At 40.9% G+C, this 71,612-nt stretch overlaps 7 protein-coding genes across 8 annotated transcripts; 5 read left to right on the top strand and 2 right to left on the bottom strand.

Annotated features, from left to right (window-relative positions):
* Positions 1-2,151: 2,151 nt before the first annotated feature.
* Positions 2,152-8,550, top strand: idua (alpha-L-iduronidase; the record flags this gene model as incomplete). Its single annotated transcript, XM_080853212.1, has 14 exons — positions 2,152-2,270; positions 3,269-3,409; positions 3,509-3,591; positions 3,714-3,821; positions 3,928-4,023; positions 5,832-6,034; positions 6,151-6,330; positions 6,506-6,722; positions 6,857-7,066; positions 7,168-7,289; positions 7,408-7,533; positions 7,825-7,901; positions 8,188-8,288; positions 8,450-8,550. Exons 1-14 carry the CDS (start codon positions 2,155-2,157, stop codon positions 8,548-8,550), a joined length of 1,881 nt encoding a protein of 626 aa, XP_080709338.1. The 5' UTR covers positions 2,152-2,154.
* A 2,016-nt stretch (positions 8,551-10,566) lies between these two features.
* Positions 10,567-12,185, bottom strand: atp5meb (ATP synthase membrane subunit eb; the record flags this gene model as incomplete). Its single annotated transcript, XM_080852636.1, has 4 exons — positions 12,059-12,185; positions 11,615-11,669; positions 10,879-10,977; positions 10,567-10,592 (listed from the first exon to the last, which is right to left on the bottom strand). The coding sequence occupies exons 1-4, from the start codon at positions 12,092-12,094 to the stop codon at positions 10,567-10,569; spliced, it is 216 nt and encodes a 71-aa protein (XP_080708762.1). The 5' UTR covers positions 12,095-12,185.
* A 567-nt stretch (positions 12,186-12,752) lies between these two features.
* On the bottom strand, positions 12,753-15,854 carry kcnv2b (potassium channel, subfamily V, member 2b; the record flags this gene model as incomplete). Its single annotated transcript, XM_080852059.1, has 2 exons — positions 12,753-13,022; positions 14,553-15,854. 2 exons carry the CDS (start codon positions 15,852-15,854, stop codon positions 12,753-12,755), a joined length of 1,572 nt encoding a protein of 523 aa, XP_080708185.1.
* Positions 15,855-18,147: 2,293 nt separating this feature from the next.
* On the top strand, positions 18,148-21,855 carry rchy1 (ring finger and CHY zinc finger domain containing 1). 2 transcript variants are annotated; one of them, XM_080852037.1, is made up of 9 exons: positions 18,148-18,216; positions 18,755-18,874; positions 19,034-19,149; positions 19,386-19,464; positions 19,590-19,634; positions 19,995-20,053; positions 20,155-20,184; positions 20,378-20,498; positions 20,798-21,855. In XM_080852037.1, exons 1-9 carry the CDS (start codon positions 18,163-18,165, stop codon positions 20,966-20,968), a joined length of 795 nt encoding a protein of 264 aa, XP_080708163.1. In that variant the 5' UTR covers positions 18,148-18,162; the 3' UTR covers positions 20,969-21,855. The 2 variants fall into 2 exon arrangements, with proteins under 2 accessions (XP_080708163.1, XP_080708164.1); XM_080852038.1 differs by lacking the exon at positions 20,155-20,184.
* An 18,630-nt stretch (positions 21,856-40,485) lies between these two features.
* LOC308376340 (uncharacterized protein) lies at positions 40,486-44,966 on the top strand (the record flags this gene model as incomplete). The annotated part of the gene is made up of 5 exons (XM_080852635.1): positions 40,486-42,010; positions 43,034-43,197; positions 43,378-43,617; positions 43,821-44,012; positions 44,764-44,966. The coding sequence occupies exons 1-5, from the start codon at positions 41,766-41,768 to the stop codon at positions 44,964-44,966; spliced, it is 1,044 nt and encodes a 347-aa protein (XP_080708761.1). The 5' UTR covers positions 40,486-41,765.
* A 2,667-nt stretch (positions 44,967-47,633) lies between these two features.
* LOC308376127 (uncharacterized protein) lies at positions 47,634-48,461 on the top strand (the record flags this gene model as incomplete). The annotated part of the gene is made up of 2 exons (XM_080852395.1): positions 47,634-47,655; positions 47,761-48,461. 2 exons carry the CDS (start codon positions 47,634-47,636, stop codon positions 48,459-48,461), a joined length of 723 nt encoding a protein of 240 aa, XP_080708521.1.
* Positions 48,462-50,395: 1,934 nt separating this feature from the next.
* Positions 50,396-56,751, top strand: susd1 (sushi domain containing 1; the record flags this gene model as incomplete). Its single annotated transcript, XM_080852379.1, has 19 exons — positions 50,396-50,465; positions 50,578-50,721; positions 51,243-51,398; positions 51,542-51,694; positions 51,793-51,972; positions 52,141-52,320; positions 52,516-52,695; positions 52,923-53,102; positions 53,330-53,509; positions 53,610-53,789; positions 53,933-54,112; positions 54,286-54,465; positions 54,773-54,937; positions 55,096-55,181; positions 55,355-55,541; positions 55,746-55,839; positions 55,930-56,185; positions 56,479-56,518; positions 56,648-56,751. The coding sequence occupies 19 exons, from the start codon at positions 50,396-50,398 to the stop codon at positions 56,749-56,751; spliced, it is 2,895 nt and encodes a 964-aa protein (XP_080708505.1).
* Positions 56,752-71,612: the final 14,861 nt, after the last annotated feature.

Genomic DNA, 71,612 nt, shown 5'->3' with positions numbered 1-71,612 from the left:
GAGGCCAGATCAGCCAGTAAGGAGCAGGTGAATAGGCATTTCCCCCATAAAGATGCTATAAGATGATTCTTCCCAATAATACAAATAACAGTTTGTTGTCCTTAATTCATCATTGTTGTCCAGATTTCCCCAATGTCTACAAATATTTTTACCCCTACAGGGCCTTCAAGTCTTGTTGACTCAAATGAAAGAGACCCTTTCCAGCATTAATCAAAAAACAAACATCCAACAACCAGCCCCACCAGCCCCACCAGCCCCACAGGCGCCTCTGGTCCAACCCTCTCCAACCATTACCCTTCAGGCACCCTCTGCTCCCCCCAATCCTGTACCAGCTCCTGAACCAGGTCCTACCCACATCAACCTAGTCATCTCTTCCCAGCCACAGCAACAACAGCCTCTGACTGAAGTCCCACAGATACCGCAGCCGGTCCAACCATTTCCCGGGATGGTCCAGGGCGCCGCGATTGATCCCAACACGCTGGTTCTTTCACCATGTGGACAACCTCAGGCGAACTCCCAGGCTATGCCATGCTACCTTCCCTACAGCGGTCTTCAGTCACCAGGACGTTACCCATATCTTCAGTACAACTCTTATCTTCAATACCCCCAATCTACAGGTGGCTCCTTTGTGAATCCCTTAACTTACTCTTCAGCTGGGTACAATTATGGCGTTTCTCCCATAAATCCACAGGTTAACCCTTATCTTGCTGGGTACAATTATGGGGTTTCTCCCATAAATCCACAGGTTAACCCTTATCTTGCTGGGTACAATAATGGCGTTTCTCCCCTAAATCCACAGGTTAACCCCTATGCTGCTCGGTACAATTATGGTGTTTCTCCCATAAATCCACAGGTTAACCCCTATGGTGGGTACAATTATGGCGTTTCTCCCATAAATCCACAGGTTAACCCCCATCCTGGGTATAATCATGGCATGACACCAAATCTGAGCATAACCCCTCCGATCATTTTCAGAGAGAGCCCAACACGTCCAGCTGCACCTGAGCAACAGGCATAGCCAGCAATGGGGAAAGGGGTTAAAGCTTTTTTTATGACACTAAAATTCAGTGTCTGAAATAAGTTCTTTCTTAGTCTTCTATGGCATGATTTAAATGATTAGTAGGTCTATCCTACATCATGTGATGTTTTTACTGAAAGCACATTAAAATGACAATTCCACCCAAAATGGTGTACAAGTAGGCTATTGTTTTCTGTTTGTGGACTATTTTAGATTATCTTCACTGTTTTGCATGTTTATAAAACACAGCATAGAGATGTGTTCAGGAAAGCTAGTGCAGTGAGAGTAGAGTACAGTCAGAGTAGCCTACTGTATTTTACGGATTTTTTTATGTATAGGTAGTACAATGTTAACTGAGATTTAATAGTTGGAGCAAGGTTAAAGCAAGAGAAAGGGTACAAATGGACCATACAGTATACAGTATAATGGACCAGCAGCATACTGTGTAGGAGAGTGGCTGCTAAAAGTAAAGTCTGGTGTTAACACATCTCTGAGATGTTGAGAGATCCGCACCGGTGTGTCCCTGAGGTTAGCCTAGGCCTGCATTTTCTTTGCGGTAGACTCTGTCTAAATGATTATGCCATAAGCACATGTCGACTTTGGCTTCAGAGTTATCCACATCAGGGAATTCTGCGGCAGCAGAGCACTTCTGGTTATCAGAGAATTTGTAATGGAGAACTCTGTCTGATCCGACTATACAGAAGCGTGACTTCAGCGACAATACATTAGCGATACATCTCAAAGACTGTACAAATAATTGTCAAATTAAAAGTCCGTAAAACACAGGTTTTAAAGTAAAAATTCAGACCACTCAGCATTTAAAAAAATGTATACAATAGAAAATTGTACTTAAACTTTAAACCAATACACGCATGTAATAGGCAATCATACGCTATTTAGCACGTGGATGTTTCTTTAGAGTAAGCCTACTATAGGTTTGGCGAGGGGAAGTTATCACTTAACTGGGTCTACTTCGTTGAGGCAAAACAAACAACAGTTTGAAGAAAATGTTTCGCGACAAAAAAAAATCCAGTTTAACTGATTAACCATTCCTGAACTTTCTTATAGTGGCGCTGTCTGGCTACAGTGACCAGAAAATGGAAATAGCACCTCATAGGTTTACTTTATGGACATTGATGGTGGTCCTTCTGATACATAGTCAGGATATTCTTTGTAAATACGTTGATATAGTTGTGGATGTCCAAGCACCGCTGAGGAATTTAAATCATTTTTGGAGGAGCACCGGCTACTGGTAGGCAGAAGGGGTTTGTTATGCATCTTTTAAGATACCCTCGTTGTATTTTAGGCAGAGAGGACCGGGATGGTTCCAACACAGAACTGCAACTTCCAGGGCAATACGAGGAGGTTACCATCGATCTCGAAAGATGACAGAACTGATGACATTCCATACATGTACATTATGTTACAATGCCTTTATTGCAATGTTACGTTTACACACCTGATGTAAGCCAAATGCTACAAACGCCAATTGATTCTCCCAGCCACTTATTTAAAAAAAACCTTTACATTACTTTTCCTAGTCTACATCTAAAACATTCAGCTGGGATATGCATACGTCTTTGTACAAAATCAGTTTTGGAAAAGCTACTTTGAAATCATATCGTTGCAAGCTAACGTTATGAATTACTTAAAGTAACACTATGCAACAATTTGACACTTTTTGAGATATGGTTTTACAGGCAACTAGTTTTGGTACCCTCCTCAAATTCATTTTGATAGCATATGGTCATGTGAAGGACAGATAAACACATGTGCCTTCCCCACTAGCCATCCAGGATATGCCCTATGTAGTTCTGTGTAACGGGCTGGTACACCCTGCAAAAATGGAAGAAAAGCTTTCACATGCATGATATTTCCAGCTAAACTGCCAAAAGACACCAGATAGTGTGTTGGCATGCCTTTTAGGTAATTAGTTTACTAGTTTTGGACAAGAAACTCCGTATTGCTGCTTTAATATCGGATGAAGTTGTACTATCTTATACCAAAGCTACCTTTTGGAGAAATCTAGTTTAGTCAATTACTGTAGAGAAGCAATGGTAAAATATAATAAATTAAAAAATCATTCCCTTCCTGGCCCAAACGAACTATAATGACAATGATGTTTACGTGTACTTATACGCGTGAACAATCATGTTTGTATGCCAGTCAGTGTTTTATGTATCAACTTTCCACTCTTTTATATTGTTCAGGTGTTTATACTTTACTTGTATATATGTATTTATCCCCCAGCCCCCCTCTTCCTCACACCAAAGCAGATCTGTATGACCTGAGCAGGGATCAGGAGTTGAATTTGGCCTACATTGGCTCAGCACCCCACCGTGGGATTCAGCAGGTGCGGATCCATTGGCTCCTTGAACTTGTTACAGCACAGTGAGTATCAGAGGGGGAGGATTCTTTCGTATTTAAGTTATTCTTGGTGAAACATTACTGTCCATTATTGTGTTCATTTTGTTTTGTGTCATTCAATAGGGTTGCCAATGGAGAGACGTGGTACAATTTCACAAATCTGGATAAATTGATTGATCAGCTGTGGCAGAATGGTCTTAAGCCAGGTTGAGGCATTGGACATTCTTCTTCTTTTGCACATTAAGATGTGAATGATTACAAATATTAATCCAAGCATAATCTCAAATATACATAAATATAAAGAGCGTGATATATCATTTTTTTCCAGGATTTGAGTTGATGGGTAGTGTGTCCAACTTCTTTCATGATTTTGAGGATAAGAGACAAGTGATTGATTGGCGAAACCTGGTCTATCATATTGCTGTGAGGTACATTGGTGAGTTTCACGATACATTTGTGCTGTCCAGAATCCAGACACTTGGTAACATTTGAGTTGTGTTTCTACTTGCCTGTCTATGAATAATCTTATCTGCATTTTACAGGGAAGTATGGCCTCGGATATGTCTCACAGTGGAATTTTGAAACATGGAATGAGCCGAACAATCATGACTTTGACAATGTCACTGTTTCCATTCAAGGTATTTCATGGGATTGTACTGTCATGCATCTCATATTATACAATGTTCTTACACTTGTGTTTATATTTATATATTACTTAAGGTATTTATAATATATTTTAATATACAGCCGCGGAAAAAATTAAGAGACCACTTCAAAATTATCAGTTTCTCTGGTTTTACTAGTTATTGGTATGTGTTAAAGTAAAATGTACATTTTAGTTTTATTCTATAACCTACTGGCAACATTCCTACCAAATTTCAAATAAAAATATTGTCATTTAGATCATTTATTTGCAGAAAAATGACAATTGGTCAAAATAGCAAAAATGATGCAGTCTTCAGATCTCGAATAATGCAAAGAAAACAAGCTCATATTCATTTTTAAACTACACAATACTAATGCTTACACTTAGGAAGAGTTCAGAAATCAATATTTGGTGGAATAACCTTGATTTAAAATCACAACTTTCATGTGTCTTGGCATGCTCTCCACCAGTCTTTCACATTGCCGTTGGGTGACTTTATGCTACTCCTGGCGCAAGAATTCAAGCAGCTCGGCTTCTTTTCATGGCTTGTGACCATCCATCTTCCTCTTGATCACATTTCAGAGGTTTTTTTATGGGATTCAGGTCTCGAAATTGGGCTGGCCATGACAGGGTCCTGACCTGGTGATACTCCATCCACACCTTTACTGGCCTGGCTGTGTGGCATGGAGCATTGCCCTGCTGGAAAAAACACTTCTCAGAGTTGGGGAACATTGTCAGAGCAAAAGGAAGCAAGTTTTTTTTCCGGGACAACGTTGTACTTTGCCTGGCTGAGGTTTGTAAAAGACCATAAGGATTGAAAAAAGCGGACTGGAGGGTCTTCTAGTTCGTCTTCTCTGATGAGTCCAATTTTCAGCTTTGCCCAACCCATGGTCATCTGATGGTTAGACGGAGACCTGGAGAGGCCTACCAGCCAGAGAGTCTTGCACCTACTGTGAAATCGGACTCATCAGAGAAGACGAACTTAGAAGAACCTCCAGTCCGCTTTTTCAATCCTTATGGTCTTTTACAAACCTCAGCCAGGCAAAGTACAACGTTGACCCGGAAGAAAAACTTGCTTCCTTTTGCTCTGACAATGTTCCCCAACTCTGAGAAGTGTTTTTTCCAGCAGGGCAATGCTCCATGCCACACAGCCAGGCCAGTAAAGGTGTGGATGGAGTATCACCAGGTCAGGACCCTGTCATGGCCAGCCCAATTTCGAGACCTGAATCCCATAAAAAACCTCTGAAATGTGATCAAGAGGAAGATGGATGGTCACAAGCCATGAAAAGAAGCCGAGCTGCTTGAATTCTTGCGCCAGGAGTAGCATAAAGTCACCCAACGGCAATGTGAAAGACTGGTGGAGAGCATGCCAAGACACATGAAAGTTGTGATTTTAAATCAAGGTTATTCCACCAAATATTGATTTCTGAACTCTTCCTAAGTGTAAGCATTAGTATTGTGTAGTTTAAAAATGAATATGAGCTTGTTTTCTTTGCATTATTCGAGATCTGAAGACACTGCATCATTTTTGCTATTTTGACCAATTGTCATTTTTCTGCAAATAAATGATCTAAATGACAATATTTTTATTTGAAATTTGGTAGGAATGTTGCCAGTAGGTTATAGAATACAACTAAAATGTACATTTTACTTTAACACATACCAATAAATAGTAAAACCAGAGAAACTGATAATTTTGAAGTGGTCTCTTAATTTTTTCCGCGGCTGTATATTACATTTATGTCCGTGAAAAGGATATACCTCTATGTATCTGTAACAACATTGTCCCTACCCCTCCAGGGTTCCTGAATTATTATGATGCTTGCTCTGAAGGCTTACGGGCAGCCAGCCCTGCTTTACGTTTCGGGGGTCCTGGAGACTCCTGTCACTCCCCTCCCCACTCACCATTCTGCTGGGCCATGCTGAACCACTGTTATAATGGAACAAACTATTTCACTGGAGAGAGAGGTGTTCGACTTGATTATATCGCCCTGCACAAAAAGGTAGAAATTGGATGGGAAGTCAAATGGAGATGTTTCTTGCGCATACCATTTAAAATGTCTAGTGGCCAAAAAGTGAATCCTAACTGCTTAATGGAGTGCCTTTCTTATTTTTGCAGGGTGGGGGCTACTCTTTACCAATACTGCAACAGGAGACTGATACTGTGAAAGAGATTCAGAAGCATTTCCCCCTATTTCAATCCAAACCCATATATAATGATGAGGCAGATCCACTTGTGGGCTGGTCAAAACCACAGACGTGGAGAGCAGATGTGACCTATGCTGCAATGGTGGTAAAGGTAGAGAAAGAAATTTAGAGTTGGCCAATAAAACATGTTAAACTGATAAAGACCTCTGACTTAACGATGAGTAGTACACACATTCTGTGATTGAATATCCCTGATAGTTTTGATCCCATGATGTACTGAAGTTCCCTATTAAGAACTATGGGAACCTCGTCAATTTGTCACGTAGGTGATCTATCAGCACCAGGACTTGCTCATAGCCGACCCCGACAACAACATCAATTACACTCTCCTGAGCAACGACAACGCCTTCCTTAGTTACCATCCCTACCCATTCACCCAGCGCACCCTCACAGCCCGTTTCCAGGTCAACAACACCAAGCCACCTCATGTGCAGTTGCTAAGGAAACCTGTTTTGACTGTTATGGGATTGCTGGCATTGTTAGGTACTTTAGTCTTTCTGATATTTGAAAGTAGTGTAGTAGTGGTTACTGTCCTTTTCCATGTACTTATTTCGTTTTCTAATGGTTTATGAGGTTTCTTTAAATGTTTGACACACAAAATTTTATTGGGGTTTCAGGAGAAACGCAAGTACTAGCTCAAAATCTGTCAGATGAAGCATCTGAGAACAATACAGTTGGAGTCCTTGCAAGCACCCATACACCAACGATTACTGGGACCTCTGACAGTTGGCAGTCCACGATTGTCATATACAACAGCAAGGACAACAGTTCCTCTTCTGCTGTTGATCAGATCCAAATCCAGCTCAAAGGTTTCCCTACTCAACAAGGTTTGTATTTAGATTTTGTCTTGAAATATTGGATTTCTGTAGGGACGTAATACGTAAAGTTGACTAATTGAAGTGATCGATGGAGTTGATTCTTATTACAGGACTTGTGTATGTCACATACTACCTGGACAATAATTCCACAAATCCTTACCAGCTGTGGCAACGCATGGGAAGCCCAGATTTCCCTACAGTGGAGCAGTTCAGGCAACTGAGGCTTCTAGAGGTACCTAAATCCAAACTGCAGCTTTAGCTTTTGGAAAAACAACAATGTTGAAAACCTTTACCTCAGCTTTGATACTGTTCCTGATTTTGTTATGTTTTGTTGCATTGTTAATTGTAAGGATCCAGTGATGGAAGGGCCTCTGCCATTTCCTGATGGGGATGGCGTAACCCTGAGGGCAAACCTGCCAATCCCATCCATCCTCCTTATCCATGTTTGTGCCAAACCCAGCGCTGTGCCAGGCCAGGTCAGTGTCTGTTACACCACTGTAAGATCTGTCTTTGGCTGCCTAATTAAGTCTCATGGACAACACTTGCCACTCATACTTTTTCTTTCAACACTGAAAGATAATGAACACATGGCAGGTGTATTAATACTATGGAAAATGTGATTTCAAAATGGCATGGTTATAAAAGCATCTTAGCTGCCTTTTAAAACCTTTGTCCTCCATTGTGGTAAAATTGAGACAATTGTATTGTTTTGGTGCTATATAAATCAAATGTAATTGAATTGCTAAACATGAGGTTTTTTTCCCTAGGCAAACAGCCTACGTTTCATTCCCATCACCAAGGGCCAAGTTCTTATTATATGGAAGGATCATTGTATTAATTCCAAGTAAGTTTTATGCATCATCTTGTTTAGACTTTTTGAAAATAAGTGTCCAGTTCTTCATAAACAAAATCTGGATGGATGTGCAGTTGTCTGTGCAAATGAACAAGGAATGACCTTGATCATCTCATAATTGTACTATCTAGTCTCCAAACCATTGATTCATTTCATCATCTTAAAGTCAAACTGGTTCTTTTTCTAAGGAGGCATATAAAGTGCACATGCCTGTCCTATGGGGAAGAGTAAGACCTTGTGCTATATCAATAAGATTCTCTTCTACTTTCATTCCTAGGTGCATTAAATCCTATGAGATAGAGTTCTCAAGGGACATGGACAAATTCCAAAGGATTAATGATTGCAATACCATCTTTACTTCATATGCATATTCACCAGGTAACCACATGTTTAAAGTGAAGCTGTGTAAAAAAAATTGTGTTCATGTTTCCCATTGCCTTTTTTTGTACCTTAAGAAACAAATTTAGCACAACAATCTACTGTACCTGTTGTACACATATCCTCTTCATGCCTGAGTGTTTCTTTGTTTTTTGTAACAGAAAACATGGAAGTGTCTGGTTTCTACAGAGTACGAGCAATAGACTACTGGGAAAGACCTGGGGAGTTTTCACTAACAGAGAAATATGTGGAGGGCCAGTGAACGCATCTTCATCATTTGACATACTGAATCATTGCTGCTGCATCTTCATCATTTGACATACTGAATCATTGCTGCTGCATCTTCATCATTTGACATACTGAATCATTGCTGCTGCATCTTCATCATTTGACATACTGAATCATTGCTGCTGCATCTTCATCATTTGACATACTGAATCATTGCTGCTGATTCTTCATCATTTGACATACTGAATCATTGTTGCTGCATTTATTTTTGGTGACTGATTATGACTTGAATGTATTTTTCTACCAGCTGCACACATGATATATGCATTTGCACAATTTTAATTTTTTTAGATCAGGATAGGATAGTAACAAGGGAACATTTTTGAACAGTTTGTAAATCCTCTTTGTTAATAAACAAGGTTCTGCTCATTCAGTGTAGTCATCTTCTGTTTGGGATTTACTACTCAGCTCTTGCGCATAACAAAACAAAATGATGTCTAAAAACTCTGAAATCCTCCTGTTATGGAAAGATGTACAGTTGCAAAAATTATTCAACCCCCATTGCACCTTAGGTTTATTGGCAAAATATAAAATTTCTCAGCTGTTTGCAATAAACAAGTTACACAAGAATTGTTCAAGTAGTTTAATGAAACTAATATTCAAGGGGTTTTATCAAAATTCAACACAAAATGCTACTTTTAATGACTAATGAATTTACTGCAGTCTCAAAATTATTCAACCCCTTCATGACAAGCATCTTCAGTTCTTAATAGAGCACCCTTTTGCTGTTATGACTTGCTGCAAATGTGATGCATAGCCAGACACCAGCTTCTGACAGCGTTCCTGAGGAATATTAGCCCATTCCTCATGGGCAATAGCCTCCAGTTCAGTAATATTCTTTTGTGTGCGTTTTGCAACCGCCTTCTTTAAATCCCACCAGAGATTTTCGATGGGGTTCAAGACACATTGTCAATATCAAGTCCAGTCAATGTGATGCAGGTGAAATTTCCATGGTCGCAACTTTTTTACAGTGTTTTCTGAGGCCATCTGCGTTTATATACTGGCTCTAATTGAAGTTATCTTGTCATTAAAGAACAGTGTGAGTTCTTCACATTTTGGTGCAGAGGAGTAGGGGCAGTGTGGAGTACATGGTCAAAAGTTGAGAATAATATTCTAGAATTTCCAGCATTCTCTGTAATAACCTTGGAAAAAGTAATCCTTTCAATAATATCATTATCCACATCACTTTCTTTACCCCATAACGTATGATCAATGGGATATTAAGGTTTTCATACATTACTTTTTTACTTCCCTTAAATCACCTCATCCTTTCACAAACAGCAAAAAACTTGTTTTATTTAACCAACGGTGAGGTCCTGGTAGTCATTCATTCTTGACAATTCCATAGACTTTCTCCCATAGAAATCACAGCATGTGGCATCAAAGCCCTACAAAAACCAAGAGTAATTGATAGGAATATATTTCCCTGCTGTCATTTGGATAACATGCTACAGAATAAAGATGTATCCATTCAAAAACTGTAAATGCTTGGTCTGAAGCAAAAGCTACTGACCCTTCAGTAAATATAAATGCGTGTAGTGAGTTCTACTAAATGGACTCCAAATCATCTGTGCAAAAGCAGTTACACAACATCTGGTTGTCTGAACATTGTATCCCTTTGATACTATTAAAATAAACATATACAACAGGATGTTTACGATTTCAAATCATTTTTATTTTTTAATTTACATTTATTACTGAAACGGGATTTTTCCTTCATGCCCTGTGTGTATTTCAGGGGCTGAATTATAGTTTAATATAAAGACAGGTTCAACGTATGCAAGGGGCTCCACATGGTGGGTTTACAAACCAGAAATACATGGATAAACACAAAATGTTCAGACATCTCTTAAATTCGGTTTATATCAACTGGGACTTGTGTATGAAATTAAATATAACCATCATTCATGAATTCATCTCTTCTAGCCAATGAGTAGGAGACCACCTTGATTGAAGGGGGAATGGAGAGGGTTCAATTCCCTTAGGCCGTTCATTTCAGAATGGATTCTTCGCTTGCTATAAGAACAACAACAAAAGAACATTGAATTATCAACAGGGCAAAAACTACAGATTTTCCATTGTGCCAATACACAGACAGTGCATACACTGACAATACACGCAATATAACTAAGGCCATTTTCAACATTGGTGTACAACTTTAACTCTCTTAATACTGGGTTTAAATAGTGCACAGTAATCATATGTGGGAACTTAAGTCTTATCAAGGCGTTTTAGGTATAGTTCACACAATATGCCTCCATGTATAACGTATAGAATATGTTTAACAGATTTAATCTTCTACCTTCTGCTAGCTCCTTGGCAATGCGCTCATTCTCCTCACGAATCTTTTTCTCCTCCTCCTCAACCCTCCTCTCTTCTGCGGCAATTGGCTTCAGATGATCTATAGAACAAAATATTTGACTTTGAAACACAGCAAAACAAATCCAACATTTTCTTACACTAATGAGTAAAAAGCATGATGTCGTCGTCATCGTCCCCCGTCCCCCCACCATCAATTTTAATTGTCTTTTGCATTCTATACATGTATGTTCTCAGTTACAGGCTTTATATTGCCCATTTTTCCCTTTTCACCTACGACAATGCCATAATCAAGATATAGCCTGCCATGCACATGCATATTGGGAATATGGACAACGGGATCTTTCCACTGATACCTTAAAATTACTAAAATCACTACATGTTCCTTGAAGCTTTATTTATTTGACAATTGGTCAGGTTTCACTTTCCACACAAGTAGACTCGAATTTGAACAACGCAATTTCTCTTCACTCCTAACTTTTGGCTTAACTTATTTGAGAGGAAGAGTTCGAAATCACTAGACTGAGATCTTGCTATGCTACAACCCTACCCATATGTCCTCAATTATATGCTCAACATTATATATATAAAACATTATGTAACACAGCCCTTCAAAGAGTCAAGGTCTCAAAAGTCGCTAGCAATGGCATTAGCCAGTTAGCCATGTTAGCTAGTGTATTCTTCTATGGGACATAACATTACAATAAACAGCAACTCACCATATCTCCTTTTTCCGTAGACGATTCCTGCAATTAATGCAGACCACCGGGCTGTCTGTAAGTCAGAATATAATGATAGAGATAGTCAGGATGACAACATTTAAACAAGTCTGTCAATACAGCCACACTTCCATTCAATCCAGCTAGCTTCGTAGCTGACGCCAGTGTGCGTGCTAATTTTGCTTGTGCATTAAGTTTATCAGTTGTCACCCTTAAATCATTGTAATTGTCGTTGTTAAAAGCTAAAGATAGTGCAAATTGTTATCTATAGCTCAAACATTACTTTCGAATACATTACGTATTTCTAGATTGTGAATGCAATAAGCTAGCCTGTAACAACTCATTGAAGAATGCTAGTCGTAACGTTCGCACTCACAAAGTTATCTCGAAAAGTGTTATGCATGTGTGAACAAGTTCGTCGTAAATTCTAATACACTTACAAACCTTAATGAGTGGTGAAACTGCGACTGGAGGAACCATTGTACCGTCTATCCAGCAACGCTCGGCAGAGGTCAACTAGAGCCCAATGCAGTAAGCAGCAGCTGTCTTCTTTTGTGGTGTCGATTTTAGCATTACATAGATATGGCTAGTGCCACCTGCAGGACTGAAGATATTGCACAAGGATGGCAGGAAAGTAATATCTGGCGTCGCTCAAACACAGACGTTTTAAACAGAGAGTTTTGAATTTGAGAGATCAGATTAAATTAGATAAACATAGCTTTATTGTAAAACAGAACACATACTTAACGGAAAATTAAGACAAAATGAATTCACAAAATGTGGCGATACATGTTATAAATGTAAAATTATTTTGGGACTTGAATTTTATTTGAAAAAGGCAATATGACCTAAATTCTCATATGTGTCACACATACTTAACATAAACTTGCACGATATATTTTAAGAAGGTAAGAAAGAAATAATATACATCTTTAAAATGCATGTAATTATTAAAGTTAAAATGATCATCAACGTCTTGTCTGCACAAACCATTTACAACAGTTTATTATTATAAGTTATTTCCGTTGGCACCCAAAACATGCAGGCTTGTAAGATTGTAAGACTGTTTTTCAGTAAAATATGCAGCAGAATTATTTATTCATCCAGAGTTCTTTAATACATTTCGTAAGGCTGAGTCTTAGTTGGTGTTATAGGAAATGCTGTTCTTGCAGATTCTTGTCATTCCTCTTCTTGCCCTTTTGACAAACCTCAGTTTCCCTCTGTTCCTTACATTTGTGGTGTATTCGTGGGACTTGAGCTTTGAATAGTAGTCTGAGAACTTGTTGAAGAGCATAGATATCGGCATACCATTCAATATTATTCCTAAAGAAATGCAACCAAAAGCAAAGATCCGTCCAAACAGGGTCTCTGGGTATACATCTCCATACCCTACTGTTGAAATACTAGCCTGCAAAAGAGAAAGACATTTAGTTTGTTGAAGAGGTTGAGTACACTTTAGCCTACATGTGAGGGTTTTTGTTTTACTGTTAAATAAATTAAATTACTGTACTGTGATGAAAAACATCAATTCTGGTGTTGATATTGACAAAACATTCTTTTTTTTTTTTTTTTTTACAAAAATCTGTATTTGATAGGTTGATAAAGGCTCCACTACTGCCATCTACTGTTTAAAATCATCCAAGGCCAAAGCTGACGTCAATTCAACTAGTTGGTACAGTATCTATGCCATGATATACATACATTTGAATGGAGTAAACACTCAACCCCTTGCCCACCTTTAGCATTTTCAAAATTAGGCAATGAGTTGAGTTAGGCTAAGCTTTTTAATTGGTGCCCTGGCTCTTTTAATACAAGAGCTCCAAAGTAAACAAATGTGATTTAAAAAGCACAAGATATTCCACATGAATCAGATAATGGCCCAATGTTGACAAAATGTATTGTCTTATTACAATGATTAACCCAATGCTAAACTATGCTAAGCCTAATGACAAAGTAAATGTAAGTGCGTGCTTTTACAGCATTCACAAAGTGTGATACAGTTTTCCTACGTGTGAATTGATATTTCATCTTATGCTGCCACCCAAACTTACAGCAAGAAAGATGATAATGATTTATACTATTTCTGTAGTTATAACAAGTAGTGAGATACTCTGATACAGATACAGTCAATAAAGACACCATAAAAGCCAATCATGAATGTACGGAGAGTTCACAGAAACATCAACACTTAACATCAACCATCATGCCATCTGAATTTGTCTTCTTATTTTTTTCCTTATGGTAAAGAACAATCTTCTGGCCATTTACCTATACATTATGTAGTCATTTTTATATGGAAGTGGCTACTCACCAGAGAAAATCATATAATTCATATAGCTATTCAAGATAGCCAGCAAGGGTAGGAAATTACCTAGCTAAGTAACTCATGGTCAATAACCCATTCAGTGGTGTAGTCCAGGGTATACGCAGGTATACGGAGTACTTATTTTTCAGTCAGCATTGCGTATACCCACTTCTCAAAACAGGGCGTTTATCCTGTGCTGTATGGGCTGCTAAAAAAATTAAAGAGTATACCCACTTCTCCAGGGACCACTACACCACTGCCCACAGTCAAAACTCTGCATTTGGATGTTCACTTACATTGTTAAATACCATATTCTCTACTACTCAGTAAGAAACACTTTGTTTTGTGGTTCATAACATTAATTCAGACTCTGTACACATTTTGCTACAATAGAGGAATTGCTACTTGTAATATAAGTGAGTAGTACACTAAAGGTCATATTCACTGTAAGTGCATAAAATGAAAACCACTTTTTGATTGCTTTACTTTTTTAAGTGTACTCTCAACAGACTTGAACTGTCTAATTTTCTCCCATGTGCCGACTTCAGACAGAAATCAAACTAAACTAATTTCCAGACGCTGTTGCACTTTTTATTTTGTATCTGATGTATCTGACCATGTTTTCATACTTACTGCAGCCCACCACCATGCATGTGGAATGCTAGTGAAGTTAGTCTGAGGGACGTCATGCTCAACGGAGTAGACCATAGCAGAGAAGGTAAAGATGCCCATGGCGATAAAAAGAAGCAGGCACCCAACCTGCTGGTAGCACTGTCTCAGAGTGAAGCCAAAAGCTCGCAGCCCTGTTGAGTGACGAGCAAGTTTGAGAACCCTGAAGATGCGCATTAGTCGCATAATACGCAGCAGCTGACCTAACTTGTCCACTTGGCCTATTGTCTTCAGGTCACTGCCAGGTTTAGCCAAGTCCTGGCTGTCAAAGCATTCCAGAATCATTTGCAGGTAATGTGGTAAAATGGCGATCAAATCCACCGTGTTTAGTATACTTTTTGCAAACCATTTCAGGTCTGGTGTTGACACTAGCCGCAGAAGATATTCCATAGTGAAAAAGGCAAGGCAGACACTCTCAACATATTCACAATGAGTTTTCCCACTTAGTTCGCCTGTTGCACTCCTGTACTGCATGTCCTCCACAGAGCTCAGTGTCATTGCAACCAGTGACATCAACACAAACATACCTGAGGCCACTGCAATGAGTTTGGCAGGCACTGAAGAAAAAGGTTTCTCCATTATATTCCAGACCTTTCGCCGTGTGGATCCCATTATCATACCCCGAAATACCTCTTCATTTTCCTCAGCATCCATCTCAGCCAGTAGCTCCTTCTGGATTTTCAACTCTTCATCCAGCTCATCGTGTCTTTCCTCAAACATGATGCGGCAGCAGCGATGGGAGTTCTTGATACGAATGCCCCAGTAATTGATTTCCTCCAGAAAGTTTCTGGGACACAGCTCATCTTTAATCCAGAGCACTCCAGTCCTGTAGAAATTGAAGATGCTGTTGAATATGTCTGGGTCCCGGTCGAAAAAATACTCGTTGCTTTTAACAATGTAATCATCACAGAGGTCCAGCTTCTTGTTGGGGTCTGTGTAGGTGGCAAGCTTGCCAAGTCTAGTCTTCGGATACCTGGCAACAACCCCATGCGCGATCTGATAGGACTTGCCACCAACGTTGATGTTCAGCATGCAGTTCCTGACTGTTGAAGACACTGGTAGTAAGAACACATCATCGTCCTCATCTTCACCAGCATATAGATCATAAATATCTTCTTCTATGTCATTCACAGAGCTCCACTGTTTGATCCAGCTGTCCTTCACGAACGGAAGTGGGCTGCATACAGGTTCTGTGGAGGAATATCCTAGTTCACCAACTTTGAAATTTGGATACAGGCTTGGTCTTCTGGCTCTTGGATGTAACATTGCGGCAAGTTTTCTCTTTGCAAAATGACCTCACTGGCAGCAGGCATGAACATCTAAATCAGAGAGTATTACTTCTCTCTAGTGCACCCCTTATTTAAGCACAAAGGATGTGACCGTATGCAAAGCTGCATGTCCCACAGGGCTGTCTGGAGGACCCATGTGCTTACAGAGCATTTTAAATACCATTATCCTCCTCTAAGCTCATGCTGTTGCTGTGACGTCTCAGCTTTGTCCTGTCTCAATGAGTGCCTTTGATCTTGACGTGAGAGTTTTTAGTTGTGGCAGGGTCATTTCTGGTACCACAAGTTCAACTTCACAGGTAATGTGTTGATGACAAAACACAGCAGTTCATCATATTGTTATACAAGATAAAACACTAATGGTTCATTGTTCCTTTCAGTTCCCTGTTAGTTGTGTAACTAAATTAAACCCCAAAACATAGCAACTGTTGAATATTTTCCTATCATTTAACCTTAAAATGATCCCATGCCGCTCATGTTTGAAATTGCTTTATTTATGTTATAAATATAAAATAGTGTTTAACAGGATAATTCCAAAATAAAAAATATACTATTATGACAAAGAGCAAAGTCATCTAGACAAGGAGAGTACTGAGGGTAGGGGGTCATTTAAAGAAGGTAATTCCATTAAAGAAGAAGCAAGCCTCTCAGGAAATGGGTCCTGATCGGTGTCACGGAATCCATGAATCAAAGTAACTAAAACTAAGGGCAAAGAAAAAAATCCTTTTCATATATGACTTCTTATCTCGCACGCTTTGCCATAAATGAATTCTGAAATAGGATTATGGTATTGGAGAAATCGTATTAACAGCATAAAAACAAAGAAGAGAACCATTACATAATTCATACATCTGCATACCATACAAAGCCATACATGTCCAGACTCAGTGTACGATGGCGTGAGAGTTCAACTTGCCAAAGGATTTGGGTCTGCTGGGGAAGTCTTGGGCTATGTGGGTCAGAAACGTTTTGACCAGCCACACACAGGACATGTTATGGCTGTAATGGTTCTCATTACAGCAAAGCTTAAGGATAAGTTAAGCAGTTTGGGCAACCTCCTCCTCTACACAACCCGCTCCAAAGGCTCCAGGGAAGTCCCTTGCACTGACCCAACCTTCTTAATCAGTCTGTTCAACTTCTTAGTGGCTCTGATGCTGTTGCCACAACAGATGGCTGCAAATAAAATTGCACACGCCACCCCAGCTAGCTGCACACATTGAAAGAGATGTAGGTTTCCTCAAAAAGTAGAGTCTGCTCTGTCCCTTTCTGTAGGCAGCAGTATTGTTGTATTTCCATTCCAGACTCTTGTCAAGATGAACACCCAGGTCTTTGCATCCCTCCACCACCTCAACCTCTTCTCTCAGGGTGGAAATGATGTTCAACTTATTTCACTGTTTAACATTTTATACCAATTAATCTATTTTGTGAATGTTTAGCATTGCTCTGTGAGTAGCTTAGGCATGCTTAACAGATTAACCCCTTCAAAAGATCAGATTAGAGACAGTTATCATTTCAGGACAACAGGAGGACAATGTACAAGTTTCTAATCTCTGTGTGGCAGATGCACAATCCCTCTGTTGCTGTACAGTTGATTTAAGAGGGCCTAGGTTTGTTTTACAGAGACATGTTATTGGTCTAGCAATTGATTGTAGAGGACCATGCTTGGGTGTTGTTTTATAAGGGAGACTATTCCAAAAAAATCTACTGAACTTGAAGGCTATGAATTTATGATACACACACACATTAAACGTAATAACTAAAGCAAATGTAATGAAACCTGTTTTATATTAATATTGTTGGCTATATTTGAATGTCAATCATTCTTCAGGGAAAATATGTAGGGTTATTTTTTAAATAGAAGAAAACATGACAAGATAAAACACAGCTTATTCCTCCTAAAAATGAAAAGAAACCACGTTAAAACACGTTTTGCATCATATCATAATCGGTTTCAGTTGGCTTTGCATAATAAAAAAAACACACAATGCTGAATCGGTAATGCAAGGTGGAACCATTACATCCAAGCTGCCCACAGACTTACTAACTTAGCTACAGACTTGCACCTTCTCTGGCAAATACCTGCATTTTAAAAGACCCCCTTGTGTGGCTGAGAGTCTATCTATGTAGAACAGTTGAGATGCTCAGGCATGTGAATATTAATAATTTAATACATGATGCACAACGCTTTTTAAGTGTTTACAGGCCCACGTGTTGCTGCGCACTTTGAGATGTCTTGTCAGTTCTAAATTTGACCGGTAAAGTTAAGGCAAATCGGGTCAATACAAAATATGGCTGCCACCGAAGCGGGGTGTGAACACTATGTGCGCAGCTGCCGGCTGAAAGTGAGATTTAATTTATTTACAAAATTATCGAATTATACATGGACTTTCTTGTTGATTATTTTGTGTGCCTGCTGTTTAATGTCTTAAACCCACTCCTTGATGATCTGGGTCGATCAAGCAACGAGACAAAATTAGCAAGCTAACCCGAGCAACTCCCAGCCAACGTTAAAGCGAGTATGCTATGATAGTAACCTAGCATTCAAGTAAAATAAGCAAGGTTTCTATTTAATCCAGCTAAGTAATTAGCTAAAGCTGTTCGCAAAGAAATACCTTTGCAGTCACATCCCCAGTACCAACAGAAAACCGACATCTAAGTGGCCATTCAGATTAGAAACTAGCTAATATCAGACTTCGAAGTAGCAAGCTAGCTATCTAGTGGGTTAGCTGACTAGCTAGCTGTTTTAACAGTTTCAGAAGCAATGGGTTGTCCCCTGGTTGATTGCACGAACGTAGAAATAGAGTTAAATGTGTTGGTTTACTGTGCACGTTTGTGTGTAGTGACAGTCGTTTTTATAAATAAATATCATGTTGCATACAGGCACCTTGCTGTGGAAAGTTCTACGTGTGCAGATTATGTCATGATGCTGAAGAAGACCATGAAATGGACAGGTTCCAGGTTAAGGAGGTCCAGTGCATCATATGCAATGCGGTACAAGAGGTAACACCTTAAATTACGATTAGTTATAGTGGGTGTCAAAGAACTGCACTTTCAGAATGCTCTCCAAAATGTTGTGTAGTAGTAGTTTATGTATTATCAGTCACTGTACAAGGCTAATTGTTTGGCGCAGTAAGACATCGCATCAATGTTTCTTTTCAGGCACAGCATGATTGCAAGGAGTGTAACGTGACATTTGGGGAGTATTATTGCGGTATTTGCCACTTGTTTGACAAGGATAAGAAGCAGTATCATTGCAAACCCTGCGGGATATGCAGGTAAGAAGCCTATGTGTTTACTAGGGTTCTGACAGATGTGACTTTATTCCTGCTGGGCTGTTACATAAGCATCACATAAATACATACATATAACACACACACATACATACCTACATACATACTTAATTACTTGTGACCATGGAGTATATCATCATTGCAGTCCAAAGGAGAACAAATGTGTAGGTTTTAAACCTGGCAGAGATTAATCTTGGCATACCTTATTTTTATATTCACAGGATTGGACCAATGGATAAGTACTTTCACTGTGAAAAGTGCAATTTGTGTTTAGCCTGTAATCTTCAAGGCAATCATAAGGTATTCATTGAAACAACTACTATTGCAATTACTACTACTAACAATTACTATCGACTATTTTCCATTTGATTAAGCTGATGATGGAGGAGTTTCATAAGTAATCTGCTTTGCTCTCTTGATTTTAGTGTGTGGAGAATGTGTCCCGACAGAATTGTCCAGTATGCATGGAGGTAAGGTGATCTTTTAAACCTAAAATCTGTAATTACAAGTCTTGGTGCTGTTGTGATCCTCTGTAGGATAACTGAATTGTTTGCTTTAGCAAAATTGGTCTCTAATGTTGTTGGATTAATGTATGTTGAGCAAATACAAGTTTAGCATTTGTGTCAGGACCCCCCATCCTCCAATGTTTTGCCTTAAAAACATAAAACAATAAAAACACATAAAACCATTCAGGACTAGTGTTGAGCTGTCTTATTAGTCACAGGGCTTACTATTAATAAAATCTTGACTCAAAGTACTTATTTTATTGTTATTATGTATTTGTTTGTTCATTAAGTGTAGTATTTGATTTTGCGATAATTGTTTTTCAGGACATCCATACATCCAGGATAGGAGCTGATGTGCTCCCTTGTGGCCATTTACTTCATAAGTATGTTTTATGTTTTGCCAATTTAACAACAATTATAACTTTTGTGACCCCAAATTGTAAATCATCATGCAGTATTAAAAAAATCCTGTTTTCATTTGCAGAACTTGCTTCATAGCGATGTGCAAAACAGGGTAATGGCCGTCATTTCGCTGATCCTTAAAGCATATTTAAAATGGATTGTTAATATATCAATCAGTTGTATGGTGGCAGTACCACTTGTAGGTCTCGATTTAGTTGTAGATCTGTTTACTGAGTCCTTTGTGTATGCCAATAAGAGGGGAATGATGGCGAATGGTACTCACTTCTCTATTGCCTCTTCTGTAGTGCCTACCGCTGCCCGCTCTGCATGCACTCTGCTTGTGACATGCAGGCTTACTGGGAAGAGAGGGACAAGGAAATCGCCCAGTCACCAATGCCTACTGAGTATCAGGATGCTACTGTCAAGGTATTTTTATTACAGATTATTGACTTCTATACACATACACTTGAAATAATAGTCTGTATTTATACCACCAACTGTTGTTAATCTAGATCTCATCTCTGGATTATAATAATTTGCACACAATCATTTGCGCACATTTGAGTCCAGGTTTGACTGAAGTGGAAAGGTAGTGTGGGAGTTTACTATTGTGGAATGTGTTACTTCATTCCATTTATTTCCTACTATTGAGGCTGCCACTGGCACCTATGTTACCAACATTTTTCAGGCATTGTGTTCATGTTGATTCTTCTGTTCCTTCTTAGATCATTTGCAATGACTGCCAAGCTCATTGCACTGTGCCCTTCCATGTCCTGGGTTTAAAGTGCGGTGGTTGTGGGTCGTACAACACAGCACAGGATGGGGGACTGATCCAACCTCCACAACCTCCAGAGCCTCAAGAGCCTCAGCAGCAGGATACACCTCCCGATCCTTGACCCAAGCTTCCCTCATAACCTCCAATGTCAAGACTGTGACTGCAAGGATGCACACTCCCGCCGCTTTCATGTATAAGGTTTGAGTCGATGAAAACTCAATTGCTGTGATCACAATCTCAGGACACTTTTATCAGAATTTATACCCACAATAACAGATTCTGTTGTGAGTGGAGCATTACCCCCTTAAGTTCTGTAACACATAAAAGTACATTAACTGTATCAGTAACTGTATCATTAAATGGCAAAAAGCTATGTTCTGATTTCAGTTGAGCTGTGTCAGTAAGAAGTAGTGATGAATTAAAAGTGAGAAGATCTCTCCATTTACTCCAGTCACTTAGCCATCAATACCATTATGAAATCAACTGGCAAGTACAGTACATTACGATGTTTTCATTGGTACCCCTGGGAGGGAAGGACCTGCACCTTTTTCCTTGTTTGCATCACATCATTCACATCATTATTAACATGCATCAGTCCATGTTTCATATTTGTGTGGAGGGTTGTAGGATGTATAAAATGAAAATAATGATCACAGAGAACAGTGGGGATATGTTAAGACAATAATTTAGGAACAGGACGTGATCATGAATTTCCCTTGACGGTTGTTTACAGCTAAATTTGTTTTGTACAGTTGAATGGTATGAAGAATGGAAACCAAGCGTTCAGGTGAACTGTGATTTTATTGTGTCTCTAGAACAGTTAAATAACATCTTAAATGGGAGGAAAAGTGTGGTATGAAATGTCTCGGCTGCTTGTCATCTGGTGGTCACACAATCTTTTGAACCTAAAGCTTTTTGAATTAATAAAAGAAAGCTAAACGTGCAACCTGAATTCAGTTTTGAAAACAACTACATTATGTAACAAATGAAAAAGATTTTTAAATAAAGATTTTACGCAATACTGTATTGAATTACTACATGCTATTTTTAAGTTGTTTTCCGTTGTATTCTGAGTAGTCCACATTCCACGATATGGTAATGGGTAAGAAATGGTTTTGGAATAGAATTTATAGGAAAGTAGATTCCTTCTATGGTACCCTTATGCTGACATCCATCTTGTTATCTGTTAGGTGAAAATTCACTCAATTTACCTCAGGACCCCGGAGTTGCATATACGTTTATTTATTGAACAACAACAACAAGCTTTTTGGGCTTACCCTCGCCCTGGCAGGTCAGAGAGAGGAAGAGACATGGGCCCTCTCTCGAAGAGAGAGAGAGATAGCCCGTGCTCACTCCCACACTGCAGAAGACGAGAGAGAAGCAATATTAAACACATTGCACAAGGTTTATATAGAAAGAAGTTTAGCCTTCTCTGGCGCCAAAACACTGTCAGCAGGGATAACCACGTGGTGGGTCTCTGATGTCCGAGGTCATCTTACTATGCTTCCTGCCATGCAAGGATGTCAGTTTTGCACAAGGTCAAAAGAAGCACAGTTCCACCCTCCTTATCACCTCTGACCCAAACATGCTCTTGCACATATGTAGACTAAGTGGTACCTAATAATCTAAGTTACATACACACAGAAACACATAAAAGCCATGTTCCTGCTTACATAAACACATGATTCATACAAGGTATATATTAATACAGACTCTTAATATATTCTGTAGTCATTAACAGTGTTTTGAAATTATTTCCATCAATATCGAATTTCAGAAATGTCTGCATATTCTGGCTAGTTTTCAAACATTTAACTGCCAGTGCCAGAAGGGACATCTCCTCTCCCTTCCTCAGGTGTCACAGAGGTTTCTGAAACTGGCTGATTTGTTTCATTTGGAATTGTAGAAATAGATTGTTGAGGGCCCTCTGGTCCTTCAGTGGTGTCAGTTAAAGTTGTAGAAGCAGAATCTTCAGTGGTTTCAGTTGAAGTTGTAGATGTGGGTTCTTCAGTGGTGCCAGTTGAAGTTGTAGATGTAGGTTCTTCTGTGGTGTCAGTTGAAGTTGTAGATGTAGGTTCTTCAGTGGTGTCAGTTGAAGTTGTAGAAGCAGAATCTTCAGTGCTTTCAGCTTGAGTTGTAGAGGTAAACTCCTCAGTGGTTTCAGTTGGAGTTGTAGAAGCAAAATCTTTAGTCGTGTCAGTTGAAGTTGTAGAAGCAGAATCTTCAGTGCTTTCAGTTAGAGTTGTAGTTAAAGGTTCTTTAGTCGTGTCAGTTGAAGTTGTAGATGTGGGTTCTTCAGTGGTGGCAGTTGAAGTTGTAGAAGCAGAATCTTCAGTGCTTTCAGTTAGAGTTGTAGAGAAAAACTCCTCAGTGGTTTCAGTTGGAGCTGTAGTTGTAGTTGTAGAAGCAAAATCTTCAGTGGTGTCAGTTGAAGTTGTTAAAGCAGAATCTTTAGTAGTTTCAGTTGTAGTTGTAGATGTGGGTTCTTCAGTGGTGTCAGTTGAAGTTGTAGAAGCAAAATCTTCAGTGGTGTCAGTTGAAGTTGGAGAAGCAGAATCTTCAGTGGTGTCAGTTGAAGTTGTAGAAGCAAAATCTTCAGTGGTCTCAGTTGAAGTTGTAGAAGCAGAATCTTCAGTGCTTTCAGCTTGAGTTGTAGAGGAAAACGCCTCAGTGGTTTCAGTTGGAGCTGTAGATGTAGGTTCTTCAGTGGTGTCAGTTGAAGTTGTAGCAACAGAATCTTCAGTGGTGTCAGTTGATGTTGTAGATGCAGAATCTTCAGTGGTGTCAGTTGAAGTTGTAGATGTGGGTTCTTCAGTGGTGTCAGTTGAAGTTGTAGAAGCAGAATCTTCAGTGCTTTCAGTTGATGTTGTAGATGCAGAATCTTCAGTGGTGTCAGTTGAAGTTGTAGATGTGGGTTCTTCAGTGGTGTCAGTTGAAGTTGTAGATGCAGAATCTTCAGTGGTGTCAGTTGAAGTTGTAGATGTAGGTTCTTCAGTGGTGTCAGTTGAAGTTGTAGCAGCAGAATCTTCAGTGATGTCCGTTGATGTTGTAGAATCAGAATCTTCAGTGGTGTCAGTTGAAGTTGTAGATGTAGGTTCTTCAGTGGTGTCAGTTGAAGTTGTAGCAGCAGAATCTTCAGTGGTGTCCGTTGATGTTGTAGATGTAGGTTCTTCAGTGGTTTCAGTTGAAGTTGTAGAAGCAGAAACTTCAGTGCTTCCAGTTTGAGATGTAGAGGAAAACTCCTCAGTGGTTAAAGTTAGACTTGTAGATGTAGGTTCTTCAGTGGTGTCAGTTGAAGTTGTAGAAGCAGAATCTTCAGTGGTTTCCGTTGTAGTTGTAGATGTAGGTTCTTTAGTCGTGGCAGTTGGAGCTGTATATGTAGGTTCTTCAGTGGTGTCAGTTGAAGTTGTAGAAGCAGAATCTTCAGTATTGTCAGACAAAGTTGTAGAAGCAGAATTTTCAGTGCTTTCAGTTTGAGATGTAGAGGAAAACTTCTCAGTGGTTTCAGTTGAAGTTGTAAATGTAGGTTCTTCAGTGTTGTCAGTTGGAGCTGTATATGTAGGTTCTTCAGTGGTGTCAGTTGAAGTTGTAGAAGCAGAATCTTCAGTATTGTCAGACAAAGTTGTAGAAGCAGAATCTTCAGTGCTTTCAGTTTGAGTTGTAGATGTAGGTTCTTCAGTGGTTTCAGGTGGATTTGTAGATGTTGGTTCTTCAGTCGTGTCAGTTGAAGTTGTAAATGTGGGTTCTTTAGTTGTGTCAGTTGAAGTTGTAGAAGCAGTATCTTCAGTGGTGTCAGTTGAAGTTGTAGATGTGGGTTCTTCAGTGGTTTCAGTTGAAGTTGTAGAAGCTGTATCTTCAGTGGTGTCAGTTGAAGTTGTAGAAGCAGTATCTTCAGTGGTGTCAGTTGAAGTTGTAGATGTGGGTTCTTCAGTGGTGTCAGTTGAAGTTGTAGAAGAAGAATCTTCAGTGCTTGCAGTTGTAGTTGTAGATGTGGGTTCTTCAGTGGTGTCAGTTGAAGTTGAAGAAGCAGAATCTCCGGATGTGGTTGTTTCAGATTGAGTTGTAGAAATAGAATCTTGAGTGCTGTCAGTTGAAATTGTAGTTGTTTGTTGTGTGGTTATAGAAGTTGTTGACGTTAGTTTTCTTCTCAACAACTTTAATACTTGATCTATAGATGTAAGAGGGATTATCATTAGCTTGATTTTGCGAAGAGGTGGATTTATCTCAGGATTTCTTTTTGTTTTATAAATCCAACGCTGTCGCATATCAGACTTGACCTTCAATAATGTAGATATGAGGGAACCTGGAGGAATGGAGATGACTGGAGGCAGCTTGTCTGAATTAAGTTCATCCACACACATTGTGAAAGGGAGATTTGAAAATGATTTCTTGTTTAAACATGTAGAGGTCCGTGTAGATAAGCGCTGTGGGACCTGAGGGGGCAGCGAGAGAGATATATAATGGCAACGATGTACTTGATAGAATTTGATAATTTCAGTAGATATTCATGCTGTCGTTAGACAATATCACATGTTCTTCAATTTATGATGAGCTTAGTGCATTTTTGTTAGTATCAGGGAGATTGAAGTGGTCTGCAAAAGGCTTTCTGAGATAAAATTGTTTGAACAAGAAACAAATAACAAATAATTGAAGAAGAAACAAATAATTAGAAATAAGAATACATTCAGACGTTTTATAAAATTATGTTTTTTCTGCTTACAAAATTACAGGTACATTTATCTACATTCCACCTTCACTCACTGTGTGTCTGAGTGAATTAACAAAATGATAGAATTTTAGAAAACGTGTGTAGAATATAATAGTATGACTGCACTCTTGGCATCATTACAGTATTATTGAAAAACAGATATTCTAATAAACCTTTAAAATCAAGTCAGGCAGGGACTGTGTTAATATTTGCTCCTTTATACTCAATTGTGAAAAATTACTCTGTACTCACATTACGAAGAGCCAGTGCACTCAGGGTTGGGACAGTTAAGATGATGAAGCACAAGTTCATGTTCTCTTTAAATCGGGCATTCGTTGGCATTCGAAAATGTCAACCAGTGTTCTTTCATATGTCAGAACCAGAGAGCCAGAGTGTCTTTCTTTTATTGAGCTGTAATCAGGCTGTTTTTTTTTTTTCAACTCCTGCGGTTAAGATGAGTGTTGACACAATATGGAAATGCAGAAGTAATATTGAAGCCACATTTATTACAGCATTATATGTCATGCAGAGTGTAATCTGTAGAACAGTGTCTGCAGCATCACCATCATAACAAATGCAAAATGTTGAGTTAATCGTCCACTCACCCGACAAAATAATGTACCTTTGTTACATTTAAAATAGAGGTTTCAGCTTATTTATATCAGCACCTTGATACATATGGCATTTGATTATATCACCAAACAAAGGTTTCGGGATATACAGTATGTCTATGCAACATATAGATTCTTTCATCCTAATTAAAAACGTATGGCTCGTATTTCAGTTTTAGTCACATTAGAATATCTCCGACATATGATAAATATGAACATGAGGCAGTACAAACAACACATTTCTCATGACTCACCATGTGTGGTGAGTCATTCAAATGCGGTGGGTATACTGGTTTATACAAAACATTAAAACTGTGCTACATATTATCACCTCTGGCAGGTCCAGGCCAAGAGCTGTTTTTCTCTAATGGGTATGGCCCAGGTGGGGCAAGATGGGTGGTCCCCATTGTGGGAGACTCCGGCGAGACTGTGCCTGCTGGTAGAGGAGGAGTGGCGCCTGTTCCAAGAAACTCTAAGTCTGGTTCAATGGTCTGTGGCTCCAAGGTTGCTTCAGCAGGTCCTGTGGTTGTGTTGGTGACCACTGGATGGGTGGTGTTGAGGGTGCTCTTCGCCATGGGTGCTGGCTCGACAGGTAGTAGGGGGGCGTCAGCCGTGGCAACTTCCTCCGAGGAAGACTCATTAGATTCCAGAGATTCAAGGCTGAGTTGAAGGAGAGATCTGAGCTGCTGAGGGTCCAAGCCAGCCTGTTGCACAAGGATGCCGAGCAATTAGACAATTATTATTTAGCTCGTAAACTCATTTCAAGTGAAATTCATGCAAGTGTTTTTTTGTCCTTCTTACTGGAATTGAAGAGGCTGTTGCAGCGATTAAGCAAACAAAAAAGGCAATTTTAAGTCCATCCATTGCCGTTTTGTATCCTATGAGAAAACAGAGTTGGCTGTTTATGAAAAAGCATTTGAAGTACTTACTGCATCTGCATGTCCTTTTGTGATCTACTTGAACTATTTAACTCAACAGAGAACACATCTGAAACTATGAAGGAGCTATTACCTAAACATTGCCCAATGCAAATTAGAGGAGAATTAAACTTTACCTTATTCACTGTGCACACTAGGTTTCCAGCATAAACTGTATCCAACAGTGAAAGTGGAGTTTTCTTCAAGAGCAATCTACTGGCTTTGACTGGAAGTAAGACTGGTCAGTGACCATGTCGGCTTATATAAAGCATGTACATGATCATTATTCCCCCTCAACGGATTTCCTCATTGTAATTCACTCTCTTTGACACCGCCGGAAGTGTATTCTTTATTCTGTTATGTGTCAAAAAAAACAATGAGTTGTTGGAAAAAACGGCTGAAAATAAACCTAAATTAGAGATCTGAACAATGACAAATGACAGTCTTGACATGTTTTTCTAAACAGTTGGTGGAAAAGTCTCCCATGATGTGAAGATCCTTTCACTGGTAAACATGTTGTTTTACCAGACCAACCACAAAATGATAGGGCAGACGCATACATCCCAAATCCCTGTTGCTTTGCTTATACGGGTTACTGAATGCAAAATGGGAACGTAATTAACATCACCACCTCAAAAACAAACAATCTGTTGAAGCTGCAAAAATCAAAAGGATTGACATGGAATTTACCCTCCAGCCACACTGTTATACATTTACAGGCAAATACAGGTGGAAGAAACAATTTAAAGTGTAGATAAATAATGAACAGAGCCTGGTTACTTACCCCAAATGACCCTGTTCTACATGGCTAAATAAAAAGGGTGTCTCTTGTAGGGAAACATGGAAATATACTGGATGAAACTGATTCATTCTTGCACACTCCCTATAGGCAAGAGTTGGGTTGCTTCTAGCAGACACCATGCTGTGTGTGTAGGGTTGTCTGTCTTACTTAAAACATAATAATAATTTAAAAAAAAAACATATGGTGTGTATTAAGATTTAATCCCATCATGGCAGTTGTCATCTCCAAGTAAAGATGTCACACAGCTGATTATTTCTTTCTGATCATTTTATTCATTTAAAGAAATAAAAACACATTTTATTTGCAATCAGGCAATTGGCAATACAAAACCTCACAAGAAATATAATTTCGCACAATATTCACATCAGATTACCATCAGAAGCCATTAGATTACAACCAAACCCAACCCAAGCACTGGTCATTCTTTGTAGTTTTGTTTAATAGGATACACTTTAATCTGTTCAGGGACAATCTCCCTTCCTAGCAACTGTGAGAGAATAGAAGCCAGATCAAAATCTTCTCCCTCTTCAGGAAATGGAAGCACTATGCCAGGGAAGATGATCACAGGTGGTAGAGGCCCGGCTGGAGGAGCCAGAGAGGATGTGGAGGGTGGCGCGGTAGTTGGTTGTGCCCCAGGCTTGGTGGAGGGTGGCGCGGTAGTCGATTGTGACCCGGGCTTGGTGGAAGGTCCCGAGTCAGTCTCAGGCACCAAAGACTCTAAACCAGCAGGGAATACAAAGACATTCTGAGCACCACCAGATGAAGGAGGCAAGAGAAAAACCTGAGGTGACTCCCCATTCGCAGCAGGAAAGAGAAAGATTGGGGGCGGAGCAGATGTGGTAGTGGCATCTGGAGCAGGCGTGGTGCTGGAAGGGGAAGGGAAAGGAGCAGGCGTTTGACAAGGTTTTTCAGGAGGGGCTGGCTTTGGGGCAGGATTAGGCACAGGTTTTGGGGTAGGGGCTGGGGCTGGGGCAGGTGGAGGCTTTGGGGCGGGGTCTTTGGGGGGATCAAAGTCAAGGACAGGTTTATAGTAGTAATCATAGTCGTCTCCCAGCCACCATCCCAGCTGACGAGCTCTTCTGGCCTGTTTTTGTATCTTCAGAAAGGAGTATACATGCAGAGGAGTCATACAAAGGCTCACGAAACATACCCACAAACATTTGAAATATATGCAGTTGCCCTGTTTGAAACTGACAGCAGAGAGGATCATATACTTACTGAGAAACATGAACACACGTGAACCATCCAAACAAATACAATTAAGATCTTCATATTTCTGTTCAAAAAGAGATACACAAAATGAGACTTCAAATGTCAAATACTACCAGCTTACAAGGTTGAGACCAAAGAATAATAGTAATAATCACCCTCTTTAGAAGAAGCAGTCTTGAGTTTTGTGTTTCTCTTGTGATGTTATCAGTTCACAGATGCTGCCTTTAAAGCAGGCACCACACATGAATTTTGAACCACACCTACCCTCTTCAAAACCAATGTAATTGTGAAAAATGGTTTTAACCTGAATCAGCAATTGCACACTGTCTGTAGCAGCATGGCTGTGCAAGCCCATACCACTGCACACAATGTGTATGTGGCTTTTTTCAATATTATAGTCAGTCTGGTCATTTAACCACATGCAAATTGAAAATGACTAAAAATTGCTGTCAGCCCTTTTAAGTGGTCCAAGTACCCATTGCAAAGTGCAGTGAAAACTTCACCCCAAACACACATTAGCCACAACCAATACCATGCATACACCCAATCATTAGACAAAAGCATCTGCTAAATACCTTAACCATAACCATCATTGTTTGTACTTGCTGAAAGAGGTTGGCATTCCAGGCTTGTGATTGATGAGAATTATTGTTCACCTGGCTTCATGTCATAACACCGCCAAGATGAACAAGAATGCATGACTACAAATACAGTTTTAGCACACAGAGCACTAGTGTGGATGAAATATTGGTAGGGGGTGTTCAAATAAAGTAACTTTATAATCCAAGTAATATTATCCCTATTAAGAAGTCATGTACATGCATGGGTAATATTATTTAATGGGATACTTTGGCAAAAGCTCACATCAAATAATTCAATCCTATTTAAGTGCACACTTGGTGATCTGGAAAGTGAAATGGCATTCCAGTTACAATGGAGTTTTACTGCTTTCCTGATACATTTTCCATTCACATTCACTGTAGCCTTATGTCAATCACCCCTTGCAAAAATCTGAAAGTTTCTACAGTCAGATACTCCAATATCAAACTGGTCAGTACACACCCCTTATTCACTGTATTGCATTTTCATGATTAAGTTGCATTCTCATTTGGTTAAGTCAATATAACATTACAAAAAATTGCTCCATAACAACGTTTTTTGCTTCAGTCACAAGACAAGCTGCCTCGTCAAGTCGCTGCACAATACAAAATATCCAAATATATCTTCAACATTGACTTCAGTTACAAGGAAAGACACTGCAGACAAAGGGCAGAAGTGCTACACACTTTATTTGATCAAAGATGTTACATAAAATGAAACAGCAGATCTAGTCCACTGAAGACGCCCCATCCTATAAAGCAAATAGGGAAACAATTAGCAAAATAAATAATGAATAAATCTAAACAGTCCAAACTGACCTCAACAGTACAAAAGTAATCCAGAAGCACACAGGATAATACCTCAGGGTGATCAGGATGTTTGGCCGAGGAAGGTTCTGAGGGATGTAGATCAGGTTTCTCAAGCAGGTCCAAGCTAGTCTCACCCAGTTCGGGGTTGGCTCTGGACAGCAGAGAGGGGGATGTACACAATTGCTAATTATGCTCCAAAGGTTTAAATGTTTTGATGAACAGGATGTTGACAAAATCCTTACATTTAGCAAATCATGACTGAACAAAATGATTCTTCGCAGCACATATTTTGTAAAAATCCACACAAAATATTTAACATAAATAACTTGTTAACTGAAATAGAAAATACATCCTTTATACTGTTAAAATTGTGGTTACCACCTAGGGAGTTCTACCTTTGACTGGAGACAGATCTTCTCTTGACGACAGCAATGACGGCAATAATGACCAGGAGACCAGCTCCCCCTGCTGCAGCTCCATAGGTGATGGGGCTCTTGAGCCCATCCAGCTGGTCCTGGCAGAAGTCTCCAACATAGCCCAAAGAGCAGGCACAAGAGACATCTCCATTCAGAGTCACGCAGTTGCCACGTCCGTTGCAGAGCTTGTCGTTACACGGTAACGCCTCCAGGTTGCGCACTGCGGCATCATTGGCTATGGTAACCGGAACTTGGGATATGGACCCCTTTGGAGGAAAGGATGTGGTTGTAGGGGAACTGGAACCGGTTTTCACTCTCTGATGAGCACCTGAAAAAGGGAGAGGTTTATGACAATCAGGCCTTCTGTATAAATCCAGTTAAGGGGAACCCAGTTGGGGTGAAAGTGGTTGGATCGGCACTGGTAGATGCAGCGTCACTGTCCAAGTCATCACTTTTCACAAATCTAAATAAACAAATGAATTCATAGTCCAAAGAGAAAGGCGATCCAAGGACTCACAGTTTTCATCCGAGTTATCTGGACAATCCGGATTCCCGTCACAGAACTGGTGAAGGGGGATGCATGTCTTCCCGTCCAGGCATGACTTGGTGCCAGAGGGGCAGCGCTGGTCAGGGGTGCAGCCCACACTGTCAGCTAGGAGGTGGTCATGGGCACATCTGCAGGTCCTGCCCCCAGGGAAAGGAAGACACAGGTGCTTGCAGCCTCCGTTTCCATTCGAGCATTGGTTGATTCCTACATAATGAACAAAGTTTTAAGTGGCAACCTTGTACACATATTGAAATACATACTTATATGTACCCTGAGGGATATACATTTAGCAAACATACCCAACTGACTGGCTTTGCTATAGGCTTTCAAACTGATGACGTCTGTACTGACTTCAAACCACAGCTCATCGTCCTTATTATCTCTGTACCAAAATTTGGTGGTGTCTGGAATGCAAAATATGAAATAGGCAAGAGATTACATTTCATGACAAGACATGCGTAACCAACCGATCAATTGAAGGCAAATTACTAGTGCAAAGAAATTCCAACATTAATTATTTCGGTGTGTTACTCAATTGATAAAAAGTACAGAGCCCATGAAGTCACAGCCTTAAGTTATGAAAAAAAAAAAAAAAAAAAAAAAGTTCAAACTGGAGCTAGATTCTGTGCAGTAATTGGTTTTGGAGCCAGGGCATGTGTAAGACAGTATTAGTCAGGTCCACCCAGCTTAAAGGTGCAGTGTGTAGGTTTTAGGGTGATCCATTAGCAGAAATGGACCGTAGTATTATGTTTTCGTTAATGTACATCACCTATAACTACAAATTATTGTGAATGAGCCCTTCATTTATACAAAGGAAGCAGGTCTTTGTCCACGGGGTCCACCATTTTGCGCCACCATGTTTCTACAGTAGCCAAGAATGGATAAACCAAAACCCAGGCACAAGAGGGCAGTTTAGGGCACCTGATGGCAACTGTACCTTCTCATACATGCTTGGAAAGTAAGTATTCAGTTGGTTGCAATCGGCAGCCTCACTGCTAGGTGCCACTAAATTCCACATACTGTACCTCTAAATTTGCTCTATGCTGTTCCTTCTGGTTGCATCACTTTTAAAGTAAGCGCACAATGCCATAGTTACAGTTGTTGATGACTGCTCATGCATTAAAAAATAGATACAAATAAATAAATAAATAAAAACAAACTTGGGTACGACAGTGCAAATCTAAAATCATGATCCACTTCAAAATGTAACATGATGAACGCTGAATGTCAACATAGCATCATCTTGTGGTGAAGCTTGTACACAACATTGTACATTTTAAATAAGCAGTTGTTCATTTACCACTCTTAGTCACCCAGAGGAGCACGCCGTTAATAAGGGCAAATGCCCTCAAGCCCATGCTCCTTTTCAGCTCCTTGTAATCCGATCCATCCACACCTATCGACACGATAAGCCCTGTATCTACAAAAGACTCATTTTCAGTCATCAACATATATGTGAGAATGATCAAGGTCCCATTAAAAGAGCTAAATTAAAGAGAAAAAAGGGGTGGGGGAGAGAATAGAATGCCTAGTAGAACTTGTTGCACTCCTGAACCAACATTTCAAACACACCTGTGTCTGCCCAGTAGAGTTTGCCGCCATCTTCTGACAGGGTCAACGACCCCAGCTGTGTGGAAGTCTCCCTGACCAGCGTTCGGTTTCTTCCGTCCATGTAAGCGCACTGCACCTGGGACGTCTGGGTGTCTCCCGCCTTCACAAGGCTCACGAAACAGAGCCGTCCGCTGGGCGCGTGCAGGGCAATGGCATCGAGGCCCTGGGACAAGCCCTCGGAGATCAGCACGGCGGTGTGCGCGCCCTGGGATGATGTGACCTGCAAACGAGGCTGCTTAGTGCTGCTCCAGTACAGGTTGAGGGTGATCCAGTCCACAGCCAGGGCGGTCACGTAGTCCTTGCTGAGGCGGAGCAGCTGGCCCCTGGACACTAGGGTTGACTCCTTGACCTTGAAGAGCTCGGCTGAGGCCTGGCCTGCATCAGCCAGGTACAGAGTGAGGTCCTTCACCGTGAAGTCAAACGCCGTTGGCTCGTTCATGTTGGGAAGCTCGAGTTGACGATGCTCTGGCCAGTTCTTCAGGTTGTTGGCCTGATTACGGTTCTGCAAGTAGATCTGACAGTCCCAAAAAAGCAGAAAATGAGGGAAACGTGGCCTCCAAATCAGATGTGAACGTTCAACAGCATTCAAAAGGAACATTAACTAGCAGATCACTGGCACCATGCTGTCTGCCTGCTGTAAATAATTTGCAATATTTTTTTTGAAAATGTTATTGTTACTCTGCAAGATAAGTCACCTGAGTGAGAGCAGTTGAGGATAGCACTAAGATGAATGAAGTGTCCTTTGGTTTAGAGCAAGTCAACCGGTTGTCATCCAGAAGCAGATGGGATGGGCACTTGCAAACCGCTTTCAGACCCGGTGCCACCACACACAAGTGGGAACACTGATGCTTGGCACATACATTACCCACTTTTGCTTGTAGAAGAGCATGAACAACCTGCACAGCCACAGGGAAAGTAGATTCTAGTATTCCTCAATCTTAGTTTTAGAACCTCAACTTCACATTCATCCTTGTGGCAAGAGATGCAGAAAAGAGGGCCAGAAGTCCACAGGACAACACCAACACATAAGCTATATTGCGTTTTAAATGTAAACACTTAATTTCTAGGGTGTGACTAGGCTAGACATGTTTGCACAGACATATATATTACATCTAAAAGCACCAACCTTCAAGCTTAAGGGTTGTCCAGGTCGTTTTAGAAGAACCTCACGTCTTTTTCCAGTGACCTTATGAGCCTTCTGAATGGTCCTTTTCTTTGTGTCTGACCAGAACACCATATCATTGAACACAGACACAGAAAATGGACTGGGCGTCTCCATCAACTGTAGGAGCTGGCAATTAAAAAAAAAAAAAAAAAAATCATATTGTGGAACAAGTGACTACAAGGTATAATTTATATATTATGTACACACCCTACATAATATATAATCATTTAGAGTGCAGAATCCATCAGCATTTCAAGTAGACTAAACACCCTCTCAAGATCTTTATCACCAAAATGTCTCCTCCCCCTGACCAACCCACTGTGTAAATGTGAATTATAGCACCTTGATGTCCCCCCCATCCAGTGTGGCTGACCCAATGCATTTTAGTTTCTCATCAGTCCAGTAGATTCTCTGCCCAAGTGAGTCTACAGCCAGACTGGCTGGCCAACTCAGGCCATCTTTAATCAGAACCCTCCTGTCAGACCCATCCATTCCAGCACGCCCAATCCTGGCTTCTCCACCCGTCTCAGACCAGAACATGATCCTGATTTGTAGAAAGAAAAAGAAAAACTTAAAAAAAAAAAACATTATTGGCAGAGTATGCTTACATGTGGAGGAATTTGGCTCTGGCCATTAGTAGCTCAGGACAATGCACAGTGCAAGAGTGTGAGGCATTATCAATAAGACAAGCTATGGCAAATATGAGCGGTCAAAGATTAACAGAAGGCATAACTCACTAGAACTGCAGTACAATTATGTTACAGAATTTTATCTGGGAAAACAAAGCATGCAGTCTCCCCCTTTAATAAAAAAAAAAAAGTTCCTTGCCCTTTCTCTGGTAACAGCGCCAAGGAGTGTGGCTGTTCCAGTTCTTCATCGAGTATTGGAACATAGTCATTGGCCCTCATATGTGACTGGTCTAATCCAATGGCATTAATTTGGCTTCCCAAACCATCAATCCAATACAAGTTTCTTCCAACCCAGTCCACTGCGATACAATCCACATTGATGCCTACCAAAAGAAAAAAAAAACAGGATCAGCCTCCTTCACCACAAACCCATCATAAGTGACTAAGAGCCACAACCAAACACTTCCAGTAAAGACGTTTAAGAACTTCCATACAGTCATAGGACTAACCTTTGATGATTGTTCCTTTGTTCTTCTTGTCTAGTGAAGACCACTTTATGGAATCAGCACTCAGGGTGATCCAGAACACTTTCTGCTCTTGCCAGTCATAATCCACAGACAAAATAAACTTCTCAGAGGAGACCAGCACATCAAGGCTTGAGCTTCTAAGACCCAGGAGGAATAACTCTGACTGCACACCAGCCAGCAAATAAGGCTCTCCTGAGTACAAAAAAAAAGAAAAAATTAAACATGCCTCGAGATAAGCGTTAATTCTGTGGAATTAAGTTATATTTACCCAGAATCTTGCAACTGTGACCGTCAGATTCAAGCACATAGCCTTTGTTGCAGTTGCAAATGAATGAGCCCTCAGTGTCCTCACAAGAGTGACTGCACACATTAAGATGGCCGTCTCCACACTCATCAACGTTGACACAGCTCACCCCATCCTCTTGAAGTTTAAATCCAATCCTGCACCCACATTTCTGCAAAAGAGGCACACTAGACTGAGCCCCATTGATGTCGGGAATTGTGTCATTAGGAATTCTGAAAACAATAAACCCAAACACATGAATACCCACAGTTCCATGTGGCGTGTTATAGCAGAGATGAGCACACTGGGCTGTGTCAGCAGAAGGGCACAGGTCACTGAGGCAGGCTTCAGCTTCGTCAGAACCATTCTGACAGTTAGCCACGCCATTACAAACCAAAGCAATGTCAATACACTCTGTGCCCTCACACTGGAACTGATGTGAGGGGCACACAGCTCGACCACCTGTACAGACATGAAACTGTTAATTTCAAATGCAGACCTGCTGCAATACAGATACAACAATTAAGCAATAAACTCCTCATGAACAAATGAAAAGTTACATATATATATATTATATAAAAAAAAAAGGTTCTGATGTTTCTAAGTTCTGTACATTTTATCATCTGTGCGACTCCACAGATCACCTGTGTGTCGGAGAGTAAATGCAATTACTTACAGACCATTTCATCACTTTCATCAGTACAGTCCTTCATGCCATCACACCTCCACGTTGTTGGAATGCACTGGGTCTTTGAAGCACAGGACCACTGGAACTCTCCACATGCCACTGGGAGCACCTCACAATCCTGAAACATTAAATGCACCTCATGAGCACATGCAACCTCTTTCGCAACCCATCAGAGCGTTCCCAATGAACATCTTCAGCAAAAAAGGATTACCAAGATGACAATTTTTACTACTAGTTAATGTGGCAATTTCAAACCCATTTGCCAGCTGAACACACGCAGAACTTGATCAATGAATTCATTAATTAATCCAACCTTTTCATCAGTCTCATCTTTGCAGTCCTTTTCGCCATCACACAGCCAATCCTCCAGCAGGCACTCCTGGCTGTGGGGGCAGCGGAATTTGGTGGAGCAGGGAGGGGGCTGGGTGCAGCTCTCCTCGTCGGAGCCATCCCTGCAGTCAGGGTGCCCATCGCAGTGGACGCTCTTGGACACACACTGGCCACTGGAGCACCGGAACTCAGAGTTGCTGCAGCTCTCAGCAGCTGAGGGGATTGAAACCAAGTAGTGTTGTCAAACAAAAAGAAAATCACGGGACATGCTAGGAAAATAGGTGGTTCATCATGATACGAGAACACTTAGAAACTTCTGTCAAGCACGTGGCCGAAATGGTGCTATATTGCAAGCTTTAAAACAAAACCTGGACTTCATGTAACAGAAATTCTGTCTAACTTGAAGTCAGAAAGGATAAGGTTGCTATGCAACTCCTGAAACTTTAAAGTACCGTTTGCATGAACCATTTTCTTTTCTTAGAGAAAGTTAAAAAACAGGAACAAAATCATCGTCTTTTCAAGGAATGTTACCGTTTTGGCAAGTAACCATATAATAAGCAGGATAATGTTGATGGCTGAATCCCAACCCCACCACACTGCAGTTTGGCATTTGACATTGCCAGTATATTTAGCTTTTTAAGACTTGGAGTGAACAGAACTTACCACAGCTAGCCTCATCAGTGCCATCCTGGCAGTCCTTCTCCCCGTCACACAAGAATGTTTCCGGCAGGCAGCGGGTTTTGTTGTCACACTGATGAATGCAGCCGTCAGACTTCAAGCAGTCTGCCTCATCAGACTGATCCTGACACTGGATAAGCCCATCACACATCTGGCTCTTGTCAATGCACTTCATGCCATGGGCACACTGAAACTGATCTACAGCAAACAGAAAACAAAAGTAAATAAATGCAAGGCCATGGTTCAGCTGAGCTGGATTTTCTCTAGACCAACACTTCATGAAGAAATTACACAAAGCAGTTAATTTGCAGATTAACATCCTCATTCAATAAAACCTTGCACCTGTATATATGAATAAAAAGGTTAACCTCTGATTACATAATTCAAGGTACTAGTGTAACCTTTCAGTAACACTTTATGATAAAAACCAGGTTAATGCAAATAGCTTAACACAGACTTCTACAAAGTGAAGTATAGCAAGCAGATCACACCAGCACAGAGCCAGTCTCCCACCTGCGCTGCATTTAACGGCACAGTCCGCTTCATCAGAGCCATCTTTACAGTCCGACTCTCCATCACACACATAACGGGAGGGTATGCAGTCAGAGCCATCCGTACAGCCAAAGAGTCCAATGCGACACCGCTTCGGTGCTTCTTGAGGGGTAGCCTCTGTACCTTCAACTGGAAACAAGCATTTCTTAACATGGACACTATATACAAAACTCCAGTTCACACAGGCATGCCCAGAAACCCTGATGCCCATCAAACCTGATGCCATCAACATGTCCCACAACGAAGAACTCTACAACGGCTTACAATGCACATGGAGAAGCCTCCTTAGAAGCAGCTCCAAAATATTGAAGGGTTGTCGATTTCCAAGAGAATTTCCACAGATGTATATGCCAAGCCCTTGACAAACAAAACTAAAAACCCAGAGCAATAGTACATCACAAGAGCTTTGTCTAGTGTGAAATGCAACAGAAATCCTAGTTGATAATCTTTCCAATTAAATATATCAAGTGAGAAGTATTCACTTCCTAACTGAAATCCTAGTTGATAATCTTTCCAATTAAATATATCAAGTGAAAAGTATTCACTTCCTAAATGAAGTATTCACTTCCTTCAAGTTTCTTGCATAATAAACCTTTTGCCAGAACATTGTACTTAACTGGAGCATCTTCCGCCTTTCATCCCATCGCACTGAACTTACCACAACCAGACTCATCAGTACCATCCTGGCAGTCCTTCTCTCCATCGCAAAGGAAGGTTGCCGGCAGACAGCGCGATTTCTCATCACACTGATGAACACAGCCCTCGGGCTTTAAGCAGTCTTCCTCATCAGACCGGTCCTGGCATTGGGCTTCTCCGTCACACACCAGTCTCTTGTCAATGCACTTCTTGCCATGGGCACACTGGAACTGACCTACAGTAGAAACCGTAGAACATTTACTATGCAGTCACTGTTCAGGCAATTTAATTTTTTTACCAAACTCCTCCAATCCAATAACATCATACATCATGGCTTTGAAGGAAGAGTGGGTGCACGTGTGTCGCACTTCAGAACTAGAACAGTAACGCAATTTAAATCAGTGAACTGAAACGAAGACAGCATTCAAATTCAGATCTGGGTGAGGAAACAAAAGTAATATTAACATCCAGAGCACTCTGGGACTCCTACCTGAACTGCATTCCATAGTACAGCCGTCCTCATCAGACCCATCTTTACAGTCCTTCTCTCCGTCACACACATGGCTGGAGGGAACACAGTCAGAGCCATCCTTACATGAAAAGAGGCCAATGCGGCATTTCACTGATGCCTTCTGGGGGGAAGAAACTGCACTTCCAGCTGTCAAAAGCAAAATAACCAGATTACAATTCCAGTAAATACATGTATCGTTTCGGCTTCAAGACCTAGGCCATCCGTAGTCACTTTTAACTTTTTTGACAGTCCATGTACAGTGTAAAAGATAACTTTGAAATGTATGGCAAAGTGTTCTTTGGGAAGTAGCCTACCCCACGTGCTCACCTAACAAGATAACTGAAATCCCACACGTTACCAGCAAAACCCAAGTCGACGCCATGGCCTCTAAACTAGGCTAACAAATCAGCTGGTGCTTGCACCCTAATATTTATAGGGTGGTCAGGTGCAACAATTATCTTTCGCAAAATCTATTGGTTGTGCTTATTTTCAGCACGGCAGTTATCATTGTATATGTTTTTTTCAGAATATTTGTCAACTGATATTCACGATGAGAAAAATGCTAAACAAAATGATGACATCTAAGAATTCTGTCAAACTCTTTTAAGTTTTGAGATTGTTTGAGAATGTTTTAAATTGAATTTGTCCGCTCACAGTTCCCATACCTCCCTGACGTCACTTGTCAATAACTAAGATGGCGTTCACATTATACGCGTTAATACAAGCAGTAATCCTTGGGGTAAATGCCGTTGCTGTGCTACATGAGGAGCGATTTCTTGGCAAAAGTAAACTAACTTTGTATTTTTCTGTCGGGCTGTTTCATGTGTTTTAAATGTATATTTCGTTTTGACCAAGTGTTTTCTATTAACACTGCTAAAACTAAAAATGCTATATTAGCTGCTAACGATATACCGTAGTGAGAGACTAACTTTACTTCAGGTTCTGGATGTTGATGTAGAATAGATGCTCATGAACTATGCCATTACAAGCAGTAAACCATTTACTGCCAAGAAGCACAAACTGCTGTGAAGGAGTACAACTTAACGGAGGCATACATTCTAATCACATATATTTTTCTGTTTTGAATTCAGTCGGCTGGAGTGTTGATCAAAATGTAGGGGGATTTGGTGAAGAACCAGGAATCAAGATGCAGGTCATCAATCTCGTCCGTTCTGTACGGACAGTGATGAGAGGTACATTACATAGAGACGTTGTGTGGCAGCTAAGGTTTCGTTGCATTCGTATAAAATGGATAAACCATCTGCTAAATACCTAGAGCAACATTCACCTGACTTCAACTTTGTTATGTCTTTTACTTAAAGCTTTGATCTGTTCATTTTCAGTGCCTTTAATAGCAGTGAATGCTATCTGCATTATCTTGTTGCTGCTGTTCGGATGAGGAACCAATTGACTGGATAAACCCATCGAATGCCACTGAGGTCTGGGCCTGAAAGATGTGACTCCGTGACGTTCTTCGCCCCTGTACAGTCTTGCACCTTCTACTAGTGTTTCTTGTAGACAGCTTCGTTAATTTGCATTCATGAGAAGCGTTTCCACATGAACTGATAGAATCAAGATTGTAAGAAAACGTGCCTTACTGTTTTATCCTTATTTAAATTATACTACGCTATCTTTCACTTCGCATTTTATGGAAGTCCCAGGTAACTGAGTGCAGTGTTTGAACTGGTCAATGTATCGATCTAGAAATATGAGCAAATGTGCAACGACGTTTTCACGAGAGAGAGAGAGAGAGAGAGAGAGAGAGAGAGAGAGAGAGAGAGAGAGAGAGAGAGAGAGAGAGAGAGAGAGAGAGAGAGAGAGAGAGAGAGAGAGAGAGAGAGAGAGAGAGAGAGAGAGAGAGAGAGAGAGAGAGAGAGAGAGAGAGATGAATGAATGGAAATGCCATATCTGTAGTATAGTTGATGTTATAAGCAGAGACCTTTATAAAAAAGACCATTGTGTGAGAGCAAAATGTCTTCATCATTGCATTTTGCCGAACATTGGAAACATGTTACACTTGTTGGCATGGATTCAAATTTATGATTTTCTTTTTTATTATTATTAGTAGTAGTAGGCTAAAAACAAAACACAAATTCTATTTAGAGGGTACCGCTTGCAGATTTATTTTGAGTTCTAGTCAGCACTCCAATCATACTGGATTTTTCACTTATGAACATACAGGTAGTTCAAGTAAAATGTAGGGTTTTAGACAACTCAGTCATGTTGCAAAGCAAATACTACAAAAAACATGCTACCGGCCACGCCTCTAGGTGGCGATGCAAATCTATATTTGGAGAAACAAATGACCTTTTTTCAAATGGAAAAAAGGCATTTAAAAAAATGTCCAGCTTGGTTTGTGTTTTACAATCTCAACGTTAAGTGTACATTTGGTAGGACATTCAATGTGTTAAATCAGCATTTATAATGACAAACTATTTTTTTCCGACTTTTATTTTGAAGAAAATGACGAATGACGGCCATGAATGAACTTCAGAAAACAAAACTTTCTTGCAGGTTCATGGTGGTAAAGGGGCTGAATGATCTCCCTGCAGAATATGTTATCAATTAGGTTATAACGTTGCTTAAAGGATTATACTGATACACGGTGTCTGGGCTACAAGATGGATACCACAAGCTATTGTTCTTTCAGCTGTATCCGAAATTTGCTATCAGAAAATGTGGAGACATGGATCGGTACAAAATCTTGCTTTTGGTCGCTGTGCCCGCATATGGCATTTATGCCTTTTGTGCAAGCTTATGTAAGTCATACAGACGGAGCAACTGTGTCGTTTTCGAAACCAGGAAAGCCCTTCCGTGTTACCTATACCTTTACGTTAGGTGTAAAATAAAGGCGTTCCGCAAACGGAAAGGTCAGTTGTATCCTCACAGGGACAAAGCTGTTAACCCCACGTTTACTATTCTCAACTGCAGGTAGGCCTACAGTATTTTACGCTTCACAAATTTGTAGGCAGACTCTGTATAGAATTGTTTTCTTTAACGTGCAGGGTGTAGCCAGATTGTCATGAAAGTGGTCCTATGTGTATAGTAATTTATACAAAGTTTATTTCTAATAAACAATAGAGTTGTTGACTTCCTGATTCTGTCATTTGTCATTGAGCTGACACATTGTTTAAGATCTTTCTGAATGTCTGGTATTTCTTGAATGATGATCTCTTCCTGCCACTTCCTCATGGATCCCATATGACTGTGGAATGTCCAGGTAGGCTACTTGTGGTTGTCTTGTATGTATCCTCATATGTGAGCCTCTGGTAGCCTAATGTCGCCATTATACCGTAACACAGCTCTTATTGAGGTAAAAAAGTGCTTGTTGATGTCGGTCAGATGTTGAACATGTGAAGAGAACTTAGTGATATTCCAGTGATATTCTCCAGTGATATTTCCAGTGATATTCTCCACAGACCCATTTAGCTCAAAGTCTTTTATAAACCATGTGTGTGGCTTTCAAGAATCCTTTTGTGTCGCACTGAATCATAATCTTTCTTACAGACAATCTAGGCAGGGATTGGTTTGACTGCACTTTGAGTCTGGGAAAATAGCCCTGACTTATGGCAGCCAGTACAACACCTTATGGTGATGTCTTCAAACTGCTTTTTAACATTCATGTGTACTGATATATTATTCAGCTTATAGGCCCTGGTGCCTCAACGGCATATGTTATGGAGAGGCCTTCACTTGCTTGTTAATTTGTCAAGCTTGTCCCATGCTCTTCTGTCCCACAGTCGAGATGCGTCTGCCATTGATTAACCCAAGCAGCATCTCACTTTCAAATTTTAATAATGCTTGCTAAGAAAGTAAACTCTTTAAACACTTACGAACTGAGGCAGATTTCATAGGCCACTCTTGATTAGTGAACAACAACTAAAAGTCTCAGACACAGTAAGTGTTATACGAGGTCCAGGCTAAATATTGTGTAATGTTCCCAAACCCCTTCAGGCTAAAGGTGAATGATCTACGATGGTACTGCTGGGCCACTGGATATGGTTGGGACTACCCGGACAGTGTCTTCAGGGACATCCCACTGTGTTTCTGTGATGTCCTTTGTGGTCGGTTGCTGGCGATGGTAATATCTTCAGATGATTTCAGATTAAGCCCTCAAGGTAAACTGTCTTGAATTTTGAATTTCCCGATTTATATATTTTTAAGTCCATTTACACACCGAATGATGTGGTTTGTTCATACACATTTTATTATTCCAGTGAACCTGATAGTTGACCTTCTGCAGGGTATCCACACGTTCCCAAATTCAGGAATAACAGGGACTACATTTTCATTCATAGGTCTTTGCCCTGTCCGCCAAACCATGCGGAAATTTGAGCCCATAGATGAGTTGAGGAGAGCCTCTTTCCATCTGGAGGCAGGGGTGGCTGAGTACAGGCTTGTTGACTGCGGTGTGGAGGTGGATATTTGGTTTAAGGCCTTGAAAGCTGATCATCCAGTATGGGAGAGTGTTGTGACTATGCTCTCCCCTAGATATTATCCAGCGTTGAATGTCCAGAGACTGTCCAATGGTGTAGATGGTAAGGGAGACCAGCCAGGGATTAAAACCTTTCTCATATTGTGTTGGACAGAACTGATAACATTGAAACTGATCGGGTAGTATGAATAAATACAGACCTGTTGTTTTATACCAGACATTAAATGTAATTTAGCATTCTGTTTTAAGTATAGATAATGTGAGGAATAGAACGGTATGGCTCATTTTTGTTATTGTGTGGTGTAGGGGCTGTTGAAATGAAGTCACTGGAGATCAAGGTGCCACTGTTTGCTGGTCTTAAGTCTGTGTGGGCCTTCTGTGATGTCTCCTTGAAGAACCTCCTCGTTTTTCCATCAACATTGGGGATTATGGGACGTTCCACAGTTCACGGTCTATGGATGATGTCCCAGTGTCTGGCTGAGATTGAGAAACACAAAGGTAGCCATTAACAAAACTTAGCATTTTGGCACTCCTACTGAAAGAAATAGTTTTCTCTATTTTTAATTTTTCAATATCATAGATGTATCGTGTGGTGAAGGCATTCATACTTCATTGTGGGACTCACTCCTTGTACACATTACTGTTAGGCTTCTCTTAATTTCTCGAACACTCAGATTTGGTCGAACTTGGACTAATTTAGCCCACCCAAATAGTTTTCTCTTATTAGTCTCCTTAAGTTGAGTTTTTTTTTTGGCAGTATCTTGAATGATAAGGCCACATTTTATGTTGTTTTCTTTTGAGCAGCTGATATTCAGATGTATTTTCATCTTGAATTTAGGCAGGTAAAGAAGTTAATCTAACGTGCCATTAAATGGAAGATTCTGAGGCTTGTGGCTGATAAATAGTTTTGAAAAAATATTCATATAAAGTCATCAACATGAATCTTCAGATTTGTCATCAAAATTAAGTTTGAGCATTTTACTATATATATTAAATATCGTAGTGCGTTTATCCTTTCCAGGCATTAACAAGCATCAATTGAAGTATGAAGTATAATGCAAGCATATTCACCATTTCCCTGTGTATTCATTTAAGCATAAAATATGAGAAAGCTATTAGGGAGAAGAATAGATTCCAAATGGCACGGTTGCATAGGACTTCTGTAAATTAAAAATGAACTCAGAAATATTTAATTTACCCAATCAAGGGGTGCTATTTCTCTGGTTTAAGATTCATCTTCACTTTACAGGGGCTGATGCAGTACGAGCTCCACTGTCTGTGTCTGTCGAGTTCAAGCAGCCTCTGGTGTTACCAAGCAAGGTTGTCATCCATTTTTGGGAAGCCACAGATGAGAGCTGTCAACACCCTAGGATTGTGTGCAGGTTTCAGATAGAAGATTACAGCAGAGGAACCTGCTACATCCTTGGACAAGTGATCAGAGTATCTGACTGAAGTAATAAAAGTGGATAGCTAAAAATGACCCTCATTGTTGTAGAAATGTAAGATTATCTAGTACTGATGTTTTTAAGGTGTTTGTGACATTTTAAATAAAGTGTTTTTCCTGTAATGAATCTGTGGTAGGATTATCATTTTATGAGTCATGAGTGGATTACCTACACAGCTTCATTTGTCGCTACATTTTAGTATTCACAGTTGTTATGTACTAGGCATAGCGTCTTCTATACAATGATTGTAACAGGTCTCTTTAAAATGATTAAGAGGAAGAGCAATGTATCAAGCAATGTATGCGTATATCATAGATAATGAAAGAGCAAAATATCATTCATTTGTAATATTCCTGATCTCAGTAGACTCTGTCAGCTGCTACAGAGCATACATGGGGAGAAAATGAAAAACGAAACCTGCCAGAGACGGTTAAGACATGTTCCTATAGTGCGATACCAGCAAGAGAATAAAGCCAAGATTCAGTTGGAATCACAAAGATGGCCCCAACTGGGAAATGAAAGGACTGTTCAATATTTCATGTCCTTGATATTCTTGGTCCCGGTGCACATGTATGTGGAAGTCTTTCATGTGTATTATTCATTTTAAAGGTTTCAGATGTGGCAGATGATGAAAGCAGGCTTTCACATAGGTGGGCCTGTGCCTTTGTCATGGCGGTCTGGATGGACAGGGAAACACGTCATCACTGCAAGATACTGTGAATGCAGTAGGAACTATCCATTGCAAGGTTATGTACATTTTTTCTGATGCAATCTCAGTTACCTCACAAGCCTTAGCTGATTTTTAAGGAGAAATATTCATTCTCCTTCGCATGTGCTCTTGATGACGGGACAATCATATAGTACATATTGTTCTTTGCTTTTTTCACAATAACACGGTTATTTCTCCTGGGTATAAATAAAGGAGGGAATCAGTTATACAATAATTGTATACAACAACGTGGTGTAGCAACAGCAACAACTCTGGTATAGTGAGTGCAGGGCTATGCTGTAGGTATGTGGGTCAATGCACAGAGATATTTTTCCTAGCACTCTCATGGAGTGGTGAGCAGTAACTTTCGATGTTCTCCATCTACCAAGTCAAGCATACCTAAAGGGAAACACTTAGCCTCATGTTAGACGGTAGAGAATCACATGTTCAGTTCTACAAGGCTTTACAAGCTTGTGTGTGACACAAGCTTCTCTGCCTCTGCCTTTATCTTCTGCTACATCATAATGACTTCCACACACACTAATGGCTGATGTTTAGAGTTTGAAATAATTCAGGGAACGGATTTATTTATTTTTACCATTTTTGTTCCTGTGATTCACAACTTCACATTGTGTAAGTAACTTTAATTAGGTGATCTAAATATATATAGTCAATGTACATGTAAATGTTTATATATAAAACATCGTATAGTGTCTGCATTGAACATTATGGTCTGTTTAGTCCTAATAACATTTTTTTAATGTTGTTGTGATCTCCAGATTTATTCTGGATCTTTTTATAGGATCCAGGAAAGAAAAAGAATCTACAACCTTTCCTTGATGTCATGGCACCTAAATCTCATGCCAAATTACTTACACGTTACTGGGAGAATAGCAGTTTCAACCAATGAAAGGTAAATATTGCATTTGGTTTGCATTTTTGCACAAGCAGTGTTGACTGTTTTTTTTTTTATTGGGTGTCTGTCGCAATACTTTTACTATTTTTGTAATGGTGTTTGCTCTTTTTAACTGATTGTCCACAGAGTTGCCCACATTTTGGAAACGAGACCATTCTGGCATGTATTCAAGAACATTCTGAGCTTTATCAGAAAATTAGTGGAGAACGTAATCGGTTATGCCAATTAATTTGTAGATTTACTAAGGTGTATGTTGCAACTCAAGATTTTGCTGTTATTATTCATTCATAGAGTTCTGATTCTGTCACCATGAGAGTCCAGTCATGTGTGAAAGGGAACATTTGTTAGGCTTGGAGAACTACTGCAATACTGTTGTGAGCCATACTATAGAGACCGTGGTTCAACTACAATGAGCCTTATGTCAGCTTCCATCGTAGCTTTTAGATGTTGAAACACAAAGCCTCCCTCGGCATACACAAAAGAGGAGTCATTTAGATTTAGGTCACTGATTGCATTTGACTATTCAGAAATTCTGCGTTTTCTTTGTGCCTTTTAAGTACACTGCTATTGTTGTTTGTTCCAACACATTATTCATTTTCGACACAGAAATTACATGCAACTGTGAAAAAAATTACTTATTGGTTGACTTTGTTGATGAACATAGCAAAGAAATGTAACATATTGTAGCTACACTGTGTTCTTCCTTACATACCATGCAGGCTGTGGTCAGGCTTTTTCGCATCAGCAGAAATATGGGGTCTCTCTGGGATTCAGAGTTATTTTTGTTTTCTAAAAGTGCTCACCTTATTTGTTCCTCTTGAATAGACAGTGCCCAGTGGTAGATTACTGTCGGGTGCAGTGTGTGATATTCTGCTGTAATTTTAAATAAAATGGCTGAGCTCTAAAATGTTGTTGTTGTTAGTTGCAAATGTTAAAAGAACATGTTAATAACTTTTGCATACTATTGTTGATTTTTTTTTCTTTGTAGATGTGACACCCAGCATCCTTGAGCATATATATTGCAGGGCACTGTTGTGGAAAGATTGGCTATGGTCTCCGATGACAAATCAAGTAAGTTTCCATGAGGGTCTAAAAAAACAGCATACAATATGACTGTAGATGCCTTATATTAAAGCTATTCATTGAGAAATGTTTTCTATTCCTCTCTGTTTTTAGGGGAAGGCAACATGACCAAAAGCACAAAGACACAGAAGGCGACAAAAATGTCTGCTGTGACGACTGGCGGCCATCGAGAGGTGGCACAGAGGACTGCAAAGCTTTATGAGGACAGGGAGAAGGTAATCTATGAAGAATGCCTGGGAGAAGCCTCCTGCACTGGGGAAGAAGTGCGTAAAGATGATAGGAAGGACAGGCGAGAAGAGACCATAACACCTACAAAAACCAATGGGACCATGCTGTCAGACATGAAGGAAAAGGCCGTCCATGAAGAGGCCAGTCCAGTGGTCATATATGACCCTCGAGTGCGGGGGACAGGTGGGCAGGCCTGGAGCGGGACGGAGGATGATATCACGGAGGAGCCGGATTTTACCTCTGTGGACAGGTCTTCCTCACTGTCCTTCCTGGACTGGCAGAACAGGGATGACTCGGACGTACAGACCACCCTGGCCATCGAGGTGGACGTCAAGACGGAGGTGGTCCTGATCGACGAGGACGACGACATGTCCCTGCGGGAGAAGACGGTGACGGACGTCTCGATGACGGATGGGAACGCTGCGGAGCTTGTGTGTGGCCGGCTCTTGTCCATCTCCACAGACTCGTCCTCCGAGTGCAAGGAGGAGAGCCTGGCCGCCGAGACCCCAGTACCCCCCAGTGATGACATCAAAAAGCGCCGCTGTTGTTTTTGCACAATCGTATGAATGTTTGGTATTCTTACACATGGAAGGGCACATTGATGCACATGATGTATACAGTATATACTCCCTGCACTTTCACAAGATTAATTATTTTTTTATTGTGAGGTGGGGCTCACTTTTAGCGTTTGTTCCATTCATTTTTTTTAACAAGTTTACTGTTAATTAACTCAGGACAGAAAATGTTTTGAGAAAAAGGAAAATTACTAAACGTATAAATGAAATGACTATGATAATAATAATTACCAAAAAAAAGTAATAAAACCATTGCATCAGTTGTACTTACTTTGAGTTCTAAATTCTCACTTATGTTTTTGCGAAGGGTTTTCTAAAATGTGTACACATTTGTACAATTTTGTTTTGTATGTTTTGTATGTCAAATTTTGATTCTAGACTAAGCTATACTATTCTCAATATGTCCTTTGTTTCACAGTCCGGGGGCTTACATGACGCTGTAAACATTGACAGTGTGTCTGTATAATGAAAAAAAGTATTTCCAGATGCTTTTTACTTCTTACTTCTGAACGTTTTGTCAGTTGTGTATCATTCATTGTCACTTCTTTGAAAAACAATTCATACGTACATAAATAGGTTTACATTTAATATGGTTATTGTTTCACTTGTGGAAATTCTGTACATGCTACAGTTGTGGAAATCACTCTCCAGAGAGTTTTCTGAATGGACTGAAAAGCACTAGTGGATATTTAGGGTACACACCAAACTCCATTACCACAGAGAAATTCTCATGAAAGAAAAAGCTTTTAAAAATTAAAATAATTTAATTTCTGTTCTTTTTGTTTGGTTCAGTTGTTATCTTATGATCTCATAGAAAAAGACCTTTCTGAAGAAACAGCAATCAAACCCTTAATTCACCATAAATTAACTTTAACAATAATGAATGTCTTAACCAAAAAAACATGTGAACATAGGAAGTTTAACAATGGCCAGCATTACAACAGCCCTTTCCTGAACCTTTGAATCACACTCCCAAGTCCCCATTACTCTTTGTGTTCATGCTGACATTGAAATGAACTGGGAGTGACAAGGGAGTATATGAGTTCATAATGGACAGGTTGTTTTTAATCGTAGTCCTCCAATGCGTGTAGTATGGGAGGGGGGGGCCTGGCAGGCAGACGCTAGAGCACTGGTGGGCAGGGCGATAGTGGTTGAAAGTTCTTATCTCCTCCTTCCATACATCAAGACTCCTTACCAGTGAAAGGCTCAGTGGAAGTTTTACATAGTGGTACACTGGTACATTGGTAGTACGCATAGCCTTATGTCCTTACTCCTGCTTTAATCGCAATGACCCAATTTAGGCAGTTTAACCTTAAATATTCACAAATATCTCTTAAGGAAGCTTCCCTTGAACTTCTCAATGTATAGCAAATTGCTTGAAAAAGAAATGGATCATAGTAACATTGACTTTGAAGAGTTCTGACAAAGGTAGGATTTAAGGCAAATCAATTTCATCATTTGATCATTTTTGTATATTGTAAATTATTGTCAGTGCACTGTCATCACAAGTTTTGTTCAAATGTCATTCTTCCAGTGAATGTAATCACTTTACATTTGGTTCTAAATGGTTTCCACATATTCCAAAATAGACATGAGACTTTTCCACAAGTGCTAAAAATAGACTGCTATCATTGGTACAGCTCTCAAACTGTAATAGCACATTCCTCTCTGCACGTTTTGATATGATGACAATACACACCCTGTACTCCAGATGCATAACCGAAATATGCCACAAGAGCTGACGCAGCTGACCCCTGAAACCACAAACATGTCCTTCAAACCCCCCTCTGAGGAGACCCTATAAGTATTCCCTACGCTAGTTCTCTGCTTCAGCTAGTCTGTGCGAACACTCAGAAACACTTTCTAATGACAGGAGAACGAGTGACATGGATGTGTGATTGACAGAATCCCAAGACCAAAGAACCATGGCATTGATGGGGATAGAGATCATAGCTATAACGTTTCTGCTTCATGGCATGCCAAGTATCCTAAAAGGTGAGTTTTACACACCTGCCTCTATGGGGTTGTATGGATATTCTATAATATCTCCTTGGTGGGGGCTTGCTTATTTGCAGTAAATGTGATAGCGCCCTATTTTTTCTTATAGGCACAAGAGTGGCAGGTAATGTTTTTGATGTGTGTACGACGTGTCACTCCAACGCCACCTGCGATAAGAAGACTGATGGAAGTGGAGGCTTTGCCTGTAACTGCGTATATGGCTTCGTAGGGAATGGAAGAACCCATTGTGAAGGTAGGTTCTTGGATAAGTGTGTGTAACTTTGCCAGATCACTGATGTATAATGTCATAATATGTTCTGTGCAAATTATATGATTGGTAATAGAAAGCAACAGGATGTTTTTAGAAACAAGGGAGAAGTTGTGAAACTTCAGGGTGTGTCTACTTCAGTTTTTCTTCTTTAACCTCAACTGCTGCCAAAGTGTTTCATCTCAGAGCCTCATTAGGCTACTAAGAACAGGAAGCTGACTTCCCACACCCTCTATCCGTTTGCCACATGGGTTTACATAAGTTTTGAGTAAAAAGGCCCAAGATCGTTTGAACATGATGAAAGACTTTGTCACACAGTTCCCATATTCAGATATCTTGTCACATGTCAACTTTTTTGTTTTATAATTCAGAGCCACCATCCCTACCAATGACAGAAAATGAAGTAATCCGATGGACTGATATATTAATATTGCAATATTTAGATCTCTCATGTACTGTGCCATACTGCACTGAATCCAGGGGATTTTTCCATATACCCTTTATAGATAAGGATGAATGCCAGATTGGTGCAAACGCCATTTGCGGGGATCACACAGTCTGCCATAACACCCACGGAAGCTTCTACTGCACATGTCTCTCAGGATATGCCCCGACCAACAACATGGACATTTTCATTCCAAACGATGGTACATATTGTCAAGGTACACTAAACATTACTCTTAAAGGTGAAACCTACCTATTTCTTTTTGCATGTTTCAGATTCTGTCTTTCTGAAATATCTTGAAATTATGGAACTAAAACCTTGCCCCATGCAAATACATGATATACAGTTTATTTTTGTCAGATGTTGACGAATGTCAGTTTCAAGGCATATGTGGTGAGGGTGGTCTGTGCAGAAACACAGACGGAGATTTCGAGTGTGAATGCCAGGTCGGGTACCTTGTGCAGGGTGGAGGCCTTCCATTTCACCCTGTCAGAGAAAAGGCCTTCTGCAAAGGTAATATCTGACTAAATCTTTTGTATCAACTGTTTACTAGGAAGCTACTGATGAATCATGATGCAACTAGATCAGATTTGTCTTGGTTTGTGTTTCAGCTGTTGACTGTGGACTTCCACCTGCAGTCCAACATGCCGTTCAACTCTCACCCCTTCACACTCGGTTTGGGAGTGTAATAAGCTATGGCTGTCAGAAGGGCTTCCTGTGGAGAGAAGGGGAGAACTCATCCGTTTGCGCACCAGAGGGGAAGTGGAGAGGCCCAAGTCTTATTTGTGAGGGTAAAGTCAGATTGTTTTCTCAATCGTCTCATATTTATGAAACAATCACTTCCTCTGGGTTATGCAAGTGAGCTGATCTGTCGCAAATCTGCACAGTGGCAGCACTAGGCCTACCACAGTAACAGCTGATTAATGAACAGGCATGATCCCCTTATTGTCCTGTCATAGAGGTCCACTGTGGTGAGCCCCCTACCTTTCCACACTCTAGTTTTGTCTGGGATAGAAACACCAGGATGGGGGCTGAGGTACATTATGAGTGTGAGGGGGGCTTTCGTCACGTAGGACCAGCGAGCGTTGCGGTTTGCACAGATGGTGGGCTCTGGAGGCGCCCCAGTCTACAGTGTGAAGGTATATACCATCACCTTGCCAACTTTTTGTCCTTTATTTAGAGTTCATCTTAGGGTTCCTCTGCAGTGGTATTGCTTTTGTGCTGTTGGATATTTAAAATTGTGTTGTGATGTCTCAGTCATTTCTGTTATTGTGTTGTATTATCAGTGTCACCGCTTAACATTAAATTAACATTACACAATTGTTTTCTTTCAGAAATAGTATGTGGCAAGCCTCCGGTTGTCCCTAATTCACAAATGTTGTGGAATAGAAACCCTAGTGCTGGCACTAACGTGTTTTATGAATGTGAGGAGGGATATCACAAAGTGGGTACTGGCAACATGTCAGTTTGCGCTGAAAACGGATTGTGGAGTGAAGTTTCATTCATATGTAAAGGTATATCTTCCTCTATCTATCTTGTTTTTCCATCATTGTGGTGGAAACTCCATGTTCAGAAGTCTCTTGGAGTGGGACCCAAAAAACATTAACCGGTCGTAGATGATTCTGGAAAGATATTGAATGTATAACACTGAAGAACTTGAAATGCACTGTGATTCTCTTTTGAACTTTTCTAGTTATTCAGAGCTGAACTGATGTTTTGGCCTTGATACTTTTCTCCTTAGTGGTGACTTGTGGAGATCCACCTCTGCTGTCACATGCTGGACAGGTGTGGAATGGCAGCATAACGGTTGGCAGCACTGCTCTGTATTACTGTAATGGGGGCTTTTATTATGTGACGGGAACAGATATTTCTGAATGTACTGCTGACGGTTATTGGACAAAACCAACAGTGACTTGTGAAGGTAACGGTTTTCATTTCCTCTTGGTCACTTTTTACAGTCTTTTTTTAAGGATCTGGTCTAAAAGTCATTGAAAGTAGATACATCTCATGAAGAGGACTGTGATATACTCTTATTTAGTATCCATGGTAGCCTGTGTATCTGTGGCATCGATCCCTCTGTTTAAGTTCATTTTCTTTGTGAATTAAATTCCAATAGTGATATATTTTATGTGTATTTCCCCCCCACAGAGATTGACTGTGGTGTTCCCACTGCCTGGCCACACTCTCGTATGTTGTGGACTAAAGACAGCCAGATGGGAGCTCAAGTGTTTTATGAGTGTGATGTTGGATACTATAATGCAGGACCTGGAAATGTCTCAGTTTGTACGGTTGATGGTGTATGGAGTCTCCCTAATGTAGTTTGCCAAGGTATTGCCTCATGAGCTTTGTTTATATTTCTCTTTTGATCATCATATAACTCCTCCATAAGGCATAATGTAGCATTGCTATGTTGCCATTGTTCTGACAGAGATATCATGTGGAAATCCTCCTGCTATCCCTAACTCAAAGATAGTATGGGACCTAAACTCTACATTTGGCGCTAAAGCCTTTTATGAGTGTGAAGTTGGATACCACAACATGGGACATGGAAATGTATCAGTGTGCATCACAAACGGACTGTGGCAGGAAGCAACTGTGATATGTCAAGGTGATACAGGATCAGCGTGTTCTGCGTATCTCGTTGTTTCCTGCCCAATTTGATCAAATTAATTAAAACTATTTACACACAACAATCATATATAGATACCCTTAAGGCACTTGCATAACCCCTTTCCTGGTTTCATCAAGCAGAAATCAGTTGTGGTCCACCTCCAGTCATACAACATACTAACATGCAATGGGACAGCACAAGTGGAATGGGGAGTGTGGTTCAATATACATGTAAAGATGGCTTTAACCAGGAAGGGGTGCAAAGCTCTTCTACTTGTACATCCAGTGGAGAGTGGGATATTGCCTCAGTAACATGCAAAGGTACAGACTAATATTCTGTCGATTTCTTTTGGCATCCCCTGATATTGCAGTGGGTCATATGTCATTACTCACACTGCAAACACAGTATCCTGAGCTTCACCTCGCTATAAACTTATGGAAATATTAGTCTTAGCAATTTCCAAATGGATTTTATGTGTATTTTTCCCCCACAGAGATTGACTGTGGTGTACCCATTGCCTGGCCACACTCTCGTATGTTGTGGACTAAAGTCAGCCAGATGGGAGCTCAAGTGTTTTATGAGTGCGATGTTGGATACTATAATGCAGGACCTGGAAATGTCTCAGTTTGTACGGTTGATGGTGTATGGAGTCCCCCTAATGTAGTTTGCCAAGGTATTGGTACATAAACTCCTCTGGCTCTAGTTTTTGTGTTTCTTCTCACCATCTAGGACCATTTACTGCTGGAAATTGCCTTTCATGAATGCCCAAACTTCTCTGTAAGAATATAGATGTTGAGTGGTGTTAGGCTTCCTGTTTGAGCCGTTATCAAATAAGTTAAAATAAAACAATGCTTTGATAAAAAACAAATTGCAAATTGCTTTGCCTAAACAGGTGGTGGCAGTGGAGGTGGAAGGAGGCACCATCTTTATGTCAATTAGTGTCTGATGCGCTATTTTAAAACCCTGTCTGTGCCCTGCAGCGAGATGTGGCCATGTGCCTGAGATAGCCAACGCAGAGCTGGTGTGGGATAACGAGAGTAAAGCCATTCATCGCTGTGTGGATGGATACTACACCCAGAGCGGAGTCAACATGTCCATGTGTGGAGCAGACGGAAGATGGCAGGCTGCAACAATGCAATGCAAGGGTGAGAATTCACCTTCCTATGTGTGGAATGCAAACACACACACACACACTTGCAAGAATGTGTGGATCACTGTCGTGGTTATGATTTTTATAGTTTGGTGTATGCGCTAATTTGAGTGCTTTTGCCAAAAAAAATGAAATGGTTTGATTCTTTTACAGAAATTAGGCATGGAATCAGTCACTTAGAAGTTTTCAATGAAAGATGTCTACGCTGGGTCTCTGATGGCAAAAAGGAGGATTACATAGTAAGTTTTATTAAAATATATTGCTATTCAATATTTAACTTTTAAAACATTGTCTTCCAAACGTTTTAAGGAATACATCGATCTAAGCAGTTGCTAATCAGGCACAGGGATAGATTTTTTTGGGTCAAATATCCTCACATTACCCTGCACTGTCATTCCATGTTTTTACACAGGTTGTACTGGTTGGCCGCAGAGACTATCAAAAGTCATTTGTTGATAAAAGGAGGAATGCCTTCAACTCTACAGATTTCAGGCCACAGGTCTGCTTTAAACTGCTGCCGGCTACAAACTACACCATCAGCATCACTGCTGTGTTGGCCAGCTCCTCCACCAACATCACAACCAACACCACCATCCAAGGTAACCCAAACCATGGCCTGAGGCATTCTCATGTGGTTGTTTATTAGGTGCTCCTGTTGCTGAGCTGCAGTAAAGTCACATTAAGATCAAGGGCAGACCATCAAGACCAGGAGCACCCATTAATTACCTGCATTGACTGTGATGTACACTGGTTTATCTGCTCTGTAAATGTGATTTTCTCTGGTTGTCGCTCTCTCTTCATAGCTGCCCCAGTCCCAGAGGTCATGTTTAGGGACGTTGAGGGACCAATGCCAACTCTTTGGTTGCATAGGTCTGTCCACACCCTGGACCCAATCTGGTGAGAATTCAATCACATATTAACAAAAATTATTATCATAATTTTAATAGCAAATTTGTGTCATGTTCTTTTACAATGCTTGTTTTACAGCCTGTTTGAGGTGTTTGTGCTACCAGTAGAGGGCACTCTAGTGTTTGACTGCAACTCCCCCAGAATTCCACATTTTCCCAAAGACAGCAGTTGCCATGGTGAATATGTAGCAGCCCAGATCCAAGTCAGAGATGTTGGGAAAGAGCTGAACTTCACTGTTGGGGATGAAAAACACTATGGGGGTTTTTATAATGCTCCTTTGGAGAATGGAAAAGATTACTACATCATATTGAGGACTGTGTGCCAGTGGGGACAGGTAAGAGATAAAGCCTGAAGTCATCCCTTTTAGTCACATAACAGTGTGAATTATGCAATGGCAATTGAGGAGGGGGGCATTTGAGTATATGAAAGACAGCACAACAACAGTACACAGCGTATAAAAGTCTTACTATAGTCTGATTATAGTGCATTTGGACTGTCTTTCGATAATTAAGCTACTCAAGATAAGCCTAGTATTTCATGTAAAAGTGTTGAAATGATGTTGCATTGCTTGGTTTAAGAAGCAGTGATGAAAAAAATCCTAATCAATCATTTTTGTGACATCTCCAGAACAGTAAACACTCATGTGTCATATGGGCAAAGGCAAGAGGTGAGAGGCTTTAGTTTCTTCATTACCCTGTGTTCTGAACTGGATCTAATAATGCGTGTCATGTAACTTAAGTAATGTTGCTTTTTTTCGTTGTTGAAAGCGTTTCTTTATCAATGGTATTCTTTTCAGGGACATCCTACAGGATGAGAAAGACAGCTGTTGTGGCTGGTGGAACCATTGCAGTCTTTGGCCTTGTTGTTCTAATAGGATTTTTTTATACTGGGTATGTGTAGTACATCACCGTACTCTAAGCTTTATAGTGGACCAATGTTAGTGAACACTTAACCATGTATAATCTATTCCACTGTTTTTGTCTTTCAGATATTTCAAGAATTGACAGTCGGTACCATGAATTTAGACTTTACCTCATGTTTTACATTGATGTCCTTTTAAAAAGTTTGCTAATGCATTTTTAAATAAAATAACAAAAAAACAAAAACAAACAGATGTTCGTATTACTGTCTTCAATTGAACATTTTGCATTCTGTCACAGTAACCTTGTTTTGCTAAAATCGATTGAAATGGCTCTTTATCTCTTACATTTTAACCCAGTGATGCAGGTGTTAAGATATTTCCTGATGTCATTCAACATTTGTATCTGGATACCTCCGTAATCTTGTTTTGAGAGATTGTCTGTAGAGAACATAGGCTACAGTAGTGGATCCAAAACTTTTCATGACGGACACCCCTTGACAATGAAAGATGGTGCAAATATTGCAAATATATAACACTCACATATTTCCTGCAAGTTAACTTTTATTAAACAGATGCCCATCAGCTTTTGTAGAGCTTTTCATTACACTTAAATAGTTTAGCACTTTAACCACTTTTACTTTGTCAGATTTGATCAGAGCTCTGGTTTCAAATTTTAACTTCTCTCTAGGTGATCAGGCCATTTCATTTTCTTGCCCGTTTTATTAACAACTAGGCTAGCTAGCTTGTTTTTGATGTCGGTGTCCATTCCGATCCGTTATGGAACGTCCCCCCCCAACACACACACACACACACACACACACACGCACACAACACAGCGCAAACTAAAGGCTGCTGACCATCACGAGCGCACGGAGGGAGTCAGTGCTGCACTTCAGAGTGATAGATAAGACAATCATTCTGACCTTGTAAAGATGCAAAATAATAACAACATTTCATACAGTGTAAATCTAGGTTGTGAAGTTCACTAGGTTCGTGTTGTTGCTGGGACTTATTTTATGTTGAACAGTTTAGCCTGTCTCGCATACACAGGAGGTCCCGATTTGATTAGGGAACGATAGCTAGGATGGCTAGCAACCATTTGCGCTAACTAACCCCAGTCTTCCGGTAGCTATCATCTGCTACCATCACAGCAAACTAGCCAACAGGAGACTTTTGTTCTCTAAAAACGGATTCGTTCGTCAGAACCATCGCAGAACCATTAATATGTAAGTGAATCAAAAAGTTACATTTTCAGACTATGTAATGAGGATACCCTTCTCTGATTTAGCGATGTAGGATAAAGATAGCTGGCTCAAATTGTGCTCACCTTCATAGATGAAAAAGTGAACATACCATCGAATGACCTGCCAGCAAAACAAGATGTTTTCAATCGTGAAGTACAAGTCAATTGACTATGTATTTGAGGTACGTTTTAATTTTTTTTTTTTTTAAGATTATTTATTCAATATCATAAACCACTGCCTGGCTGTGAAATTAACCTGTAATGCTGCTTCTTTCTTTGAACAGGCCACAGCTAGGCTTAAATTTACATCAAGTTGCCTGCTTCTGCCAATGCCTTACTACAACATCAACATAGACGAAACCTATCCTCACAGTGGTACTCTACCTGATGATGCTTATCGAAAGCCATGGGTTCGAGGTTAGATTTGAGGAGGTTTAATACCAGCTTCTAAGGATTTCTTCTTTTGTGTTATGTCATGTATTTGCTGTATATCAAAATTGACTGAATTGGAATTGATTGGTTGCACTTGTCTATGACAGGAAACATAATTTCACCCAGCAGTCTGAACATGAACGGATCAATAATGGAAGACCTAAAGTCTAAAGCACGTTCTATGGATTCTCTGGAAAAGTATGAAGAGCTTCTAAAATTATATTCATTGCATTTTTTATACTAAACAATGCAAAGTTTTAATGTATACCTAATATATGTATTTTTTCCTTTAAATTAATGTTGCAAAATAAGAATGAGTGCTACTGACCCTCTGAATAAAGAGGAAGCTTTGAAGATAGTCCCCAGCTCCAATCCTGCTTCCCAGGCCTATTCCGAGGCAGAGGAGGCCCTGTGGCTGGTTGTCCAGAGAAAGACCGAAGCTGATGTATCCCTGGTAGACGACTTCACCAGAGCGCCAGGAAACACCATGAGTGTGGGTCATGAAGGTTGGTATTCATGTCTTCGTTTGACAGTAGTGTAATAGTGAGTTAAACTCTTTTATGGAATTGTGAAAATGTACAGGGATGTTGACAATGTCAGTCCACAGCATGACAGTCATTGCCCTGAGCCAAAGATATCCAAGGTGATTCCAGTTGTCCATTTATAAATCAAGAACAGCCTGTTCAAAATACATTCTAAAATGTATATGTATGTTGTAAATATGTATCGACACTCTAGTGACTGTAGAATATCACACGTTTATCTTAGAGCTTCAGCTTGAGGAGTTGCTGGTTAGCTCCCCCCTACACCAGTTCAGGAAGCACATGCCCTCCTTACGGGCCAAACTGAGCCGGTTGAAAGCTGTGTTGGTACCGGACCCCCTACAAATCCTAATGGGAGGTTCCCTGTCTGAGGATAGGTTTTTTGGGTATAGAAGAGCAGTACATTTGTCTACACAGATATTTACTGATGCATTTAATTGTAGCCACATGTTTTTTCCCCCTCTGACGGCGTAAATATTCTTTCATTTACAAAGGAGATGTGTGCCCTATGATGTCAGTTCATGTGGTAATGCAGACAGCTCTCAGATGGGGTCAAGTGTCATAGAGGAGTTTAGCAAGGTGTCACCTCAGGATGAAGAGGTATTTAAAAAAAAAAAAGGCCTATTAGAGTGAAATGCTCAAGCGGGTTGTTTAATCACGACATGAACTTTACAAAAATGTTTCTTGATGTCTTACATCTTACACTTGTTTCACTGTCCTTAATGTTGCTTGATGTCTTACATCTTACATGTGTTTCAGTCCTTAATGTTGCTTGAAGTGGAATCCTGTACCATGAACAAAGCCTCCTTCAACACTTCTCTAGCATACCTCTCTAATACTCTACAAGTAAAACAAGAGCCTGATGGAGACCAGGTCTCATGTGTAGAGATGCTTAAAAAAGGTGAGCTACCTGGAAACCTCAACTTAAACCTCAACTTTAGCTGAAATCAAACATTAAAAAGCCTATGCCATAACTTGTCAGTAATTCCCTACGTAGGCTGTCAGGGTCATGGCTTTGATCTCCTGGGAGAGCTGGGAATGAGTTTATCAACAGTTCTGTTAGAGCCCTGCTAGCATTGTTCTTGTTCTTACAGTGACCCCAGCTGATCTACAGGAAATGTATCATTTTAGACCTGACACTCCTGGCACCAGCTTGGACCCTCTCACATCATTAGACCCAAAGAGTCCAGGTCTGTACTCTTCCTGTCTCTTTTCAGCAAACATCATAGTTGTAGTAGCACAGTGTCACCTCCAACATACAACCCTGTTCCGGGTTTAGTCACCATTTCACCATTTAGTTAGTGTTGCATGGTGAAGAGAAGCAGCTCACTGTGCTGTTTCAGTGTCTCACTTTATTGACCCAAGTCATGTGATTATTGAATCAGTACAATGTGTACAAATGTACACAGATTTCACTATGTACTCTAAAACTATACTCCAAAACTCACAATAAAGTGTCTCCTGTCATGTGTAATATACGAACACTCTCTGGGTGGCTATACATCTAAGCCGTCTCCTCTCTCAGTACCCCTTAGGCTTTACCCAGGGCTGGAGTTGGATATGCCCCTCTCCCTGACTCATTGCCTTCAGCTTCCTGCGCTGTTTTTGCCCAACGGCCATCTACAATCGGAGTGTTTGCCACCTGTCTGCATGCCGTAAGTCATCACGGATCTTCAGACAGAAATCAAACATAAAAAAGCCAATGCCATAACTTGTCAGTAATTCTCTGCGCAGGCTGTCAGGGTCATAGCTTTGATATCCTGGGAGAGCTGGTACTGGTAAAATGTGTGCCTTACCATTACCTTCTTTTGATAAATGTGGGTGCTTAATGAATAAAGTCACACTTTGAAAATCATTCCCTGATCCCATAATGTGATGGTTTCAGTGCTGCTTAAAGTGTCCTTGGAAATAAGAAATGCAAAAAATTCCTATACAAAATACATTTGCTATGTCAGCACTGTAAGAAATCAAAGTGTCCCTAAGGCTCACTTTTTGTCTGTCCCCAGTACCTCCAATTATGAAATCATATTAGGTAAGAGATTGCTATAAGATGATGGCCCCAGAGCAATCATATTCTTGTGTATCAGGTGGCTTCTATCAGATGATGAACGAGAGAAGATCGGGCAAGTTCTGTGGACGGCAGAGAAACACCATAACTCTAGAGCAGATTTTCTTCTAGCTGGTACATACTGCCATACGTATTAATTGTAACATGTATCATATGTATAATACACTGTATACTATACTTTCATTTCTATTGGTGAAATAAAAACGGCACATACTGTTTTCAGAGCCTCCTAGGCATGAGTGTTTTGTGCAGAACCAACCACTGGCAGATGCCTTCAAGCTCTTTGGCATCTCGGCATCAAAACAAGAGGTTGGACTCGCTGGGCTTCCTGAACAGCTTCAGTCTCTGCTGAAAGGCCGCCCTGAATTTGCAGAGAAAATGACACCCGAGCCACTCAGTGTGGAGAAAGGGGATTTGGTTAAGGTGGAGGATTTCACTCCGCTGTCAGGCTTAGAGATTGATGGTGAGTCTCCAGGACCTCACGAGGACCACTCTGCACATTGAATGTAGTCTAAAATAAAACGTTTTTAAAAGCAAGTGGCTAATATATTGAACAAATTATCAAATGACCAAACCATCATAGTGTGAAATATAAATATGATAGAGCTGGACTGTATGTTTCAAGGATGCTATGTGACTTCATTTCAGATATTCTCAGGAGAGAAACCTCAGGAGATGCGGGTTAGTACAAACAGATTTCTCCTCTGAAACGTCTCCTTACTTACGCACATGCCTAGATTTACAGGTGTTCTCCCATTAGCTCAAGGGGGCTTGGAAGGTTAACTTGTTTTAATTTAATATATTCGCTGAGATAACGTGTACCTCAGGGAAAAGCGGAATAAACCAACTATACATCTCATTTAAAAGATGCTGATAATAGGAAAGTTCTTTCTCGCTCTGTCTGCATTCTGTCAGGTAATTCCACTTCTCCTGAGGATCCGACAAAATCCACCCAGTCTCCGACCACAGCCATTCAGGGGGACAGGAAGCAGCTAGCTGTACCCTCCCGGCAGGAGGATGGGAGAGCTGTGAAGAAGCTCATCATGGAGAGGATGGTGTGGCCCTCTGAGATCTCTAACCCTGCCCAGGAGCATGGGCCCCTGAGAACACCACAAGGCACGGCAACCATAGGAGGAGAGAGAGTGGGGAACTTTGCTCCTGTGAGGCAGCCTCGAAGGGAGTTTCCCAGCAGACCTTCAGCCCCCAAACCGCTGACGCACTCTGACCTTCTGACCTCTTTCATGATGCTCAGACAACAGCAGGATCTGCTTGTGGCTTCTGAAAAGACCAGCACCACTCTAACAGGTACAGCAGGAGACAAGACAAGGTTCAAGCTCTTCTCCATGCTTTTGAGAGAGTTGTTTGGCCTCAACCGTAAAAGCCAGAAGTCTCTGTCTGGTCCAGTGTATAGCTCAAAAACAATGACATTTCCCATTATTACACTGCAAGATATGTTTATCTCCATATAAATGTCAATCAGAAACAACTATACATCTGTTTGCTAATGGAGATAAAAGTAATCTGAGTGCATTATGTCCAGATTTACAGGCAAACAAGTCCACCAACCAGAGAACCACAGAACTGAGGCCAGCAGAGAGAGGACAGCCTAAGGTGATGGGGACAATGGCCTCATCGGATCCTCCAGAGAGAGGCAGCGTCGCTATAGTTCAGGGAACCGACAGTAGCACCTCTATAGGTCAGGCTAGCAGAGCTAGCACTACCGTGGGTCAGGCTAGCAGAGCTAGCACTACCGTGGGTCAGGCAAGCCGAGCTAGCACTCCAGTGGGTCAGGTTAGCAGATTTACCACTCCAGTGGGTCAGGCTAGCAAAACTAGCACTCCAAAGGCTCAAGATAACAGTGATGGCAAGTCTGTGGTTCAGGAATCCAGAACCGAGAGGGACAAAAACCACAGTAGGATCATACCTGTCCAAGCCACAGGTGAGTAACGCCATTAAGTCAAACTTCCCATACAACATAAACGTAATTCTAGATTCTCTTTAATCTATACAGAGTTTAGTAAATAGGTTGTGTGAATTGATGAGTGTTATTGCCTATGCAACTGTGTATATATGTATTTATGTGTGTGTGTGTTTGTGTGTGTGTGTGTCCATGTTTGTTGATGGATCGTCTTCTTGTTTGTGTTTGCAGAGAGCCAGCTCATGGCCCTGCGGGAGGTGCAGGCGGTGGGTGAGCCATGTTTCTCCAGGGCGCTGGAGATGGGTCTAAGCGCCACTGGAGGCTGCAAGGACTTCACCGGTCTTGACACGGAGCACAGCCACTTCCTGCTCAAACAGCAGCAGAAGCAACTCTGTGTCATGCCTGGTAAGTTCTGCATCTGCAGCAATGTGATGCTGCTATTTAGCATTTAGATTGCTTTTTTTCAGTGGAGCTTTAGTCTGTCCATAAGCTGACCAACTTTCAAGTGAGAAAACAGTGTATCATGCCATTGTTCGCACATAATGCATTTATGTTTATCATTGTAATTGGTGAAGTACTGTACCAATTTCTTGGTGAGTGGGCATTTGCACTTTTGGGTGCATTTACCTCAACCCGCATGGATGAAAAATCACCTGTTGCAAGAAATGGCCTCGCCAGCATAGTCTGCTGGCAGCACTTACCGTAAAAACAGTAGAGCTGTGAGCGGTTTGCGCTTTTATCGAAAATGGAAAAAAAGAGAAAATCCCCATGTAAGATGCAGAATAGTTGACTAATGTTTTATTTCGAATTATTCATTCCTGTTGGTGTTGATGTTTTCATCACTATCGGTTATACCCGCAACCACTCTTCATTGGAAATTAATGGGCGACAGGCGTCTGTTTTTTTCATCTAATGGCACCTTAAGGCTGAATGTGATAATGAGAGGAGGCAAATTTTCGTCACGGTAATCTGATATATCTCCGTATTGGGTGTATTCCTCTATTCTGTTTTAGGTCTGGAGCAGCTGTACGTGGAGGTGGCTTTGCTGCACACCCTTGTGACTGTGAAGGAGCTATTGCTTCAGTGTGGAGTCATTGCAGCTTGTGGTCAGTGGGCATGTGCCAACTTAATGGTTTTAGTTGTTGTTACTGTTGTTTTAAATATATCTGTTAAGTGACTTCAAGTTAATTAAAAAAGGTTTGTTCATGTTTTCACCTTGGAACGATGTCAAATGGAAGCTAACGCTTGCTCATAACATCTTTATCTGTTCCTGCTGTACCAGCGTACCTGGTGAAGGCCAAAAATGCCCATGAGACAGATGTGTTGGACCAGCTGCACAAAAAAATCCTGATTTTGCAGTTCTACAGTCAGAAGAGGAGTGAGCCCGACCCCAAACTACTACAGCTCCAAGACGTGATGAGATCATGGCTTCAGTCAGTCACCACCCAGCAGCCCCTCTCTAAAGTGAGCTTCCCTCCCAGTCTTCCCCTCATTTAACAAAATATATCTAACATATCGTATATAATATAATATAAATATAATATAACAAAGTATGTCATTGCATATTACATGTACAGCAGTACAGGATGTCATAAGCAGAACTCTTAGTAATGCTTCTTAGTAATTCAAATTTCTCCTTAATTTTTCTGTTGCTGATTTGAGGATAAAATATTGGAATATTAAAATGTTTATTTTTGTTCGTTATGAGTAGGTGCTGTTATTGATCTCAATCAACTCTGACTCTTTGAGGGCACTGCTGATTGAAAGTCTTAAAAAGATATCAGGTGAGACAGTCACACCACTGTGACAAGTAGATGTGTTTTTTGTCTTCAAGAGAAGGAGCGGTGTGGTTTGTGGCTGTATGGTAAGCAGACAGTAGAAGGCAGAGAGGCAGTGCGGTTATGGGAATGTGTTGTTTTCTCCTGCAGGTGAGGGTGTGGTGAACACATTTGTGCCTGCAGACAACTGCCGGCAGGTGGATGGCAAGAGGGTGTTAAAGAGGTGTGTCTTCAGGTGTACTATCAGATTTCTTAACAAGGATAACATCTGTATAACCCCGTATGATCCTGCTCACTCCTGTATAGTGAATGGTTGTAGAGTCAAACGTAAGTTAAGCCTGCGCATCTTCCTTCCGTTTCCCCCAGCCTGGGGCGTTGCAGCTGGGTGGTTGTGTGCAGCCATCACCTGGGCGCTGATTTCCCCTGGCACGCCTTCTCTCTGGTGGTGGAGTACGACGCCCTGGCCCAGTCGCCCTGGCCCTCCATCTGCAGGGAGAGGAACATCAGCCACGTGACCTTCACTACTGTCACCCCCACCTCTGGTCAGGGTCAAAGCTGATCTTACCAGATAACGCCAGATTGGTATTGTTGTCGATGCCCTGTGGATATGACATGGTGGGACAAGAGGCAGCATTTGAGCCCTTACTATGGAATGTCACAAAGATTCCAAAGATCTGCATGATTAGTAGTATTAGCAGTATGAATTAGCTGGATTGGCCTATGAGCTGTTGGTATGAAGGCTTGAAGGCATTGACTGAATGTGTCTTTCTGTTTAGTGGTTAACTGGTGTTGTTAATGAATGGAAAGAATAATGATCAGTCACAATTTCCCATTAATAACATTTATTATTACAGCTACAACTTCATAAAAACAATATAAAATAATTCCACGATGACATACAGTATATGTTTGAGTTTCGTTTAGCTGCAACATTACTTTGGTTTATGAATCGTGTAATGACCATGCGCTTTTTTCACGTTTAAAGATACAGACCCCTCAGCCTCCTCTTCTCCATCGACACATCTGGATAGAATCCCTTTCACGCTTTTTGTGACCGAAGGCCTGCTGGATCGCTCCTCTTTACTGCAGACACTTGAGTCCGTGTGAGTATCTACTATAAATCTACATTCATAGTCCATAGTCCACCACAAAAGTTTAATTTTCAAACAGAAACCCATAGTAAAAGCCAGTGCCCATATTGGTTGTTTCAATCCTTTCCTCAGATTGGCCTCTGTGTTTGTAATCACTGTATTCCCTGCAGGTATAACCTGACCATGATAGAAAGGAGACACTCTCCCTCGCTGAAGATGCTCGGGGGAGCTCATCAATATGCCGTGATTACAGTGGACGAAAGCACCGCAGTGCTCCTCCAGGTCATTGAGATTAATGACACTCTGTTCAAGCTTGGCTTTGGGTGGCCCCGGGGGGGGGGAGGTCATGTTAATGAAGTTTATCGACCTTCCGTCCGGTGGATTTTCTTTTCTTTGTAGTTTCGTTCTTCCAGCAGCATTTATGGACAGTCCACTATTGATTCTATTGTGTGTGTGTGTGTGTGTGTGTGTGTGTGTGTGTGTGTGTGTGTGTGTGTGTGTGTGTGTGTGTGTGTGTGTGTGTGTGTGTGTGTGCGTGTACCTGTGTGTGTGTGTATTTGGCTGTGTGCATGTATGTGTGTGTATTTGTCTGTGTGCATGTGTTGCGTATGCATGTGTGTAAATATTTCTGTATCTATGTGTGAGCAGGATGTCGACGAGCTGGCCATGGAGCGCGCGAGTGAGCGGGTGGTGATGCGTTTGATCGCTCTCTCCCTGCAGTACAGCTGCTGCTGGTTCATCCTGCATCTTCCCAGCGCCCGCTACTCATGGTGTGACCCCCAGATACAGCCACATTCACCATCTCATTAGCTCAAACTCAGCATCAACTCATGGATTTCTGACTTCAAAATGAGTTTATACTGAAGCATGTTAATCATTATTAGTCATAACAATATTTCAATCCCTGTGTATGGAGTCTTGAGTTTGTATCATTGTAAGATAAGGAGTTATCCCACTTAGTATTGCACAGTACACTTATGGAGTGGGTTAGTTTCCATAACTCTAGGATTCAGTGTACTCTGGCCATTTGGGTTTTTTGCTCCTGATGCGGTCATACAGGACCTTCAAAGCCATGGGTACAAGTGAGCTGAAAATGTCATGTTTTTTCTGTAGGTTCTATGATACTATATGATGTCAGTGGTTGTACTCTTCCTCTTTTTCATTAGCTTCTCCATGCAAATTTTGAACAACGTGGCGTTAGTCTACTCAGCTGTAGTGCTCTTTGGAATGAAGTCTGAAGAATTCAGCGTCAAGGTACACAAGCAAGCAGAAAGACAGAGAGTTCTCTGAAAAATATGTAAAATCATGTTTTATTCCCATCTCTCTGTTTTATATATGTGTTGTCTTTCTCATTTTTCAAGGTTTTGGTAGTGTCAGAAGAAGAAGACACTGCTAGATGGATTTACCAGATAGCTTATCACACCATGATGTCATCAGAGGGCGACCCTCAGAGTTATCTGGACAGAGAGTGGCTGTCTGTGTTGCCCTCAGAGGTAAACAGGACTGTCAGCACCGCTCTCTTTATCACTGAAGCCATCAGCTACAAAGCCAGGGTTAAATGGACATTTTTCACACACCGGCCTTAAAGCCAGGATTAAATAGCTGTTTCTCCATGGAGAGGCTAGCAGTCTGAAGTCTGTAGAAGTATGACTCTGGCTTGGTGTCTATACTGAGATTTGTATTTTGTCTATGAATAAAGCTGACCAAACTAATGCAATGTCAGCACATCCTTCTTTTACAGTAATTATATTTAGTCATAATTTAAATGCTCCTGTTGAGAAACATTTGGAACAGTGTAATAAGGCCACTATGTAGGAACTAGTAACAAGGAACAAGGAAGTACTTACTTTTCCCCTGGTTGCAGGAGGAGGGCTGCCTGGTGCGGTTCCCCTGTGTGAGCCCGCTGGTGGCCCAGATCATGCTGAGGAGAGCCCCCTCCCTGCCCTGGCTCTTAGGGGCTTCCCTCACTGAGCTCCAGCAGCTGCTGCCTGAGGTCCCACAGAAGGTCATCAAGGTGCCCACCACCTCTCTCCACAATGCACTTCAAATACGCCAACGTTGGAACCGCACACTCTGACAATGCACACAATAAAATGCTGGGGGCAGTAAGGTCACACTTGTGTCGGTTTGGTGGCCAAAGAATTGCTGTAATACTGAAAGTCTAAGGTTGAATGGGATTTGGTCAGAGATAGAAGTGTTCTAGGATCATGAAGTAGTTAGGTGGTAGACATCAATGTTATAGTGTCTGGAAAGACATACTTTTCCATTTCTACGTTGACTTTGAATTCAAGCTGGTAGCCTTTCTGTATCAGAAAATGTAGATATTAGCAGTAAATGAGAGATTTTTGTTCAGGTTTTAGTCAATGAAGAACTGGATGTAAACACACACACCCCCCCCCCCCCCCAACAGAAACAATATAAACCCCCCCCAACATAAACAATAACTTCCATCAAGAAGTCAAATACAGTCTTCTTTAGAACTAATCTACTCTGATCAGACTAATTCGTCCTATTTTCTGTTTTCAGCTCTTCACTGACACCACTGGTCTGTATTCTCTGGGCTCATCTGCTCCCCAGCCTGGACCTGTGCCTGCCCCTGACCCCCAGTGTAAGCCTGAGCCCAAGCCCCAACCTGAGCTCCCTCAGATGGGGCAGGTCATCGTGCGTGACCACTGGTCCTCCACCATCCAAAAGCCTCTAGAGGAACTCCAGACGTCCTACCACAGCCATGATCCCCAGCAAGATGGGCTCTTCCTTAGAACTTCCAGTGCTGGTCAGAGCGATTCTGTCTTCCACAGGAAAGAGGATTGGGGGAAAACAAGGAATTCAATTGCAGATCAGAGTGATGCCGTCCTCCACAGGAAAGAGAATTGGGGGAAAACAGGGAATCCCAGTGCAGGTCAGAATAAGGCCCTTTTCCATAGGAAAGAGGACTGGGGTCAAACAGGGAATTCCAGTGCAGGTCAGAGCGATGCTCTTTTCCACAGGAAAGTGGACTGGGGTCAAACAAGGAATTCCAGTGCTGGTCAGAGTGATGCCGTCCTCCACAGGAAAGAGGATTGGGGAAAAACAGGGAATCCCAGTGCAGGTCAGAATGAGGCCCTTTTCCGTAGGAAAGAAGATTGGAGTCAAACAGGGAATTCCAGTGCAGGTCAGAGCGATGCTGTCTTCCACAGGAAAGAGGACTGGGGTCAAACAGGGAATTCCAGTGCAGGTCACAGCGATGCTCTTTTGCACAGGAAAGAGGACTGGGGTCAAACAGGGAATTCCAGTGCCGGTCACAGAGATGCCCTTTTCTACAAGAAAGAGGACTGGGTTCAAACAGGGAATTCCAGTGCAGGTCAGAGCGATGCCCTTTTCCACAGGAAAGACGACTGGGGTCAAACAGGGAATTCCAGTGCTGGTCACAGCGATGCCCTTTTCCACAGGAGAGAGGACTGGGGTCAAACAGGGAATTCCATTGCAGGTCAGAGTGATGCTGTCTTCCACAGGAAAGAGGATTGGGGTCAAACAGGGAATTTCAGTGCAGCTGAGAGCGACGCCGTTTTCCACAGGAAAGATGATTGGAGTCAAACAGGGAATTCCAGTGCAGCTCAGAGCGATGCCGTTTTCCACAGGAAAGAGGATTGGAGTCAAACAGGGAATTCCAGTGCAGCTCAGAGCGAAGCCATTTTCCACAGGAAAGAGGATTGGAGTCAAACAGGGAGCGCTGGGCTGAATTTTAGCAGGAGCTCCTTCAGTCCTGCAGCAACAGCAGCATCTTCAGCGCCACAGGACTTCCAGCATAACCCTTGGCACATGGAGGTTGAAGAAAACAGCTACTTCCCACGCAGGAGAGAAGCACGTGATTGGAATTCGAAGATTTCCCCGAAGGAGAGTTCTTATTCAATGCAGGAAACACAAGCCACAGGCCCATTACAACGCTTTCCCAGTGGACGCCAACCTGCACCATATTTCCAGAGTCAGACGCCTGCTTCTTTAGCCTGTGGCCCTGCCCATGGCGTGGCCTCCTCTCCAGCGTCGCGGTGGACTGCCAATCTAATCTCCGAGGCCTACCGCTTCTCATCGTGTACCAACGGCTCAAGCATGAGGGCAGAGCAGGACAGGAAGAGGAGAGCTGGGCTGTCTCTGCTGGAGAGCCCCACCTCAGGTGAGACAGCAGGGACCTTCCTGGGGGGAATAACAGCTCACTTGGGTCTGTGTGTGCAGTAGCCTAGTTGATAGAGTCAAGAGAGGTTTTATAGAGAGTGGTAGGCTGACTCGGCAAAACCCACAGAGACAGCAGAATTTGAAAATGTGAAAAAGATGGTCAGAGCTTGCAAGTAGGAACTTGAGGACATCCATCAGCATGCTTTCCGGCAAAAGTGCAAAATGTAGTTTCAATTATATGAAAAACTGAAATGGATTATTTAATTATTTATTTTTATGGATTATAGTAATTTTAAATTGATTAAAAAATGAAGACAAACTATTTAGCAAGACAATGGGAAATGTAATGGTCAGAGCTGGAAAGATTTTAATTTAGGGTGACAATAAACGAGGCTACATATTGCCCTTTTAAAACTTTGAAATCAAAACTTTAAGTTTTTTGTACTATTAAACTTTTTATTTTTACTTTTAGAGTAATACCTGATAATTAATTTAAAATTGATAATTGTTGTACGCATTTTGTTGAATTGTGCTTGTCGTCCAATTTTCTCATTGTTATTTTTACTATTTGTTTAATTTTTATTGAATATTTAAAAAAGTTGCATTAGACAAAAGCATTCGCTAAATACTTACACTATACCTACACTATAATTATAAAAGAAGCCTTACATTCACTGAAAACCGAACTAACTCTCTCAGCTGTAGTCAAATCAACAGATGCTAATTATATTGAACCTGGAAAGGTTGTGGTCCACTTCAAGCGATGTTTGGTCATTTCACTGGTTGCATAATTATGGTATGTCCCGACTGAGTGGTGGTTGGGTTCAGTTGTCAGCTAGAGAGAGACTTTGTCACCATTTGGTTGCTTATTTGGTTGCTTTGCAGTTTCGCTTACTGTGGTAGATGCTCTTATTGTTTTATTTCAGGATTTCCCCAAAGCAAGAAAGGAAAGCTGTTATATGAGAAGGTTCCTGGCAGAAGTGATGGACAGACAAGGCTGAGGTTTTTCTGAGTTTTCTCTTCCATCAAGTTTTTATCCTTCCTTCTGGAGGTTATTTCACATTTCACACATGAATACTATTTCTACGGAAAAAAAAACTTTGTAGACATTTGATGAAACTTTTGTATCCCAGCCACAGTGACTGTATAGTACTTATTGTTGTTATTAAAAAATAGTTTTATCCTTTATCTCTAACTGGAACAAGCTTTAGGTGAAGATTGTTATGGGTTCAATTGATGAATTGTTGATATGTGGCTATTTAATGTATTTGTATGTTTTCTACTTATTCGTTTGTGTCTTCGTTGAATGTTACATATTACACCTAACTACATATGTTCATGTGATGTTCATTATAACAGTATTTCACATTTTTGATCAATAGATTCAGTAAACCTTCTCTGACATTGTCAAAACACTTAAAATAAATTACAACATAATGTTTGCTCAGCACGTTGACCTCTGCATAGATCTCCTTATTTCACAGCCCTATTTCCCTGTTAGTTTTTTAAAAACAGTAATTTTTCACCTTTTCAATTCAGTAAATAAGACGTTACATGGTTTGTTTACTATTGGCACAGTCAGTGGCGTGCGTCAACCCTGGACAAACAGCATTTTATTGGGCTGTATCCTCCTGACCTGCCTGACCTCTCACCTTTTCTTCTGGGTTGCTATGTCCCA

The sequence above is a fragment of the Sprattus sprattus genome (assembly GCF_963457725.1).
Source record: "Sprattus sprattus genome assembly, chromosome: 15".
NCBI lineage: Eukaryota > Metazoa > Chordata > Actinopteri > Clupeiformes > Clupeidae > Sprattus > Sprattus sprattus.
Note: the sequence above shows the minus strand (reverse complement) of the source record. Positions and strands in the feature narration are given on the sequence as shown.

What these genes read in the sequence shown, in the direction of transcription:
- rchy1 (XM_080852037.1), top strand. Translation starts at nt 18,163, where the DNA reads ATGGCTGCCACCGAAGCGGGGTGTGAACACTATGTGCGCAGCTGCCGG. An exon ending in AAACCCTGCGGGATATGCAG is followed by an intron (nt 19,150 to 19,385) that starts GTAAGAAGCCTA and finishes TTATATTCACAG; the next exon opens with GATTGGACCAATGGATAAGT. An exon ending in ATTGTCCAGTATGCATGGAG is followed by an intron (nt 19,635 to 19,994) that starts GTAAGGTGATCT and finishes ATTGTTTTTCAG; the next exon opens with GACATCCATACATCCAGGAT.